Genomic DNA, 55,537 nt, shown 5'->3' on the forward strand with positions numbered 1-55,537 from the left:
CACTTTCTTGAATGGAATTAGTGAAATAAATCAACTTTTTTATGATATTCTAATTATGTGACCAGCACCTGTGTGTGTGTGTGTGTGTGTGTGTGTAAAACACATTATTAGAATACTAACAAAATTCACTGTTATATTGACAACATGACTAAGCATTTTGACTTTCTTGTTTGTAATCAATGACACAAGGATTTTTCATTCTGATGGCAATGATATATTCATTGACATAAATACTTGCTTTTAAGAGATGAACTAAAGATCTTGAGTAAGTTACAGGCATTTGCAGATAATCTATTGTGTGGTACTGCTTGTACAAATTTTTTGAGAAATGCACATACTTCTTTGCAAATATTAAGGATGATTCGAGAAATGCACCAAAGCGACCGAGAAAAACTAACCATTTCAAAACAGTTTCTTTCAATCAGTATCCCACATACAGTAATGTGTAAATTTGTACTTTTGAAATGGATGTATGGCATAAAGAGGAGCAGCCTTCTGCATTTCATAAGAGTAACTCATCCAAACTGTTGCCATAGTTTACATCAAAGAGTGCACTGTATTGACAAGATGACAAAGCATTTTGACTATCTTGTTTGTGAACAAAGACAAAAGGACTTTTTCTTTATAAATGCTATGAATTTTAATTTATCCTTCATTCTAATTTATTTTGCCTCATGTATACTCATGGTAAAAACAAGTTTCCATTATTAAAAACTATATATTAATAACATTAGCCTATATGTAAGATATTTTTATGTAAATTATATTCAGAAACTGTAACTGAAAATATAAGGATCAATATAAAAACATAAGAAATTTTATTTATTTATTATTTCATCTGACCTAAGCAACACGGACCAAATCACACAGAGGTGCACTGTAGATAGCGCACTAAAAAAGAAAAAAAGTATGTTTATTCACATAGGCCTATTGTTCTATCTATGTATGTGAGTGTAAATGTCAGCAGCATAATATATGCCTAAAGGATTGCAGGTTGTCGGGTAAAAAAAAAAAGAGTATATTGATACAGTTCACTCAGCCTGCTATTTTATTCCAACCGTTACTCCTGACCAGATGGTTACGTAAATATTTTGTTAATTTCGTAAAGTTATACTTCAATGAAGTGTAATGGTACCACAAAAAATATTTATTAGTGCATAAGTTATAACTTATGGCATTTTCTCACTGCATGGTATGGCACGGTACAATGTTCTGTCGATTTGTCCTACCCTGTCAGATTTTGCTACCTCCAATTAAAACAGTGGGTAGTACAATTCGACAACGAAAAATGCTACCTGTAAAGTTATGGTTTATTAACGTCTACACCTACCACGACCCTAAACCTACCCTTACAGTAATGCAAATTCAGCAATTATGTGTTATATTCGTGGTTGTAGCTAGAAGGGATACAGCTACAGAAAACCAACAATAAATAAACAAATGTTTCTACCTATAAGATTGTGTTTTAAAGTCTACACCTACACCTACCTCAGTCCTAAACTACCCTTACAGTAATGCAGATACATTCAATATTGTTGAGCATGAGAAAAATAATGCAATATTGATGTGTGCATGCGCAGTAAACCTTGGTAGTAAAATCTGACAGGTAGGATAAAATGTCAGCACAACGGTTCACTTTTGCGTGTTTTCTACTGGGTACAGTACTTTTTCTAAGTGAAAGGTATCGTACCAAAATGTGACATGTAAACTCTGCTGATCACTGACTGGCCAGAGAGAATCTTCACTACCTGGGTGACTGAACTTGTGACAGAAACAACAGAATCGCTAGAGCAGCACAGCCAGTGAAGGAGCGAACGCAGCTGTTTTGAACGAGCATAACTTTTTTAACAACCCAAAAGTGGCTGTTTCTCTGTCTGTTGAGAAAGTACAGACGTTTTCTATGCTTCCTATCCTTCCTATCCTTCTCTCATTGATAGCAGAGGAGCGGATCCAATGAGAGCTTGATGGGGCAACGCGGAATTAAAAGTTTTTTGAGTAGCGGCAGTAGAGGCGGTGCAACAATAATGACATGAGAATAATCCCACCCACTCTAAAGTATCAACTCATGTTTTTAAGCAGCAAACACACAGAGTTGTAAATGAGACAGAAGTTAATATGCCTTTTAAAAATAAAATAAAAATAAAGAAAGAGGCAATAAAATATACTTTTATTAAAAAGTTGTTTGTTAATCAGGGAAAATATTCACTATTTCACAAACATGTCATTGATTCTCATTATGTGTACGAACAGCCAGAATAGCAATTATATAAATACCTAAACAGGGCAAAGTGTAAACATTGCACTCTACTGTATTAAAGCAATTTCAGTATTTTAGCGCATCATATCTGCATGTTCACTTTCCTATCTCTAATTTTTCTCTTCAATGCATCTTTGATGTCTTTGGTTCTGAAGCAGTAAATCATTGGATTGACAACAGGTGGGAGAAGACTGTACCACATGATTAACATAACACGAATGCCAGGTGATATCGCTATTGTCACATCATGCACATAAACAACACATCTGGGCACATAGTACAGACAAATGATGAGAAGTTGAGGAGTGCAAGTTGAGAACGTTTTATAACGGGCCTGAACATCTGTGATTTTGAAAACAGACTTGATTATAGCAATAAATGAAAATATAATAAAAATCAAAGGGCCCAAAAGAACAAACATGGCACCTGAAAATGAAACAAACTTTTTGTGCCTTACATCTCCACAAGACAGTTTAATTATCGAATTTTGGTCACAGTAATTTTGGCTTATTACATTAGAATCACAATAGGGCTCAACGAAGGCATGATAAACAATGACTGTCAGCCATGAAATACAGATGATCCAAATCAATCCACATGCCAATAAAATAGTCTTATTTGTAATAAGGACACAGTATCTCAGTGGGTTACACACTGCAACAAATCGATCAATGGCCATTAATAGCATTAAGAAAGAGTTAATAGACCCTAAGCAGTGAACAAAAAACATCTGCACAAAGCAGCTATAAAATGGTATCTCACTGCTATTGAAAAAGTATTTTGCAATGGCTTTAGGCAGCGTGGCAGTTCCAAAAGCCAGATCAGACACTGCAAGATTACAGAAGATTAAATAGGTGGGTTTCTGAAGGCTTCTCTCATAAACAATAAATGAAATGATAAAGAGATTTCCTCCTGCTAGTGTCAAGTAGACAAAGAACAAAAGGGTTCCCACGGCTCCATAATACTGTGGATGCAGTCCTGGAAATCCCAGCAGGTAGAATTCAGTAAAGACAGTGACATTTGTGGGAGTCATGACTCTAGAATGACTTTGTTCCCTGATGCAAATTCACTGAAATATTAAAATAATTTTTAAAAGCAATGACAATAACAAAAGCATTTAACTGTCAGTGCAAAATAAAACAACATATAAAACTTTACATTTCAATTGCTGTTGTTGCAAAATTCTTCACAGATTATATTGATAATCTATCATTTACATATATTACCTCCATGGAAACTATTCTAATGTAATAAGCATAATCTATGAAAATTGATTTGTTTTGAGTTTGATGGAGAAGATTCACAATCACAAACAAAAAAGCCTTTCTCTCTGTGCGTCCATCTAAAAGTGCTATACACAGTCACCGTTTATCAAGACTAATAAAGACTAAAGGCACCTCCCACGAATTGAAGTGTTGTTTGAATTTTTGCTGTCTCATTAATTCATAATTACCTTATGAACAGTTTGGTTTCTTTGACAGTAACATGCTTGAGTCATTGCCGTTTGTGTTGTCTCGAAACTTGAATTTGTAACTCCAGCATTTGGACAAATCATACACACAACTATTTGTTATATATATTGTTTATATTTATATTTATTTAACCAAAGGGCCAACTATGAGGGTCTATGGTCCCTTCCCCCTGAAATGCAACTAACACCTCAAAAGGGCAGAAAAGGCCTCTGGTTCCATGGCAACCAAAGACAAACCTTCTGATAACACTAGTGTCACAATCATCAGCTGGAGTGCCCATGAACTCCAGTAGAGGACACTCCACTCAGGACTCTTGTATTTGGTGTCCATTTCCAGTCCCAACACCATTTCCCATAATCCCGTGTTTAGGGCTAATCACCACCAGGTAGTATTTGTTCGTTTCGTGTCTGACTTTGGATTGTGTATACTGCCTTTGATTCGCTGCCACCTGCCCAGACCTCTGCCTGGTTCATCACTCTTTAACAGTGCCGTTTCTAGACATAGACAAGCTAGGCGGTCGCCTAGGTCGCCACCAGCTGTAGGGGCACCAATGAGCACGCATACTGGCACTACATTGCTACATTTTAGCAGGGTTGTGATAAAGATTGGCATGGTCACCCTGAAATATGACCCCAACATCATTGGGCTAGAGTACTGTCAAACTGACGATGCCTGTATGCCATTGGATCAGAGCGCTGTCAGTTGATGCCTGATTGTTGCATGCAAAGTTTGCATTTGGAGCGTTCATCAATGCCGTTAGATAAATGGGCTCTGTCAGTGCTTTGGCAAGACAAGGTTATTGTTGTTTTTTTGCCATTCAATAAAGCTAAGTTCACATCAGTGAGACAGGAAGCAACTTACAGTATACATTAATAGAGAGACTGGATTTAGAATCTTGAAATGACAGGCTTTCTCTCTATTAATCCAGACACACAAAATGCCTCCATATGGGCCCAGACAATAGAGAAAATGCTTATTTATATGGTAATAATAATAATAACATGAGCTGGAACCACCTTGTGGCATGTGTCATCCCACTGCTCAAAATCTAAATTCCACAAAATCTCCCAATCCCAAACCCATTGTGTGATTACAGTGTCTTTCACCTGTTTTGAAATGAATTATTTACGACAGTCACGTAAATACACAGTAAAAATTTTATATACACTAATACAACAAATACTTTTTGACGAAAGGGCCGGGGTCGAGATCCGTGGGAATGGAGCGAGGCTGGTAGAGTTAATGATAATGCACGACACCTGTGCCATGGAAGAAGTGACGACAGTGAAAGACGAGAGAGGACCAGGCCTGGACTTTATTTTTTGTTTTGCGTCCTGTTTGTGTGTGGCAGTCATCAAGGCTGTCGCACATTTTTTGTGTTTATTTTATAATTACGATTTTTGAATGTTCACCGGTTCCCACCTCCTTCTTGCTGTGACTATGAACGCTTGTTACATTGGTACCCGGAAACCCGGAAGGAAGGAGGGACACACTGTCGGAGAGCCCTCAATCCTGGGAGGAGGTTGTGGTGCTGTGGAGATTGGGCAGCAGGAAGAAGCAGAGAGACGGTGGTGCTGGAATGATGGAAGATGAGGTGGGACGGAGGGCTCGGTTCCGTGCTCCTAGGTTGAGGAGGGTTGGCTGCTGTCCAAGAGGGAGCAGAGGAGTCGACGCCATCCGCTATGACTGGGGAGGAGCAGGGAATGGGAGATTTGCTGCAGGTTGCCCTCGACAGCGGGGGAGCTATCACTGTCAGCCAGGAGGTGGAGAAGCATTGGGCTGTCCACCAAAGTTGTCCAGTACCATCGCATGGCACTGCGAGAGCCTCTCAGCTGGTTGAGGACCAAACGGCAGTGTGTCTGGGAACCGGAACAATAGAGCACAGTCTCGTGGGAACCCCGCGACCTGCGAGGGGTGTATGTGATGAGAGGGATGGAGCAGAGAGCTATGGGAACAGAGCAAGTTAATGTTAATGTGTGACACCTGCACAACTAACCACTCCCAAAGAGGAACTCAGGAATATATTTTCAGAGAATATAACGAACATGGTAATGGCTGCAGTTGTGACTCTCATGGTAGTTAAATCACCACGTTAGTTTGCTTAAAAGGGTCATATGATGTTGCTAAAAAACACTTTATTTTGTGTATTTGGTGTAATGAAATGTGTTTATGTGGTTTAAGGTAAAAAAACTAAAAACATTATTTTCCACACACTGTACATTACTGTTTCTTCTCTATGCCCCGCATTTCTGAAATGTTTTTACATGTTGCGTTGCATCCTGCCACATTATATAAAACCATGTCTGCATAGTCTTCTCTCCAAGTATCAGAAAACAGTCCGCCATAAAATGTGCAGAACACATCTGAATATTTGAGTTGTATAAATAACTTAACCACTGATTTCGAGTTGTTTCCTCTTTTGAGAGGCCAAAGTATTTTTGCTTTCATGATGAAACAGCATCTTCACACCATGGCGCCGGCCAGTGAGAATCAAAATTATGTCTTCTTTGCTTGTGTAAACATTTGGGCGGCATTATGAAAATCTTCCCACATCGTAACTTAGACATGTGGGGGCATGTTAGAACGAGCTGTTTTATGAGGGTGTGGACAAGTCTAAACTTTTATTAAGAATATCTCTTTGGGTTTGAGGCTTTAGTCTTTGCAACTTTAGGGATCTTATCTATTCAAAAACAGCTTATAACACTTCAAAGAGAAAGGAAAACTTGAAATCACATCATATGACCCCTTTAAAGTGACATGATCAAAGTAGCATTGAGGAATGACATTTGTGTCACGATTCATTAATGCACTGTTTCCTGCTTGTCTCTTGTTACGTCATGTTGATTGTTTCATGTGGGTGTTACCACTGATCATCTGATCAGCGGCAGCTGCAGCTCATTTCCACCAGCCTACTTGTGGAAATGCCCTGTCTTTCGTCTCTTGTTTGTCAGATTGTTGTTTGAGGTCCTCAGTGATTCTTGTCTGTGTCCCATCTGCTCAGCTACTCCTTGTGTCTTGTTCCTGTTCGGTCGTTGTTGGATTACCAGTCATCTCACGGATCCCTCATCATCACCCACCTGCGCACTCAATCACCATCTCACCAGTCTGTGCTGCCATCGAGGTCCCTGCTTCACCCACCACCAACCCAGCCTGGCCATACTTCTCTAATAAAGGATCATTTACTTGTAACTTGCTTCCTGTCCTTTATGCAATCGTGACAATTTGACCCACAGTATTCCACACTGGGCCAAGTGAGTGACTCCCGCTAACTACAGCATGTTTGCTATCCAAAGACATGCACACATAACAGCAATAGTAGAATTTTTAGTCAGGGTGATATGATATCTGATATCATGATATCTAAAAGGATAGCTATGAATCGACTGAGAGCCATCAGTGCCATGAAAAATTAATTTGTAGCTCCTAGAAAATGGACAAAATACATCTGCGTTATGCAGGCATTGAACAGTATGATTTTGTCAGCCATCCTGAACATTGCAATGACTCTTGGGTAGGTCGTCGTTCCAAGTGTGAGATCTGCCATTGCGAGGTTTCAGAAGATTCTGTAAGATTCAGATCTGTCTAACATGCCTGGGGAGTACCTTGACCTGAAGGGAGTGTTCAGTAAGTCCCTGGCTGCTTCTCTTCCTCTGCACCATCCTTATGACTGTGCTATAGACTTATTGCCAGGTACATCTCCGCCTAAGGGCAGATTATACTCCCTTTCCACTCTGGAGAAATATATTTCTGATTCTCTGGCAGCCAAACTCATCAGTCCTTTCTTCCTCTTTGTGAGCAAGAAGGACGGTTCCCTGCATCCTTGTATTTATTACAGAGGGCTGAACAGCATCACTGATGTCTTCAGCCTTCGAGAGGCTGCAGGGCACATCTTTGTTCACCAAGTTGAATCTACGTAACGCCTATCATTTGGTCCGCATTAGGAAGGGGGTTGAGTGGAAAACTGTTTAATACCCCCATCATTCACATAATAATAATAATCATATTCATATTAATAATATTATTATCATCAGGCAACCTAAACCCGTTTCTTGACTTGAAACAATCTCACTCATTAGAAAATGAAGAAACTAGGAAATACATTTTTCTATTTAGTTATTTTTATTAAGGAAAATTAATGGTCTGGTTTCTAAGTAAGGGGTGTAACATTTTCGTCACACACTTGAGGTATTCGGCCAATCACAACACATTGGATAGCTGGCCAATCAGAGCACACCTCACTTTTTAGAACGATGAGCTTTTCAGAAAGGTGGGAGAAACAATAATGTACATTATGTGGAAAATAATGTGCTTTTTGAACCTCAAACTGCATAAACACATTGCTTTACACCAAAAACACAAAATAATGTTCTTTTTAGCAACGTTATATAACCCCTTTAAAAACATTTTCATTAGACGACTATGTGTGAGAGTTGCATCGAGTAACATAAGGCATCCAATTTTATCCATCAGTTTAATAGTGACAGTGCTTTATCATGTAAAGAATTAAAGTATAGCGTATTTAAAGTGACATTCACTGAAAAAGAAAAGAAATAACTAAAAATACTCTTATGTGCAAATGAAAAACTTTTCCAGTGCACAAGAAAATGCTGGAATTCTCACTCATTTACAAAAAGTTTTCTGATGTGCTGCCATAAACTTTGTTGTGTACAAATAGAATTTCCTAAACTATGACAAAGAATATAATCAACAATTACAACATGTTCAACAACAGAAGCCAGTTTTCTCTGCAACATTAACAGAAACTAAGATAAAATAATGTTTGTTTTGTATTCCATTTTTGCAAAGATTGGGTGTTCAGGCAAAATTAAAACTGCTCAGAGAAGTCATCCTGAATCATAATGATATGGCATATCATTCAATTTTTTTCTTTATATTTGTATAACAGTACATAGTGAATTTACATGCATTTATATGATGTATACGATTGTGAGTGGAAAAAGTCCTTTTAGGCCTACCTATTGCATAAATTATCATAATAAAACTTCCATATTATATGTCTATAATATATTATTAGCACTGTAAGTAATGTTACAGCAGAAGGTGAAAAAAAAAAAAGAATAATAATTTCATGAAGATAAAATAAATTTTCAGGTGCCCTTCAAAAAAGACTTCTATTAGTGTTCTTGGCATTCAGTCCATTAACTCTTACTGGATTATGGTACATGCAAAGTGATATCTAGTGTTGAGGATCTTATTACAATGGCGACAGTTTGGCCACCTCATTAAATGAAGCACATCAGATCGACCGTAAAGGAATACCAATTTGTTTCTTTTGAAATAGTCTACTTAGTAACTTTTTGACCTCTTCTGTTCTCAAACAGTAAATGAGGGGGTTGATCATGGGTGGCAACAAGCTATACATCATAATAATAACTAATCGCAAATCAGTGCTGAACTTTATACCAATGTTGCCAGACAAATAGTTAAATAACCTGGGTAGGAAAAATAGAGCAATTATGATGAGCTGAGGACTGCAGGTGGAGAAAGTCTTCATCTTTCCTTGAGTACCTGAAATCTGCATAACTGCTAGAAAGATATAGCAGTAAGAGAATATAATAACAGCAAAGGGCACCAAAAGTATTGCAAAGGCATAGATGAGCGCTGGAATACTATATAGTGATCTGTCTGTGCATGCCAGTGTTGTGATGGAAACATGATCACAGTAACAGTGTATAATTGTGTTTTCTGCACAGTAAGGGAGAGGATAAGCTCGAATGACCATTGCCACAGGGCCTAGCAAACCCAAAATCCAAGAGCCAAAGAACAGAATGAGTACATTTTGGTTTGTCATGATGTTATGATATTGAAGCGGGTAACAAATTGCTGCATAGCGGTCTATAGCAATTACTGCCAGAATAACTGAACAGACACTGCCAAAATAATGCACAAAGAACATCTGAACAAAACAGCCCAAGAATGAAATGGTTCCATCTTGAAACCAGTACCTACTGATTATTTTCGGTAATGTTGCGGTGCTGAATAGTACATCACACACGACTAGATTTATAATGAAATAGTAAACAGGTTTCTGAAGGCTCTTACTCGTTACAAACAACATAAAAAATAAAGCATTTCCTACCAATGTAAACACATAAACAAAAAATAGAAGTGCTGATACAAGTCCATAGTAATGAGGCTGAAGTCCAGGAAAGCCAGCTATCACAAAATCCTTTATAAAGCTGACGTTTCCCACTGACATGATGAATATCAGTCCCTGTATGTAGAAAATTTTTCATTCAATATTATAGTAATATACTATAGCTGTAACAATAGCAATAACTGGATAGTTTAAAAAAAATTAGGAATAAAGAGAAGCAAACCTGCCACACTTCTTTCATAGGCTACTGTCAAAGCACAAAGCTGGTGATGTGTTTGTTTATATCTGACAAATTATGAAGACAATGGCCTGAAATGCAAATGACATAGTTCCTCCAGGGACAGTGACAAAATTACCATGTAGTTCTCTAACCTCTAAATCATTACATTAGGACAAAAAAAAAGAAAGAAAGAAAAAAGAAAGAAAGAAAGAAAGAAAGAAAGAAAAGTAAACCAGATGCAAACGATTATAGTTTTCAAAAACAAGTTTAATAGATTTCACTAAAATAGAATAAAATAAAATAAAACACTGGCCTTCTAATCTAATTGGTTGAGAGGTATTTCCAGCCATGCAATAGAGTGGGGGAACTATGACATCACTTTGTGTGTGGATCGGTTGTTAGCATCACACTGGTTCCCTAAACAAAAAGCCAATAGGATTTTTCCATAGGCTTTTGGATTATCACAAAAAAAATGTCTGTGTTCAATCATAGTTCGTGAAACTTACATGTTTTGTCCATTAAGATAATCTTAACAAAATAATATACCTTTTATGAATTTTGCAGCCAAAATAAAAATGACAGAACTTCAAAGGAAAAAACTATACCTCCACGGTCATTTGCCTTTCTTTTACATCACCAGCATGCTTCCCACAACTTTCAAACTTATTTTGACCTTCAGTGAAAATGATTTACTCTGTATATGAATTTTGATCCAGGCTACATGAACCCTCTTATATAAACTTCAATAAATACAAAACTAGAGCCAAACTAAAACTGAAATGAGATATTATTAATAAATATAGTGAATGAATTAAATAATCAAAGACAAGTGAAAGCTCATATTTCTGGACATTTCGAAGTAAGGTGCATTAAATGTGAGTAAATCTGATTAATATGAATATTTTAATTAAAAACCATACCTTATGGTCCGAACCCAGAGTCTCATCTTCCATCTGAAGACTTGTGTTTCATTTAGGGGCAAAGCAACAAAAAAAAAAAAAAAAAACTTGTATTGTCGAACAACAATATAAAATTCTACAATTAATTATACTATAAATTATACTACGATTGGAATATACTGTAAATTGATAAACTGTTCGGCGTGATGACGTTTAATGCGTTTAATGACGTTTAATGCCACTTAGCTAACTAAATAACTTGAAACGTCGCAGTTTTAAAAAGTCACGAGTGGGGTGTAACTGGTGTGTTTTATGTTGTAGAATAAAATGTGAAAGTATCTTGAGCTTATGTGAAGCACTGACCTTATTTTAGGGGATTTAACCAAACTTCCATTCAAAAAACTCATTGACTCTGGGACAATGGAACCTGAAGTGCTAAAATGCTAACTCGCTTTTGGGTTTTTGCCTACAACTTGACATCATAGTTCTACAAATCTATATTCTACCAGTAACACTACTTTTGCTGGTGATAATTATTAATTATTATTAAATTATATATATTACATTATTATAATTAACTATAATTATCCACTTTTACACTACGGTTTCACTGTTTGTATTAGTCTGCATGCAGGATTTGTGATGGTGAGCGTCATGGCAGAGGACCGAACCCAATAAAAAAAAAAATCTTTTTTTTTTAACCGAGAATGTAGTTGTTTAAATATGCGGTGGTGAAATATGCTTATTGGAGATGCGAACCGTTTCAAACGATTCAGTTAGATTTGGTGAACTGGTTCAAGAAGATCCAGTTATATCGAGTGATTCGTTTGCGAACTGGATATCACTAAACTGTTGTGTTTTGAACTCGCTCACAACAGACATGGAAGAGAAGACAAAGCTGAATAAAGTCGTAGTTTTTGCTATTTTTGGACCAAAATGTATTTTCGATACTTCAAAAAATTCTAACTGACCCTCTGATGTCACATGGACTACTTTGATGATGTTTTTATTACCTTTCTGGACATGGACAGTAATCCATTCACACAGCTTCAATGGAGGGACTGAGAGCTCTCGGACTAAATCTAAAATATCTTAAACTGTGTTACGAAGATGAACAGAGGTCTTACAGGTTTGGAACGACATGAGGGTGAGTCATTAATGACATAATCTTCATTTTTGGATGAACTATCCCTTTAACTTTTAACCACAACCAGTTGAGCTGCCAAAGGAACACGCTAGGCCCTCTACAAGGAGCGTACCAGCAGTATTTTCGGCGCTCCTTCCGAAGATTGTATGTTGATTGCTGCTTCATTCAGTGAGCTAGATCTTTCTCAAGAGGAAGATTTTGCTGCTCTGCTGCACTCTGGGGTGATAGCATTGCCTGAATCAGAACCAGAAATGATGGAAATGCTTTCCTAGGATGCTGAAATGGTAGGGCTGGAGTGGAGTGCCTCCACAGTGTCCTGAGCCCTCAAGCTTGGATGATTGGTTTCTCGGGGTGGCCCGCGCTGGTTCTCAGCACCCTGCTTCGGTGCACCCTGCATTCTTCCTGGAGGTGCATGAGGAGCATACCTGGTCATGGATGGCACCTTTCCCTGCCAGAACCCAACCTGCTAGCTCTTCCTCCCTCACCACTCTTGATGGTGCAGCCTGTGCTGAAGCTGCCACTAGGCTAAGGCACTGAAGGACCTGCACGAGAGTGGTCACAAACCAGAAGTTATGAAAGAGCTCCTAACTGCAACTGACCTCGTTCTCTGAGGGTCACCATGAGTTCTCTGGGTCATGCAAAGTCAACACTTGTTATCCAGGAGTGCCACCTCTGGCTGTGTCTGGCCAACATGAAGGACGCAGACAAAGAACATTTCCTCAATGCCCCCATGACCCAGAACGGCCTCTTTGCCTCTTTTGGATCTTTGCCCAGCAGACTGAGGCGATCCTACACATCCTGACCCCCAATTTCCACCAGATGCGTAACGGCTGCGTTACGGATCCGGCACGGCAGCAGAGTCAATAGGTTTCCATTAAAGTCAATGAGTGTATTTCCACTGAATGCGTTACAGCTGCGTTCCGACTCCGGCGATCCGCAGCCCTCCGGAGCAGATACGCAGAGCTTCTATTTTTGCCGGATGCCGGAGCGCTCTGCAGCACTACAGGGCAGAGTACGCAGGACAGGAAGTCGAGTGACAAAACAGAACAGCCAGAAACAAAATAAAAGATCCGTTTAATTTTCAAAATAAAATACACCGTGCTCATATTTCCCTACACTACACATTGAAAACGTCATAATGGGCGGAGACAGGCTTGTTGAAGTTTTAACCCCGTTGACACGATGGATGAAGAAATGAAAAGAGAAAAGAAAAGAGTTCTATCCTATACTCCTTCGGATGGAAAACTGTTCCTGGTTTGGTAGTTCTGTTTATAGAAACTACATATCGCGCGATCACACCAGAATTCGCGAGATTACATGGGGCATCGTGACGTCAGCTGTCAGTCATGACCGCAGCCGTTCCGCAACAAATACGGACCTGGTGGGCATTGACGGACGACGGAACACGGAGCTGTCACGCAGCGGAGCCGTAACGCAGCCGTTACGCATCTGGTGGAAATTGGGGGTGAGTCTGTCACTTATACTTAGATTTTTTTCTGGCTTTGCTGCATGTGTTTGTACATTATGTAGTTTTATATTTAAGACATACTTAGAGTGAGAAGATAAAACTTGAAAACTTGATGAAGGAAAAAAATATGTATGCAATTTATATAGAATATGTGATAAAGTAAATACAATCTGTGTTATTAGAAGGATTATATAATTCCATATATACTTCACAGACAGAAGGCCACATGACAGTGATACACAGTGTTAAGAGTTATCTAAATAATCTCTCCACTGGGATTATTTGGAAGTCTCTAGGCCAATTATACCACACATTGATTTATCTGTTAATAATTTAGCATCTCTTTAGGGCATATTAATTAATAACCTATTATAATTAACTTCTGCTTAGGTGACAGTAAGCAGAGAAGGATTTTCTTGCATGGTTACCTGTCAAAGCAGGCCATTAATGACATCTTGCTTTAACATCATTACAGGTGTCAGGTTTTTTTTTTTGCTCTTCTCTTTGTTGATTATTATCGAGATGTATGTGATGTCTCTCTAGACCTTTACTGTTTAATTGCTAGGTGACATTCAATGAAATTAATTGTTAACATCATAAAAGCAATTATTTTGTTGTTGATGAACAGTAAACAACATAGAAACAGTTGCCATAAAAAGTGTATTTTCCCCAGAGTCCTAATTTGCTACTTATTGTTCTTGGTCCCTGAAGAGGAAGGCCTCTTTCATGATCGCTGAGTGACATTTTGTTTATCAAACATTATTTTGTTTCTACATGTCTCTGTGTCTCTAAGTGGCTCATTATCAGGTGAGGTGTGAAGTTACCCTGGAGCAAAAACGCTTTCAGTCAAAGATGATGCAACTTTCAGAAGTTTAAAAATGTTTACCAAAAATTTTCTACATTTATCAAAACTAAATTATTAGTCATAAATAGAAAAGTAACTGACATGTGTGACATGTTTGATTTTCATTCACCCATGCTAAACAGATAAATCGGTATTGTTGTCGCAATATTTGCACCAGAAATTTAATTCTCAGCCTTTCAGACTTAAAATAATGCATTTTAAATTACATTTCTCAAGTGCTACTAAAACCATGCAACATGCTGTTAAATTATAACATAGGTAGCTAGAGCAATCAGACTGTTACACAGCAGTCTGGAATAACTGATTCTGATGGCATTTAGTGGCATTTAGTGGTCATATCCTGTCAAAAATAGACATGAGTGAAAGATCAGTGCCCTTCGATATGTTCAGGAAAACTTAAGTGTAATTGTAATTAGATATTATACTTAATGTGGTGGTAAAATGAGAAGTATTGCATTTTATTGGTGCAGAAATAAGTATGTGTATTGCTTAAATTGCTTATCACTTATTTAAATTAATTAAATTGGGTCATCTCTTACATAAGTAGTGAACCGACAATAAAAAGTTTATTTTAAAAGTACAGAAAATCAAGATTTTGTACATAAAGCACTGTAAAACATTTTACAACACGTGGTAGGCCTCAGTGTAGCCAAATGTTCTACACATTCTCTATCTTCATGCCTACTTGTGTCTTGTAAGAAGTGGTCAAGTGCAAAAAACACACGTATATCAGGCCCATATGGATGCTTTGTTCTATTATATTCCTGCAGTAGAACAGGAACATGACAAATCAGTTAAACACACAGATACACACAAACAGGCCATATAAACAACAATAATTAGAAATGCCCTTTCACTGTTGGCGCTTGATCCTGGTTCCTGCAAGGCAAATTAACCGTGCATGCCTTTTCAAAATGTCAATAAGCTGAACGACAGTTTATGAGATTTCATAATACTGTTACTGTTTCAAAATGTTACACCAGGTATTTGTAATAACTTCTTTTTGCAACCTAATGGGCATTTTAGCCATATAAATTGTATTGTATTATATTGTATTGTATTGTATTGTATTATGTGTCCCTTGTAAACTTGTTTAGAATTTTTCATGTAAACATCCTTTATTCTTTTCTTTATCCTTTAGTCACTGTAAGCTACTCATATTCATTAGCTTTATGTTTTATTTGTGTATGTTTATTTATGGTAAACAGAAAGACATTATAACAGTAAGATATTTTAACAACAGTGAATTACACTTACACTTACTTAAATTTAGGGTGCTCCAAAGTAATCAAAACACATCAAAGTCACTATAGTCTTTGACCATATACAGTTAACATGTTGTTTTGTATTAATATGACATAACTATGCTGCCTCATTGTTACTTCAATTCAATTACTTCTCAGAAATGGGAAAAGTAATCATTGATCATTCTAACAAGACGCTGAATCAAAGAATTCAGTTTGTAAAATAGTTTGTAAAGAAAAAATAATTGTGAACAAAGCACACATAAACAAAGGCCTCTGCCAGAACAGGCCTAACAGGCTACGTCTACATAGGTCCACTGTGTTTGACCAAAAAACAATTAAAATGACTATAGAGATGTATATTTACTGTAATCAAACTAAATTAGAAAAATGACATTTGACCTTGAAGGGAGGAATGATGAGTGGGGTAGGTATACAGTAGCCTATGCATTGATGTTAACTTTCTCCAGTTTTATTATGCAACTATTATAAGCTACCTATTATGCCAAAAGATAAAACAAGTGAAAAAATGTGTAATTCTTCTTATTTTGTAAGGTCACAAAATCACTGCACTTTTTAATTATGTTTTGATCTACAGTACTCAAGGTGATGGGAGACTGGATTCTCCCAGGTGTCAGAGTTGTTTGTACATGGTCTCCTGTGATTTAACACATCAACACATAGTCATCTATTATGAGTGCTTAACAGCTTAAATTTGACAGAGTCATTCTGACACATAAACTCTTAATCTTTCGATCAAAGATTTTGCAACTCTTGCTAAAAGTTTTAAATTATATCAGTCATAAATGATTTATTTATCTCCAATAATAAAAGTTAGAATCAGAATACACATACATTAATCTTCTTATTCCTTATTTAGTTTAGCTGCAGTAGATATGTACTACATAAATGTGTTTTTGTCTCCAGATGTTGAATAGCCTACCTTTCATGGGTGAATGAATTAAAACAATTAATTATCTTAGATATCTCAAGATATTATCATTACAATCCATATGGAATAGTTAAGAATTAAGACTCTCATTGTGTGTTGTGTTGTGGTGTAGCAATATATAAGGTATTATGTGTATTAATAATATTTTGGAGGAATCAACTGTAGAGAGAGTCTGGATCTGAGAACAAATCTGCGTCATCGTTGTATTAAACACTGCTGTACTGTCACTGTCAGTCATCATGAGCCATATATTGAATGACTGGTGTCATTTCTGCACTTCTATTGAGGCTAGAAGAGTTCACAATTTTTTTAGGTAATATTTAAATTTTTAATTTCTCAGAATAGACAGAATAGAATAAAAAAAAAGGCCCACCACAAACTTGGGTGTCAAAAGGCCTCTAAGTAACACAGATAACCTGCTAATCTGTTGTAAAGCCAAAACATATCTTAAAGACGATGACAGAGACAAATTAATACACACAATTCCTTTAAATCTCCATCCGTTATTTACCACTAAGGTCTACAAATACATAGTTAAACTGTTTATATCAGTCAAACGTTTGGATACACTTACTTTATTATTATTATTATTTTCCAATATTTCCAATATTTTTTTTATGCTGGCTGTCAAAATCAAATCAAATAATAAGGAAGGGATAATCAGAACAAATACATTAAAGTTTAAGCACCAGAATTTAAATGAATATCCATCAATACATAAAAGGGTTGTGATTCTGTCATTGCTTTATTTGTGTCAATCAAAAATCACTTAGCTAAGTGTTTGTGGCTGTTTTGTTGGAATATTCTATTACTATAAATATTACATACAATATAATGCACTGATTCCCAATATGAAGAATTTTCTGTTTGACTCTTGGTACATCTCCTACAGTGCTTGTTTGGAAAACATGTTTTTTGTTTCAGTTCTATTCAAAAGTTTCACTCTTGTTGAACTTGCATAAGATCACTTCATTGCAATTTGATTGCCATTAAGGAATCATTCTATTGTCAACAATACGAGTATGGTTATAATTTTCTCTGTATTATGGATATTTACATCTGTTGACTTGGTTGAACAGTTTACATCTAGCACACAAAGGTTTCTACTGATCTTGATGTCCTTGATTAGCTGTTTCAGGTGTGTTTATGTTGGCCTAGAATTATACTCTGTGGAAAGCCCTTACTGTAAGTGGAGAAATTCTTCATCTTTCCTTGAGTACCTGAAATCTGTATGAAGATGGAGCCGTAAGAATTAAGGCTGGAATACTATATAGTGATCTGTCAGCGCATGCCAGTGTTGTGATGGAGACATGAGCACAGTAACAGTCTCAGTTTGTTTATATCTGACTTGTAAATTGTAAAGACAATGGCATAAATTACAGTGACAAAAATTACCATGTAGTTCTTAACATCACATTTTGCACAATGCACATCAGTTTAGTACAGCTATTGACTTGTCTTATAAATGTTGTTTCCGCTGGGAACAGATTTTTCATATACAGATTGTTTTAATCATATTTAATAGGTTTTTTTTTTTACTTTGTTTTTTGAAATATTGTTTAGGTAAAATATAGCAAGTTTGTAATTGTTTAAAAATTACAAAAATAAACTTTTGTGGATAAAACTGATTAAATCATATGTCTTCTCACAGTTACTATACTAATTTATTATGTTTACATCTAATACTATTTTGTTTTTGTTGTTTCTTCTAATGTATGACTGCTATATTAATTTACATACATACAGTGGATACATTCACCTTTGTTGGAATAAATAGGGGATTCATTGAAACTTTTATCTTTTTGAGTAAGGTTTCCTTCACGTCTTTTGTCCTCAAACAGTAAATGAGAGGGTTGATCATGGGTGGAAACAGACTATACATCATAATAATGACTAATCGCAAATCAGTGCTGAAGTTGATACCAATGTTGCTAGACAAATAAATAAAACACCTGGGTAGAAAATATAGAGCAATTATGATGAGCTGAGGACTGCAGGTGGAGAAAGACTTCAGCCTTCCTTGAGTGCTTGATATATGCAAAACTGCCACAATGATGGCACAGTAAGAGAAAACTATGAAGGCCAGGGGACCGAGCAACACAACCATAGCAATTACAAAGGCTGGAACTCCGTACAGTGCCCTGTTAGTGCATGCAAGTGATGTGATAGAAATGTGGTCACAGTAACAGTGTATAATTGTGTTTCCTGAACAGTAAGGCAGAGGGTAAGCCCTTAATGCCATCATTAAAGGGCACGTGTTTGTTAGCACCCATGCAGCCAGACAAAGACAGAAAATGTTCAACTTTGTGACTATATTAGGATATCTTAGGGGATTACATATGGCTACGTACCTGTCAAAGGCCATTATTGCCAGGATAACAGAACTGACTGAACCAAAATAGTGCACAAAATACATCTGAATAAAGCAACCAGTGAATGATATATTACCATCTTGGAACCAGTATCTAGAAATAATCTTTGGTAAGGTAGTGGTGCTGAATAATAAGTCACTTACAACCAGGTTTAAGATTATATAATACATAGGTTTATGAAGGCGTTTTTCTAGAGTAAAAAGTGCTATAAATATTCCGTTCCCCACTAAGATACACACATAGGCAAAAAGCAGCAGAGCAGCCACTGCACCATAGTATTCTGGCGGAAGCCCAGGAAAACCAACAATAAAAAAGTCCTTAACAAAGCTGATGTTTCCTGATGACATGATGATCTGATGGCTAAATGAAAAAGATGAAAAATTAGAACAGTGTACAACATTTTACAATATTACATTAATATTACAACATTTGGATCACAGAATCATAACAGGATTTTTGAGTGAACTGGAAAAGCATCTGATTTGATCTCTATACCAGTAAAATGATTTACTTACAATACACTGTATGTCTTTTTACGCTCTCCAAAAATATGTAAAAGTCGAAGATATTTAAGGCACATTTTTTCCCTCTTAATAAGGCGGGGAATTTTGTGGTTGGTCGGTGACACAATATACTTCTTGCATTTCTTATAGGCTACTAACTAGTGACCAAAGGGATGAACTAACGAACCCATTTTCTACTGCTTTTAATACACTGAAATGTTATTTCAATGACAAAGGTGGCTTTTACAAATATTTGCAGATGTTTTATTCAAAATATAATCAATTAAATGAAATTAACAAAATATGCTTGATTAAGTAAAGTCAAGTCAAGTCACCTTTATTTATATAGCGCTTTAAACAAAATACATTGCGTCAAAGCAACTGAACAACATTCATTAGGAAAACAGTGTGTCAATAATGCAAAATGATAGTTAAAGGCAGTTCATCATTGAATTCAGTTATGTCATCTCTGTTCAGTTAAATAGTGTCTGTGCATTTATTTGCAATCAAGTCAACGATATCGCTGTAGATGAAGTGACCCCAACTAAGCAAGCCAGAGGCGACAGCGGCAAGGAACCGAAACTCCATCGGTGACAGAATGGAGAAAAAAAACCTTGGGAGAAACCAGGCTCAGTTGGGGGCCAGTTCTCCTCTGACTAGACGAACCAGTAGTTCAATTCCAGGCTGCAGCAAAGTCAGATGGGTGACTGCAGTGACCCTCTGATCTGGATACAGACTGGCTCTGGTGGCTACGGTGACCTCGGAATAAGAGAGAAACAGACAAATATTAGCGTAGATGCCATTCTTCTAAAGTTGTAGCAAGTACATAGGGTGTTATGGGAAGTGTTTCCGGTTCCGGTTAACCTAATTAATGCAGCCTAAAAATCCTTTAACGGATTTGGATATTAAAAGCATATTAGTATGTTACGTGTAAACCAGGTTAAAGAGATGGGTCTTTAATCTAGATTAAAACAAATGCTTGATTAAAAATGTATACAAATTGAAATAATGTTTTGGTAAAACTATAAAATATAAACGACAATAGGTAGACACCTGGTATTCTGTGTATTAAAAATGGTTAGCTTTTTTTTTTTTTATCTTGAGTTGCATGTGTTTGTGTAATCTGTAAATCACGCTTAGAGGTAAGAAGTTATCATTTGAAAACAGGATAATGAAAGAAACTAATTAACCTTGTGTATACTTTATGTAGAATATGTGGTCAAGTAAACCTGTACATTTACTTCAAGACAAGCTGTACTTTTCGAGTGATTGGTGTAAAGAAAACGGATACATTATTCCATCTTACTACACTGACAGTAGGACTCAGTTCTAACACTTATTTGAATTATCTCCCTGAAAATTATTTGTTCAAATCTCCCCTGGAATTATTTGGAAGTCTCTAGGCCACTGGTCTCAAACTCAATTCCTGGAGGGCCACAGCTCTGCACAGTTTAGCTCCAACCCTAATCAAACACACCTGATCCAGCTAATCAAACTCTTCAGGATTACTAGAAACTTCCAAGCAGGTGTGACTTGGAGCTGGTTGGAGCTAAACTGAGCTAAACTGAGAGCTGTGGCCCTCCAGGAATTGAGTTTGAGACCACTGCTCTAGGCCAATTATACCACAAATTGTTTAATCATTTAATAATTAAGCACAGTTGGGGGAAGTCACATTGCCCAGTGTTTGGAGAGGTGCACTTCAGGCTATGCTGTAGCCATGGCATAGGTCCGACGCAGAAGTATAAATCAGCCATAAGAAGTGGAGCAAATGATGGTAATTACAAGTCACACCTGAACCAAATGACATAATCAGATACAGATGGGAAACTAGGACAGAGAACATGTAGGAACAAAAATACAACTGCAAGTCCATGCCTGTAACATTGCCCCCCTCCTGGATGCCACAACCTTGCAAAACAGGAAACAAAGGAGGGGGTCTTAGGAGGAGAACAAAGGAGAGGGGTGACAAGGGATGGCAATGGGATGGTAGAAAGGCAGACTGACAATACAGGTGGAAGCAGAGGATGTATCCCTAAGAGGAGGATGAAGAATGGAGTTCAGAGTGGAGACCATGGAGGGAGGAGCCAAGATGGAGACATGAGGGACTTGGAGCAAGAGGAGCCAGATGTTGACCCAGGCTACAGCCATGAAGGCGACCCATGGTGGAGCCGACGGAGGTAGGAGCAATGGTGGAGGAAGGACTAACAACTCCAGGGGGGACAACCGGCGGCAGCAGAGCAGGTAGTGGTGGAGCCCAAGGTGGATACAGAGAGCCGTTGAGCCAAGGAGGAGCAGATGGCTCTGGTGACCAAGGTGGAGACGGGGATCCCAGAGAGATGAGGGAGCCCAGTGGAGCTGGTGGACTGACGGGCCATGGTGGAGATAAGGGAGCTAGAAGTCATGGTGGTGCCGCTGGGTCGCGGACCTCCATTGTCATAACAGGACAGACTGGTAATTCAAGACAGGCTGACAGTTCAGGAGAGACAGGGAGTTCAATAATTGTTTTTTATGGCCGTAACAGGACAGGCAGATGATGGGTGACAGAAAAAAATTCTACCAAGTCCTTTTCCAAGTCCAGCCTCAGCTCACCCTCATCGTTACTACAGTGCTTCCCTCCACGCATTTGGGCTCCACTGTGATATTTTCAGCAGCAGACTTCATTGCCGGCTCATGCACCTGATCATATGTCATGTGAGGCTGTAGTTCCGGGGCAATCCACAGCTCTGTCACTCCTTTCAGCGATGGCTCGTCAGTCACAGCAGTTGCTGGCTCTCCGTCTGTGGTGGGTTCTGGCTGTAGCTCCACACAGGGGCGGCAGTGGCTCAGGGGTTCATGTAGGTTGTCTACAAACCGGAAGGTTGGTAGTTCAATCTCTGGCTCCACCTGACCAAGTGTCGAGGTGTCCTTAAGCAAGACATCTAACCCCAGCTGCTCCCGATGAGCTGGATGGCGCCTTGCATGGCTGACATCGACGTCGGTGTGTGAGTGAGTGAGTGGATGGGTGAATGTGAGGCAATTTGTAAAGCGCTTCGGATGACCATGGGGTCTGTTGAAAACGCTATATAAATGCAGTCCATTTACCATTTACCACACATTAGGGTGGAGTTTGGCTGGGTTGTGGTTTAGATGTTGGGCTGGTGTTGTCATCCGTGATGTCCACTGTCAGCGGCAATTCACAGCACACCAGTACCCACTCAGTAAAGGACAGGAAACTAGATCATAGAACACGTGGGAACAAAAACACATCTACAAGTCCATGACTTTGACAACAGGCAATTGTTAGGCAATTAATTTCCAGTTTACGATGTAATATGCAATGAGAAAGGTAAGAAGAGCAAATTCAGCCAAAAGTGGACTCAAACCCTCGTTGATCACATCATTCGAGCATTACTCTCTGACCTAAGCCACTGCTGATTGTAACTACCATTTTCCAACGAGATAAATTGAGCATGACACAAGTGTGTTTATTCTCAGCATTTTGGTTTGAGTTTTTTTTTTATTCTGGAAACATTATGACTTTATTCTCAGCAATTTATTTATAATGTTTTTGCAAAATTTAATATTTTTTTTCTAGAAACAGAAACAAAAATAGTTTTTAATGAGTTTATTTTCAGTATAGTATATTAGTATATTTAGAGTATATTTTATTTTAATTCAGTATTTTTTAATAAAATTTAGCAAGTTCAATCTTGCATTGTAATGACTTTAATCTCAAAGTTTTATTTTTTATTATTGCTCAACCCTAACCCTCTTCCTTAATATTTAAATTCAGTAAACATTTTATGAAAGCCATATCAGGTACTTGCCTTAAAGGACAGGTTTATGATGTGTGTAGTAATAGATCACACTTATATTAGGTTACTTTTAGCATTACCCTGGAGTTAGTTCATTTTCCATCCATGCAGCTATACTGTATGTGCACGCAAGTTTTGCTATGCCTGAATAGAGTAACGCTACAGTGTCCTTTGACTTTTCCAGCTTCTAAGCTGGCTTTCTGCTATAGTGATGCCACGTGCATTTATTGATTGGATGATTTATTGTTAGATTTCTAATCAGTAGGGGTTGAGACCAGAGACCAGGGCAAAAGTGCATAGGGCCCAGAGGCTTAAAGGGGGCCTGATACTTTGCAGTGCTAATTTTAGAGAGGTAGCCCCTAAATAAATGAGATAATAGCAAAAATTAAGAAATTAAGATTTTATATGTGTATACGTATTTATGTATTCTTTATCAATAAATGGTATTACCTTAAGCTTGCATCAATAAATTGATATCGTATGTTACTTCTTATCATGTTTAGCTTTTATTCTTTATTGTACAGTAAATACAGAAATAGCAAAAAGTTGAGACATAGCAACAGAGAGACAATAAAAAGAACCTTATCAGCAGATCTCAGACATACTCATGTGAAAATGGATCCTTGGTTTGCATTATATGAATGATATAAACATGATATGAACAAAAATGACATTTAACAGCATTTGGGTGGATGAAACCTTAGGGTTACATTAAATATTTCAGTGTAATACAAACCGCTCAGAAAAAAAAATCAAATAGCTTGTACAATTTTCAGTCTATTTTGTTGTTTTGTCTTGGGGTCCGTAATTAAGAACACAGTACAAAATGCATATTGCTGCTGTTCCCCAACACACATCACGTCTCAAACGCCCACATGTTCGGAATGTAGCAGAGTGAATTTAACTATTTCTACACATTTAATTTCCACATAATGATTCTAGAAACATTTATGAAAAAATATATTTCATTTTTCAAATAGGTAATTTAATTCCGAATGATGGAAGAACACAAACAATCATTACCGTTGTTTTGAAAAGTTCTTTCTAATTGGCAAAATTCTTTTTTTAAGCAGTTTTTGAATTAAGACTCTGATTTCAGCTGTGTTTAAAACATAAATAATGGGATTTAACATTGGTGGAAGAGACAATGAAAGAGATCCACTGATGACTCTGGCATTGGTGGTGAGAGAAGTAACTAATGAAGCAATAAAAATGCATATGACAGGAAGAAAGAAAGAGACGACCAGCAAAAGGTGAGATACGCACGTCTTTAGTGCTTTTAAACGTGCTTCCCAAGTTGTAATTTTACTTAAGGCAAAAACAATGCCCATATATGACAGGACTATAATGAACAATGGTGCTACAAGGAACAAAAATACGATGAGGTTTGTTAAGAACATATTAATGCTGTTGTCATTGCATGCCATCCCCAACACTGCTCCATAATCACAATAATAACTCTCTACCACATTAGATTTACAGAATGAAAGTTGTGTCATCAAAGATGCTGCCAGGGCCACCAGAGAAGTATTAAATGCCCATATTATTACAAACACTAAAGACATGAAAGTATTATTCACTATGGCATGATACCTTAATGGCAAACAAATTGCAATGTAGCGATCAAATGCCAGAACAACAAGAGTGGCACTTTGCAGAGTAACAAAGAGGTTCACAAAAAACATGTTAGCCAAGCAAGCATTGTAGGTCATGTACTGTGAGTCAGAAAAAAAAATCTTCATCGTGTTAGGAATCCATGCATTAGTTTCACCAAGGTCAGCCAAGGCCAAGTTAAACACACCGATGTATTTTGGACTGTGCAAACTTCGTTCCAGAGCAATAATGAGGAGGACTGCAGAGTTCCCAATTACAGCAATAAAATATGTGACACACAAGAACATATAGTAATAACTCCTGTATGGTATACCTGAAAGTCCAGTGATGAAAAAGTATTCTGGACGAACAATAGACATATTCTGGACAAAACTTGCATTTAAAAAACTCATGGCAGCTCTGTGCTTGATGATTTGAAAATAGAAATTACCATCAAGACAAACAAAATTTAGCAAATTCACAAAATTGTCATCTTACTTTTCTATCAACTATTTTCAAATGCTGCAAGTATACCTTTTTATAAAGTTTCTGCATAATATTTCAATCACAAACCTGTATACATTAAGTTTTAGAGCGAGAGCACACAATGACTGTGAAGGTCTAAACACCTGTGAGCTGCTTTGAATATTACTCAGCTGTAAATGCTCGTCCTTGTTTTCTTGTTACAAAGATCATTGGACATTTGCGTCATTGAATCCAAATATATCTTCTGATTCATCTCTTGAGAGATTTCAGACAACACTGATGTAATACTATGCTGAAGTTAATGATCTGGCCACTGCTTTAGTTTTGATAGAATTTTTTATTTCACTAGTCTGCAAACAGGCCTCAGAGTTGCCCTTTGTGTTCTTAGTAACACACAGATATAGTTAATGTTAAGTCTATAATGTGACACTAGCAGCTGCAGTACAGCTTACTAGCTTGTCCATGCATTGGGCTTTACAGCAAGAGGTGGAAATGGCTGTGATCCACTGATGGGACAATTCAAATATGCATACCCCTATGTAATAACCAGTGTTGGGCTCATTAGTCAAAAATATAATTCAATATGCACTACTCTTTTAAAAAATTATTATTACTTCAAATTTTATTTTACTACTATCAGGGAGTGATCAGTGCACTATTACTTTTCCATTACACCCCACAAAACTGGTAGGCCTAATTGTGTCTTTCTCCCCAAAATTTCGACTCTACAGTACATCTACGCCTCATTGTGAATGTCAAGGTATGTTTACATGATTACATCATATTTAGAAGTCAGAATCATTATTGGTATTTATTTTCCACTAAATTATGTCATCTGACGGCCATTAGTGGTTTTCAGAGCTCCCTCTGTGAAATCTCCCTGTGATTTCACATCCCAGATTTGTTGTGTTATGATTTGTACATGTTATGAAGATGATTGGCTGCATATACTTCACTCACATCACATGATCATTATTCCCTCCCTATCTAGATGATGAATATCATCTGACATTCTGCGTTATGTCTCAGTAACACAATACTTGTGTCCCAATTCAGTATTTGCATCCTTTGATCCTTCCAAGGCCAAGTACAACCACTTCTCCACTTTCACCGTGGAGTTCAGTCCGGCGCCATCCATGTGGTTCCTGCAAGCCCGCCGGCTGCTCCTCCGTCGAATATGCCGGTGTTCTAACATATAATGCTACCTATCAAAACTGTATTTATCCTACTGTAAGGGTAAATTTAGGGCTGGGGAAGGTGTACATGTTAATAAAGCCTCACACCTTATTAAAATCATGCTGGAAGAAAAATCTGATAAGTAGCACTTTTCACATTTTAATTATGCTACCATCTGTTTTAAGGGGAGGTAGCAAAATCTGACGGTAGCACAAATTATCAGAACACCTTCCATTTGTCACTCAAGCCTGCTGGGTGTGATGGTGTGTGTTTCATTGTGAAAGTGAAACTACTTTGTTTGGCCTTCCAAAAGAGGACACAACCAGAAATCAGTGGTTAAGTTGTTTTTACAACACTGTTCCAGAACAGTTCAACCCAAATATTCAGATGGGTGCAACGTATTTTATGGAGGACTGTTTTCTGAACCTGCAGAGTATCCTACAATGTGTCTTTACACAAAGGCTGTTTTTATAAAGTAGGGCAGTTCCAACTTTGCAAGAACAGGCGCTTCTGACTCACAGCCTGTATGTGACAGTGGGGTGAAGGAAGGAGTGGAAACAATAGCGATTTAGATTATTTAATGAAAATAAATAAACAAACAGGAAAAAGACAATGATGCTGGGAAGACGACAATCCAAGATGGTGGTGAGGTGGTGAGGAATCCGGATGGTGACGGTGAGAAGGCAGCAGGAGAGGATGGCACAGGAACTGCGGGGAATAGAGCCGAAGGTAAGTATTTGTGGCTGAGTGGAAGTGCGTAGAGTGGATGAGGTTCCGGGAAAACACGAACATCCAAAACGCAGACAACACTGAAGCTAAACAAACCGGGTAAGCGACATTAAACAACGTTCTCACAAACACAAGACGTGAGACAAGCCAATATATAGGGAATGAGTAATGAGTGACAGCTGCTGCTGATGACAATTAACAGAGACGCCCACAAACTAATCAGTGCAGACGCGAAACACACAGACTTCACCACAAAGTGCAAATACCCAGAGATCACGGTTACCAACCGTGACAGCAACCCCCCTCTAAGAGCTCCTATAGGAGTTCCAAGAAGGGCCTATCTGCTGATTGTATTCATCAATAAGGGAGTGATCCAATATGTCCCTAGCAGGTACCCAACTCCTCTCCTCCGGACCGTAACCTTCCCAGTCCACCAGGTACTTGAATCCTCTTCCCCTCCATCTCGAGTCCAGAATACGATTAACTGAATAAGTCGGTTCCCCATCTACGAGACGCGGCGGCAGGGGAACCGGAGTAGGCGGATTAATACGTGCATAAAACACGGGTTTCATTTTGGACACATGAAAAGCGGGATGTATCCTCCTATACGCTGGAGGTAGTTTGAGGCGGACTGTCAACGGACTAATGATTTTGGTGATAGTAAACAGGCCAATAAATTTGGGAGCTAATTTATTAGAAACGGAACGCAGAGGAATGTTACTGGTAGAAAGCCACACCTTTTGACCCACGATGTAAACGGGAGGCTTTGACCGGTGGTGATCAGCCTTGGCCTTAGTGCGCTCCCTCACCCGGAGCAGAGTCTCGCGGGCTCTGGTCCAGGTGCGGTGGCACCTCTGGACAAATGCGTGAGCGAAGGGGACCGCGACTTCAGATTCCAAACTGGGAAAAACTGGTGGCTGGTAACCTAAACTGCACTGAAATGGAGAAAGCCGTAGCTGACACTGGCAACGAATTGTGGGTGTACTCCACCATAGAGAGTTGTTGACTCCAGGAAGAAGGATTCTTGGAGACCAAACATTGCAACGTCCTCTCTAAATCTTGGTTGGCTCGCTCAGATCGTCCGTTTCTTTTGGAATGATAACTCGAAGACAAGCTAACTGACGCTCCTAGCAATTTACAAAACTCTTTCCAAAATTTGGATATGAATTGAGATCCCCTGTCAGAAACCACGTCTACCGGGAGGCCATGAAGCCGAAAGACGTGATCTAGGACAGTGACCGCTGTCTCCTTGGCTGTAGGTAATTTGGGCAAGGGAATGAAATGTGTCGCCTTCGAGAATTGGTCCACTACGGTCAAAACGACCATCATGCCATTAGAGGGTGGGAGGGCGGTAACAAAATCTAGTGCGATGTGGGACCAGGGTCTCGAAGGGACAGACAGCGGCTGAAGAAGCCCATCAGGAGGCCGGTTAGATGACTTACCACTGGCACAAACTGAGCAAGCCAAAACAAAATCGCAGACGTCACGAGCCATGCGTGGCCACCAGAATCATTGTTTAACCAACCCATTAGTTCTACTTATCCCTGGGTGACAAGCTACATTAGAACAATGACCCCACTGGACAACCTCGGACCTTAACTCCTCCTGCACAAATAAACGGTTCGGTGGACAACCGGACGAAGGCATTACCCCTTGTAAGGCCGTCTTGACCTTCGACTGGACCTCCCATACGAGTGCAGAGACCATTAACTTCTCAGGTAAAATACACTCGGGAGTCACCGGGCGGGCGGAGGGATCAAAAAGACGTGATAAATAGACGGGTTTGACATTTTTGGAACCCGGGCGGTACGATCAAGTAAACTCAAAGCGACCGAAAAAAGTGCCCACCAAGCCTGCCTGGAATTGAGTCTTTTGGCAGTTCTAATGTACTCTAAATTCTTATGATCGGTCCAAATAATAAAAGGTACCCCTGAACCCTCCAGCCAGTGACGCCACTCCTCTAACGCTAATTTGACGGCCAACAACTCTCTATTGCCAATGTCATAATTACGTTCAGCAGGAGAAAATCGATGAGAGAAAAACGCGCAAGGATGTACCTTATCGTCCGAAGCAGCATGTTGGGAAAACACTGCTCCTACCACCACCTCTGACGCGTCGACCTCCACCATGAACTGCTGTGAGGGATCAGGGGCCACAAGGATGGGAGCTGAAACGAAGTGGCTTTTGAGGTTAGTGAACGCAGCCTCAGCTGCATCCGACCACCTGAACGGAGTACTGGGAGAGGTCAAGGCTGTCAGAGGTGAGGCTAGTTGGCTGAAATTGCGAATGAAACGCAGATAGAAATTGGCGAACCCCAGAAACCGCTGTAGGGCCTTACGGGAATCTGGAGATGGCCAATCTGTCACAGCCTTAACCTTGTCAGGGTCCATACATAATCCCTCGGATGAGAAGATATATCTTAGGAAAGGGACAGACTATGCATGGAATACTCATTTCTCTGCCTTGACAAAAAGCCCATTCTCAAGTAACCTCTGGAGCACTCGTCTGACGTGTTGAACGTGTTCCTGGAGAGATGAAGAAAAAATCTGTATGTCATCCAGGTAAACATATATAAACTATTTGTTTTCCATTCATCCCCCTTCCTGATGCGAACCAAATGATAAGCATTACGTTAATCCAATTTTGTGAATACGGATGCTCCCTGCAACCTCTCGAAAGCTGAAGACATAAATGGTAAAGGATAGGTGTTCTTTATCGTGATGTTGTTCAGCTCTCGGTAATCAATGCAAGGTCGCAGAGAACCATCCTTCTTACCCACAAAAAAGAATCCCGCCCCTGCTGGAGAAGAGGAAGGACGGATGAACCCAGATGCTAAGGAATCAGAAATGTTTTTTTCCATGGCCTCCCTCTCAGGAATCGAAAGAGAGTATAACTTGCCCTTAGGCAGAGACTTACCTGACACTAAATCTATGGCACAGTCGTAGGGACGATGCAGAGGAAGAGAAGCAGCACGGGACTTTCTGAACACTTCCTTCAGGTCCAGATACTCTACGGGCACGTTTGGCAAAACCATGTTCTCCTTCTGAAAAACAGAAACAGGGAAAACAGGACAAGCAGAAACCAGACAAGACTCATGACAATTTTCACTCCACAATGTGACTGTGTTGGAACCCCATTCCACTCGTGGATTATGTTTAGTTAACCAGGGTTGACCTAACACAGTTGGAGCAACAGGGGAGTCCATAAGAAAAAAAGGATATGGTTTCGCTATGATTTCCAGAAGTGAGTAGTGTGATGGGTTCTGTGTGGTGTGTGACATGAGGCAGTATCTTGGCTGTTGAGTGCGGTGACATGGATGGGGAGAGACACAGGTAGGACAGGAATGTTCAGGTGATGTGCAAGGGAAGAATCAATTAAGTTACCTTCGGCTCCGGAGTCCAGAAGGGCGTGACATTCATGAGAGTGATTCTTCCACCGCAGTTTCACCGGAAGGAGGGTCGATGATGTTGTTGAGGACTTCCCAGTGGAGATCCCACCCGATAGTAGCCTCAAGTTTACTACCGGGCTGGCTCTTTTACCGGGCATGAGTAGATGTTGTGTTCAGAGCCTCCACAGTATAAACATAGTCCTTGGGATCTCCGCCGTTCCCTCTCCCTCCGGGACAGCCGTGCTCTACCCACCTGCATGGGCTCGTGGTCGTCGACGGGACCGACCGCGTTCTCTCGACTCGAGCTTCCCCTAGCTGGAGAGATGGTATGACGCGTTGGACTAGGCTGGCGACCCAGACGGTTAATCTGTGCATCAACTCGTAAGGCCAAATCGATTAATCCGTTAAGTGTGGGGGGCAGCTCGAGGAGGTAGATCTCCTTTTGAACACGGTCGGATAACCCATGCAGGAATCTGCTGGGTGAACTCGGACACCTGTGACACCAGCGCTTGGACAGCGCGTCCGGTGTTCGAGATGCTCTCCTGCTGCTGATCCATTCGTTTCACACTGTGATGCATAAAGTCCGTGAGGGTGTTGGTGCTCGCTGCTTCCATGTGGGTGAGATCGTTCTGTGACGGTGGGGTGAAGGAAGGACTGGAAACAATAGCGATCTAGATGATTTAATGAAAATAAATAAACAAACAGGATAAAGACAATGATGCTGGGAAGATGACAATCCAAGATGGTGGTGAGGTTGTGAGGAATCCGGATGGTGACGGTGAGAAGGCAGCAGGAGAGGATGGCACAGGAACTGCGGGGAATAGAGCTGAAGGTAAGTATTTGTGGCTGAGTGGAAGTGCGTAGAGTGGATGAGGTTCCAGGAAAACATGAACATCCAAAACGCAGACAACACTGAAGCCAAATAAACCAGGTAAGCGACATTTTTTTCTCTCTAAAAAGCTTTCTTCCAATTCTTGAAACCAGATGAAGCAAATGATTGTTATGTATTTTTCATAAGGGAAGATACTTGTGTTTTAAGAGCTTTACTACAATAAAAACACTTTATGATAAATTTGGGATCGAGGTGGTTTGGTTTTGTTGCCGAGAAATGTTGATCAGGGTCTGCAAATTCTTCCCTGTTTATCAAATCAGTTCTCTCTTCTCTTCAGTTCTCACATGCTTCCTCACTTTTTCCCTCATCTCCCTCACTCTCTTCCTCTTTTTCCCTCCCTTCCTCACATATGACTGACACTTCCTCACAAACATCCTAAAAACAACAGATATAAATAGCATTAGGGGTCAGGGATCACTCATTTATTGACTCATTTACCATTTCCATAGTAAAACAACTTCAGAAATTTTTCATTAGATGTACATTTAGAAACCCATAAATAGCCTACAATACAGTGATTAATACTATTGGAACACACAGACTTTCTACATAAAACTAATTTTATTTAACAGTTTGAACATAAAATAGAAAATGTTATCTTTTTCTAGCGATTATTACACAGATCCTATTTAAACTGAGCTGACCTAGACAATAAAGTCTCTGCATTCAATAATAAAATGCCTTTACCTGGAAATTGAGTGTTTAAGCTTGTCATTATAAATTGCTCTTGCACTCTTGTTCAGTGCTTTGACACAATCTGTATAATTAAAAGCACTATATAAATAAAGGTGATTGATAGTTGATCTTTTGTTTAATGGAATTAAATTGATGTGTAATTCCTTAAAATATTGGCAAGCAGTTCCAAATAAGAAAACACAGCCTTAAAATAGTCAATCTGCTTTTAGGGTTTTTTTTTTTTTGTTTTTTTTTTTTTTTTTTTACAAATCTCACCTGTACAAATTCTGGAGAGGTTCAGCAACTGTCCCCTCTCTCTGTCAGTGACTTCACAGCCTGCCTTTCCTACAGACCAGTTAGGACATAAAGTAGCAGTAATTAATTAAAAGAATAACATTTGACGAAGTATTTTAAGATAATTGGTGCAAAACAAATCTGATTTATTGTGAAAGGATAATTCTACTCCGCGAGCAGCACGTAGGCAACAAAAGACAGCAGAAACCAATAATTTGTTACGTCTCATTTAGCAGACGCTTTTATCCAAAGCGACAAGTAGGAGAGCATTTTACCCACTGAATCCGGCGTAACGTGACGAGGTCCACATGGGTTCTGTTGTCTTTTGACGTTACAGTAGGTTAAAGTCCACATGAAATCAAAATTGACTATATTTACTTTGTTCGCCTAAATTGATCGTTTTGTGCTGAACAATTCATCCATGCAAGTCAATCCACACAAAAAAAATTTTTGGCTTCATAATCTTTAATCAAAATCTGAAAATGCCCCTCCCGTAGGCTTGAGGAATTTGGTGTCTGCTTAATCCGTAACCACGCCCCTCCAAATGACAGTAGACAGGCTGCCTGTGTGTTTGCGAGCATTGACAGTGCGTGAAAGGAGAGATGGCGAGGAGGTGCATTTTTGGTTGTGGAACTCACGGAACACTTTTCCCTTTCCCTAAAATTCCCTCGTTACGGTCCAGATGGCTCGATTTTTTACATTTCGAGGAAGGAGGGATAACAGAGTGGTCACGGATGTGCTCGAAGCACTTCACGCGCAAATGCTTCAAAAATTCCTCCATTTTTTGAATTAAACACCTACTTATCTAGATCCAATCAGGTGCTAGTTGGAAAATAAGCCACGCCCACTGTTTTCCTCATTTATTATTCTGTTTCTCTCGGAAATACGTCACAACACTGGAGAAAAGTCGTTTGCAACTTCCCTTTCACGGGGACTTTAAATCATAACATGAAAACTTTATCGTGTGATTCGAGACGTCGCGACATACTGTAACATACTTACAGTGTGTGTTTGAAAAAAGGATGTAATCATCCACTGCTTTTTTTCTGGGGTGCATTTTATTCCAGGTGGCCTTATAGCAAAGTGAACGAAAATTTACAAGATCGACAAGAGATTTGAAGCTCATAGCAGACGCGCCTAAGATTTAATTTGTGGTGGCAAGTGGTGTCCCTCTACTTTAAAACAGTTTAAATAAACTTTAAATACCATTAAAGAAATTGTTGTTGCATTTTTGTATTCTGTAGGATAAAAACAATTTTTGCACTATTAATAATAACATTTTTGTATTAAAATACATATTTTATTGAGTTTGAGAGATTACTTTTGTATCAAAATATGCATGTTCCAGCCATATCTCAGAGAGATTTCATAGAATGTAATGGCAACAATATAACATTTTTAACACAAATAAAGTGGTTATATTGTGAATATAGATTTAATTCAACATGTACAATTCTATTAAATTGTTTTTAAAAATACATATTTTGTAATATTTAAGAAAAAAGTAGTGTCCCCCAAATTCATGTCTGTGGTGTTACATCAATGGACGTCGTCCCTTTAAGAAAAGGGGGAAATCTATTTGGACTACTTCCTGTGTGTAAAGGCCATTGCAGGTGCTGGTTGATCTGAGGGGTGCATGGTGAGTTCATTCTTTCTTATTAATTTTCTTAAAGTTAGCTAAATTCCTGACAATTTCATGTGTCTCACTTAATCACATAATTGTATCTCTCTTGTCAGGTATGGCAAGATTAACTGCTGCTGAAAAGCAGCGTCTTTATAGACAGCGCAGAGATGCAAACCCAGTTCGAAGAGCAGAGTTCCTTTAAAAGAAACAACAGACCTATTTAAAAAACATTCAGTGCAAAAAAAGACTGAGAATAGGAGATCTCCCAGAGAGGGGAAAAAGAGCAGCAAGGAAGCACTGGAGAATGTATAAAGCAGAGTACAGAGCAAGAAAGCACAGAGAGTCACAACAGGGCACCTTGACTCCACCAGACACACCATTAAGTTCAGATAGTCCAAGGAGGATACCCAGCACATCCAGGTTAGGTTTTAGGACAAATAAAAGGGATTGTTACTGTAAATCATATTTTGTATGTAAATAATTCAAATTATACTTAACCATTTGTAAGTGATGGCTTGTAACTTGTATTTTGATGTATTTCAGGCAAACAATCCATGAAAAAAAGAAAATGCACAGAGAGAGAAGGCAATGTTACCGACAACTGAAAAAACTGCAACATAAACTTGAAATGGAGAAAAAAAGCTGCAAAGTACAAAACAAAATGTGCCCGTCTAAAGAAGAAAATGCTGAAAAAGAATCCTCATAGCCCTCACTGTGAGAAACATTGTTTATGTAGTGTTTTAATAATTTTTTTATTCAGTTTTTCTCTAAATGTTCTTTTATCAGAGAAGATAGTTCTTGTAATCTTACTCATGATGAATTTCAGTATTTTGCTCAATAAACTTTAAATTGTTAAACCTTTTATGCAATATTATGTCTGTGGTGTTATATTATTTCTGTGGTGTTACTTCAAAAAGTATCTGAAATTTCTTTCCTTCAGAGCCATTTGATCATATAATTTAATGTTTTTAGACTGTAAAGTGGTTTTAATATTTTAGAATAAAGACTATAAAAGTAGCACAGACCATTTTTCCTGCCTTTTTTTATGTATATACACATTTTAAAAAAACGAAACAATTCTTCTTTGGCAAAATTAGGGGCCAAGATGAACAGTTAAACATTTCTTTTGAAAAATTAAATTTAAATGATCAATGCAACTGAGTCCTTACAGTAATTTATGTATTTATTAATTATTACATAAGTGGTTGTTTCACCAGTGTTTGATTCAAATTATTTAAAAATCTAAATTTTATTAAGCTTCAATTTTAATGGATATATAATATTAAACTAATTTTAAATGCATAGCAATACATTTTATTAAAAGAAAACAAACAAGCATTTTTTTAATTTCTGCCCCTCATTTGCCACCCCAATTGAAAAATGACCCGAATGTTAGTTCACTCAAATCTAAGTAACAAATCAGAAAACACTGCCAGAAATATTCACGCTGGATCCAATGAATAAATAAATTAAAAAAATAGATAAATTAAATAGCAGGGGCCGGAATCACCTGTTTCTAAAAGTGCGGGTTGCTACGCCCCTGGTACTATCTACAACTTATATGCAATAAATAAAATAAAATAGAAATAGGGCAATAAAATATATTTACTGAAGAAAAAAAATTGTACACCAGGGAAAATCTTCACTATTTCACAAACATGTCTTCTCATTATGATTAAGAAAAGCCAGAATTACAATTTATATAAATAGATACACAGGGCAAAGTGTAAACAATGGACTCTATTGTATTAAAGCAATTAAAAAAAAAATTAGTGCATCATATCTGCATGTTCACTTTCCTATCCCTAATTTTTTTCTTCAATGCATCTTTGATGTCTTTGGTTCTGAAGCAGTAAATCATTGGATTGACAACAGGTGGGAGAAGACTGTACCACATGATTAACATAACACGAATGCCAGGTGATATCGCTATTGTCACATCATGCACATAAACAACACATCTGGGCACATAGTACAGACAAATGATGAGAAGTTGAGGAGTGCAAGTTGAGAACGTTTTATAACGGGCCTGAACATCTGTGATTTTGAAAACAGACGTGATAATAGCGATAAATGAAAATATAATAAAAATCAAAGGGCCCAAAAGAACAAACATGGCACCTGAAAATGAAACAAACATTTTGTGCCTTACATCACCACAGGACAGTTTAATTATCAAATTGTGGTCACAGTAATTTTGGGTTATTACATTAGAATCACAGTAGGGCTCATTGAAGGCATGATATACAATGAATGTCAGCCATGATATACAGATGATCCAAATCACTGCACATGCCAATAAAATAGTCTTATTTGTAATAAGGACACAGTATCTCAGTGGGTTACACACTGCAACAAACCGATCAATGGCCATTAACAGCATTAGGAAAGAGTTAATAGACCCTAAGCAGTGAACAAAAAACATCTGCACAAAGCAGCTATAAAATGGTATCTCACTGCTATTGAAAAAGTATTTTGCAATGGCTTTAGGCAGCGTGGCAGTTCCAAAAGCAAGATCAGACACTGCAAGATTACAGAAGATTAAATAGGTGGGTTTCTGAAGGCTTCTTTCATGAGCAATAAATGAAATGATAAAGAGATTTCCTCCTGCTAGTGTCAAGTAGACAAAGAACAAAAGGGTTCCCACGGCTCCATAATACTGTGGATGCAGTCCTGGAAATCCCAGCAGGTAGAATTCAGTAAAGACAGTGACATTTGTGGGAGTCATGACTCTAGAATGACTTTGGAGTTCTCTAAAGCAAATTCATTGAAATATAAAAATAATTTTTAAAAGCAATGACAAGTACACAAGCATTTCACTGTCAGCACAAAATAAAACATGTAAAAGTTTACATTTCAACATCTGAAACAATTGCTGTTGTTATAAAATTCTTCACAGATTATGTTGATAATCTAACATTCACATATATTGCCTCCATGGAAACTATTCTGATATAATGAGCATGATCTATGAAAATTGCATTATTTCGAGTTTGATGGAGAAGATTCACAATAACTAATCATATTAATCCACAAACAAGAAATGCCTTTCTCTCTGTTTGTCCATCTAAAAGTGCTATACACAGTAACTGTTTATCAAGACTAATATAGACTAAAGGCACCTCCCACAAATTGAAGTGTTGTTTGAAGTTTCTGCTGTCTCATTAATTCATAATTACCTTATGAACAGTACAGTTTCTTTGACAGTAACAGTCCAGCCATCAGTGTTGTCTCGAAACTTGAATTTGTTACTCCAGCAATTGGACCAATCATACACACAACTATTTGTTATATACTGTATTGTTTATATACCAAAGGGCCAACTATGAGGGTCTATGGTCCCTTCCCCCAGAAATGCAACTAACACCTCAAAAGGGCAGAACAGGCCTCTGGTTTCATGGCAACCACAGACAAACCATCTGATAACACTAGTGTCACGATCATCAGCTGGAGTCCACTCAGGATTCTTGAATTTGGTGTACATTTCCATTCCCAACTTCATTTCCCATAATCCCGTCTTTGGGGCTAATCACCACCAGGTGTTCCACATTACCACTCCCCTATATATACTGTGTTTGGACTGTCTTGTTTAGCCCCATCTAGCATTTCTGAGCATTTTTCCTAGTATTTGTTCCTTCCGTGTCTGACTTTGGATTGTGAAAAACCGCCTTTGGTTCTCTGCCTCCTGTTCTGACCTCTGCCTGGTACTGTCACTGATTTTGGATATCCCTTTACAGATTTGAAGCTGTTGTTGGATAACTGCCTGTTTGACCACTCTATGTAAACTACTGCATATGGATCCAAACGTCTCTGACTCCATGTTACAACTAGTATATTGCACAAAGAAATGTGGGCATAGCAAACTCTTACTCAAGTCTCTCTAAAACATACTCATAATTCATAGGAAACTCTTTATTTTGAATGAACACACATATACTGTACTTCAGGTCACTGTGCATTTTGTTACTTTTCTTGTATATTGTTTTTTGTATTGTATACTATTTTATGCATGCTTACCTTCATGAAAAATAAGTTTATTCAAGTGTACTATTAGTATACTTCTTTAAAACTAAAAATAGGAAAGTATGCTTTTAGTTGACTTTTTATGTACTTCTCAGAAATGTGCTTTATGTACTCCTCATAAATATAATTAAAATGACATTTAAGTATACTTGACTTATACTTACAAAAATTCTAAATATATTTGAACTATACCTTTAGAATCCGTGTTTTCATTATTACACAGTAGAGGGCGCTAGTACACATCTTCTGTACAGACTTTCCATAAAAACACAAGTGAAAAAGAAAAAAAAAAACACCAGATACTTACACATGTAACACAATCATCTGACATGAAACAGCATCAAAACTGTAAAGTTATGGAATAAAATGACAGATGAAGAGGTAATAATTACAGTCAAGCTTTGGGGTGTTACTCGACTCCATCTACATTTTAATCATCATTCTTAATCCAATTCATAGTCTTTTTTCAGCTTTTTGTTCAAAATGTTATTTTTTATTTTTTATGAAACACATTAAAAGTGTTTAAAAAATAATATATGAAGCTAGAATAAAATGTTTTTGTTTACAAGCAGATACCCTGTTCCAGTGCTTAACTTGTAAATTGCGAGGTCCCGGAACAAAACGGGGTAACGGATCCGGCATGTGATTACAGAAGGGAGAGGTAACGGAGCATTCAAGCAATCACATTGGTGGACCAGTTTAGGTGATTAAGAACGTCCTAGGCTGTTTCGCGCTGATGGATTACACCCCAGCAGAATCGGAGCGGAGCTGCTCTCTGACAACATCTCCAGGACACTTCGCTCCATGTGACTAGTAAGACAATTCTCTAATAACTATTATGATGACTTTTGTTCCACCCTCTTAAATGATAAAAGTACTTGTGCTGTAAAAACTATTAAGACTGTGTCTGTTCCCCGAATAGTGAGGTCAAAATATAATGTAGGATCTAGAAAAAATCTTATCGTAATTAAACCAGAAAAATGTAAAGTAAATGAACAAAAACAATTTTTAAAGTTTGGGCTCATAAATATTAGATCACTCACACCCAAAGCAGTTATTGTAAATGAAATGATCACAGAAAATAGTTTTGATGTACTCTGCTTGACTGAAACCTGGCTAAAACCAAATGATTATTTTGGTCTAAATGAGTCTACTCCACCAAACTACTGTTATAAGCATGAGCCCCGTCAGACTGGTCGTGGAGGAGGTGTTGCAACAATATATAGTGATATTCTCAATGTTACCCAGAAAACAGGATACAGGTTTAACTCTTTTGAAATACTTCTGCTAAATGTTACACTGTCAGACATGCAAAAGAAATCTAATGTATCTCTTGCTCTGCTACTGTGTATAGACCACCAGGGCCGTATACAGAATTCCTAAAAGAATTTGCAGATTTCCTCTCAGACCTTCTAGTTACAGTTGATAAGGCGCTAATCATGGGAGATTTTAATATTCACGTTGATAATGCAAATGATACATTAGGACTTGCGTTTACTGACCTAATAAACTCCTTTGGAGTCAAGCAAAATGTCACCGGGCCCACTCATCGTTTTAATCATACACTAGATCTAATTATATCGCATGGAATTGATCTTACTGCTATAGATATTGTACCCCAAAGTGATGATATTACAGACCATTTCCTTGTATCATGCATGCTGCGTATAACTGATATTAACTATATGTCTCAGCGTTACCGTCTGGGCAGAACTATTGTTCCAGCCACCAAAGACAGATTTGCAAATAACCTGCCTGATCTATCTCAACTGCTATTTGTACCCAAAAATACACATGAATTAGACGAAATTACTGACAACATGGGCACTATTTTCTCTAATACATTAGAAGCTGTTGCCCCCATCAAATTGAAAAAGGTTAGAGAAAAACGTACTGTGCCATGGTATAACAGTAATACTCACTCTCTCAAGAAAGTAACTCGTAGTCTTGAACGCAAATGGAGAAAAACTAACTTGGAAGTTTTTTAAATTGCATGGAAAAACAGTATGTCCAGGTATAGACAGGCTCTAAAAACTGCTAGGGCAGAGCATATCCACAAACTCATTGAAAATAACCAAAACAATCCAAGGTTTTTATTTAGCACAGTGGCTAAATTAACAAATTACCAGACGCCACCTGATTCAAATATTCCACCAACGTTAAATAGTAATGACTTTATGAATTTCTTCACTGATAAAATAGATAACATTAGAAATACAATAGCGAATGTAGATTCTACAGCGTCTAACACTTCAGTTTCATCCATCGCACCCAAAGATAAACTGCAGTGCTTTACAAATATAGGACAGGAAGAGCTAAATAAACTTATCACTGTATCTAAACCAACAACATGTTTATTAGATCCTGTACCCACTAAATTACTAAAAGAGCTGTTACCTGTAGCCGAAGTACCGCTTCTCAATATCATTAACTCGTTGTTATCTTTAGGTCACGTCCCAAAACCATTCAAGCTGGCGGTTGTCAAGCCTCTTATTAAGAAACCAGAACTAGATCCTAGTGTACTGGCAAATTATAGGCCTATTTCAAATCTTCCATTTATGTCTAAAATTTTAGAAAAAGTTGTGTCTGCTCAATTGAGCACCTTCCTGCATAAAAATGATCTGTATGAAGAATTTCAGTCAGGTTTTAGGCCCCACCATAGCACAGAAACTGCACTTGTTAAAATTACAAATGACCTGCTTCTTGCGTCAGATCAAGGCTGCATCTCATTTCTAGTCTTACTTGATCTTAGTGCTGCGTTCGACACCATAGATCATGACATATTCATAGATCAATTACAAAACTATACAGGTATTCAAGGGCAGGCTCTAAGATGGTTTAGATCCTACCTGTCCGATCGCTACCATTTTGTTTACTTAAATGGGGTGTCATCTCATTTATCATCAGTAAAATATGGAGTGCCACAAGGATCCGTCCTAGGTCCCCTTCTATTTTCAATATACATGTTGCCCCTTGGTAATATTATTAGAAAATACGGAATTAGCTTCCACTGTTATGCTGATGATACTCAGCTATATATCTCAACGAGACCAGATGAAACTTCCCAATTATCTAAGCTAACAGAGTGTGTTAAAAATGTAAAAGATTGGATGACAAATAATTTTCTCCAATTAAATTCGGATAAGACAGAGATATTAATTATTGGACCAAAAAACACCACACAGAATCTTGTAGATTACAATCTGCAACTAGACGGATGTACTGTTACTTCCTCTACAGTCAGAAATCTGGGTGTTATATTGGACAGCAATTTGTCTTTTGAAAATCATATTTCCAATGTTACAAAAACCGCATTCTTCCATCTTAGAAACATTGCCAAGCTACGAAACATGTTATCTGTTTCTGATGCAGAAAAGCTAGTTCATGCTTTCATGACCTCTAGACTGGACTATTGTAATGGACTTCTAGGTGGTTGTCCTGCTTCGTCAATAAACAAGCTACAGGTAGTCCAAAATGCAGCAGCTAGAGTCCTTACCAGGTCAAGAAAATATGATCATATTACCCCAATTTTACAGTCTCTGCACTGGCTACCTATTAAGTTCCGTATCAGTTACAAATTATCATTACTTACCTATAAGGCCCTAAATGGTTTAGCTCCTGCGTACCTAACTAGCCTTCTACCACGCTACAACCCATCACGCACCCTAAGGTCACAAAACGCTGGACTTTTGGTAGTTCCTAGGACAGCAAAGTCCACTAAAGGAGGTAGAGCTTTTTCACATTTGGCTCCCAAACTCTGGAATAGCCTTCCTGATAATGTTCGGGGTTCAGACACACTCTCTCTGTTTAAATCTAGATTAAAAATGCATCTCTTTCGCCAAGCATTCGAATAATGTATCTCTTAAATTGTGAGTGTAGTTGCATCTGCATTTTTATTCTTTAGCTTGGGTTAAACTAATTTTACTTTGTTGGATCAGCAGCTATGCTAATGATGTCTCTATTTTGTTTCTATGTTTTGCCACGGGATGTAACTAGGATTTACACAAGCTCCAGTCTGGATCCAGAACACCTGAGAAGAGATGATGCTGACCCTCAGAGGACCCCAGATGATGCTAACCTTGAATCAACAAACAGAACTAACAATTATTGCTACATGTGTGACTGCATCCTATAATTACTATTAATTAATAATATTGATAGTTCATCATCTAGCTGACTACGTCTTGTATTATTATTATTTTTTTTTTTTTCTAAAATCCTGTCAAACGTGCACAAACTACTAGCTACTACTAAATATTGTAGAAACATAATTTTCTGTAAAGTTGCTTTGTAACGATTTGTATTGTAAAAAGCGCTATACAAATAAACTTGAATTAAATTGAATTGAATTGAATGTGAAACAGATGCTTTTAGGGTCTGTAACGCCAAGAATAACATGGAAATGCCATGCAATTTTAAAACATCAAATTCCAGGCCTAAAAAAATTTTTTGAAGAAGTAGTCTCTTACAAATCTCTGTATAATATGTCATATTTAGTAAGGTCCTAAATTTAGCGGGGGAGTGTGTGTAGCTATATCGAATGGTTTCAATGATTATCAAAGCTTTCAAGCTCATAATGAGGGAAATCATGTATTTTTTCAACATATCATATAGGTTTGAATAATAAAATAAATCCACACAAACTATAGGTTTAAATCAGTCATTCGAAATCAGCTTCTCATCAGCGCATCTTGTCTTCACTACAGCAACCTGCTGCACGCTGCGATACAGGACTTTCACTCACATTTCGGGACAGTCGACAGAACTTGACTAATCGGGTCATTGTTACATTTTCACAAAAAAAATATAATTTGCACTACTTTAAGTATTTTAAGGAATACTTGCGCGCTCCAAAGGCTGTATTATGTGCCCTCACAGTCATATCTTATTTGTGCATATAAAGCCGCCTCGCAAGTATTATGTAAGAGTTATTTTTCATAGTTTGTTGAGTTTAAGCAAGCATATACACTCACAATATGACACACAAACAGTTATTTGTCTCTCTGAGAGTTCTGTCTCCTGCATGTTTGGATTGGAGGCGGGTGAAGTGACGAGGTTTCGCTGAGAGCTTGAAGATCCAGTGTTACGTAGATCTTACTGACAATCTCTTTTTAATACTTATCATTTGTTAAATATTTGCAAAACCCCCCGATATAAAAGAAGTCTGGATAGTTTTTTTCACGGCACATCTGACAGGGTAAGGGTATGGCAACTGTTATTCTCTGCTATAGAGCCCTGCACGGGTCTTAAATTTAGGCCCTTTAGCCCGGACCGTGTCCGACATCAGAATTACCGGCCCAATCACGTCTTTTTTCCTCCTCTCTAAACAGCTTTTACTAGCATTAAAATAGTCCAGTTTTATGTAATATCAAGGGATTGTTATTTTGTTTAATTTTTATTAAGGTTAAGGTTCATTTGTGGCTGTGATCTGCCTTTATTTGTATGCAGTCACAAATCAACAAATGTTGCGCTTTTGTAGAATGGGGAAAAACAACATGATGTGCTTTCTGCCCTGTCATCTTTAACAGGAGAACAAAAATAAACTGACTCTCAGCGAAAACATGCCTCACAGACATGATAAATAAATCTATAGAAAGCTTTAAATGACTACTTAACGAAATAAAACAAATCGAAAACAAAAACTCTTTCATTATAATCATAATCCATAAAAATGCACTTCTCTCCAAAGGCGAGTCTAATGGAGAAGGGCGAGTCAGGATTGGCAATCCATCCTTGTGACACAGAATCAGAAAACACTAGTAAATAATTCAAATATCTCCGTGCTATTTCCCCCTGTCACATTTATGGTAGTATGGTAGTTCTTTTGCATGGATTTGAAAGCAGAACTGTTCAACTGTTGACGGCACGCACTGCTGCTGTGTGAAATGAAACACAGTCGAGTCGCTCTTCACAGGCGTGGTAGCACGGTCTTGTGTTATTTCCACCAGCGCGGCAATTATTATTATTTTTCCATCACTAACTGATGTATGTATAAAATATAAAAACAAGGAGAAACCTAAGACCCGACCGGTTTCTGAACTATGTGAAAATGTGACCGAAGCCGACCCGAGTGGCGTAAAAAGGAGGAGGGGGGTCCGCCAAATGTAAAATGCCATTTGTAAACTATCAGTGTACCTATAAGTTTACTTTTAGTATGATTGCTGTAAAAACTACAAACATATAGGTAAACTAGTAGTGTACTCAATGTTTGCTACTGTTATACTTAAAGGATACTTAAAAGTATACTTTTATGTACTAGAAAGTGGGACACTTTAGTGCCAATGAGTATTGAAACAATACACTTAAAAGTATACTACTAGAACACTGATATTTGTATAAAGCTACATAAAGTATTGCTTAAAAATATACTTGAACTTAACTTAAGGATACTTAGTAAAATAGACTTGAATTATACTACTTTTTTGTAAGGGTATGATAAAGCCACTCCTTCATGTAATCTTACGTATATGTAATCTTACCATTTTTAGTAACTATGAATTTTTCTTCTGATTATCTAAACGAGAGTGTACATTATATGTTGGTACATAGGCAATATATTAGTGTTCTAAGAATCTTTAGTAATTTTGCATCAACACCCAATCGAGTCCATATGCAAATTATTACCATGCTCTCAGACAAAGGGCCGTAAAACTCTCCAGTACCTCCAACTTGGAATTTCAGCCTTTCTCATTGGACAAGCCCATACCGAGAGGTGTGAATCTTCTCAGACTTTAAAGGCCTCACATCAGTCACTTGCCTTTAGTTGGTGGTTCTGTTATGGTGTACTCACACTAGGCACGGTTGCCATGAACCGGGCCCGAGTACGATTGTCCCCCCTCCCCACTCCCCCTCTGGCCTGCACTCACATAGGAGGGTTTCAGCATTCATGCCGGAGCACGCTTACGTCATTATGGTGCGCGACGGTTTCGGGATAAACAGGAAGAGCGGCGCTCTCTGAACACAATGGAGTCCATCGCTCTGTTTTCTTTGTGGATAAGTTTGTGTCGTTTGGTCCACAGCCCTCTCACAGCCTGTTGTTAAACAGATGTGTCGCCTTAGTGGCACGAAAATTTTCACGTAATCGTGCTGCTCGTATGAGGAGGATTGCAAGGTACCAGCTGAAGTGCAGCAAGGACTTTGCAGCTGCACTTTTGGAGCGTTGCAAAACCGTGACGCCACGCGTCCTGTTCAGTGCTCCAGCACGGTTAGCGCTCACACTGCATGCGAACCGCGCCCGAGTCCAACTAAACCGTGCTTTGGCCCACCTCTTCCAAGCGGGCCAGGGCCGGCTAATCGAGCCGCGCCCGGGCACGGTACGGAGCACTCACACTAGTCAAACGAACCGCGCTTTGGTGGTCAAACGCACTCGGGCACGGTTCAAACCGGCTAGTGTGAGTACACCCTTAGATTCTGAGAAAATGGGGATGCTGATCTAGTCTTTTAAGGCAACCGTAAGTTCCTGCCAGGCCTCTGCCTTGGCTTTCCATTCACCAAAGATCCTAGGATTTCACCTGATGTCTCTCTCAGCTCTTTTCACTTTCCACTGGAAATAAATACCCGACCACCACCAGAGATGTATAAAGTACTAGAGACCCAGACTTGAGTAAAAGTACAAGTGCTCTATCAAAAAAATGACTTGAGTAGAAGTTGAAGTGCTCTTTAAGCACCAGACTTAAGTAGAAGTACTAAAGTATTAAAAAAATTTTGTACTTAAGTATTGCAAGTAGTCTATTTGAAAATTTACTACTCAAGTACTGAAAGTAAAAGTACAAGTATTGTGTTATGTAGTTATTAAAGAAAGTAGTCAAAAGTTTGAACATATTGTTTTTACTATTTCAAATTATTAACCTAAAGGACAATCACAATTCCTTTGACTGTAACTTTTTGTAAACAAAAAACAGATTAAAGGGTTAGTTCGCCAAATTTGCAAAATTATGTCATTAATAACTTACCCTCATGTTGTTTCAAACCCGTAAGGCCTTATTTTTGGAACACAGTTTAAGATATTTTAGATTTAGTCAGAGAGCTCTCAGTCCCTCCATTGAAGCTGTGTGTACGGTCTACTGTTCATGTCCAGAAAGGTGAGAAAAACATCATCAAAGTAGTCCATGTGACATCAGAGGGTCAGCAGACTCTATTGATTTTTTGAAGCATCGAAAATACATTTTGGTCCAAAAATAGCAAAATCTACGACTTTATTCAGCATTGTATTCTCTTCTGTGTCTGTTGTAAGACAGTTCAAAACAAAGCAGTTTATGATATCCGGTTCACGAACGAATCATTCGATGTAACCGGATCTTTTTGAAACAGTTCACCAAATCGAACTGAATCATTTTAAACGGTTCGCGTCTCCAATACGCATTAATCCACAAATGACTTAAGCTATTAACTTGTTTAATGTGGCTGACACTCCCTGTGAGTTAAAACAAACCAATATCCCGGAGTAATTCATTTACTCAAACAGTACACTGACTGAACTGATGTGAAGAGAGAACTTATTCATTCATTCATTCATTCAAGTTTATTTGTATAGCGCTTTTTACAATACAAATCGTTACAAAGCAACTTTACAGAAAATGATGTTTCTACAATATTTAGTAGTAGCTAGTAGTTTGTGCACGTTTGACAGGATTTTAGAAAAATAAAAATAATAATAATAATACAAGACGTAGTCAGCTAGATGAAAGACTATCAATATTATTAATTAATAGTAATTATAGGATGCAGTCACACATGTAGCAATAATTGTTAGTTCTGTTTGTTGATTCAAGGTTAGCATCATCTGGGGTCCTCTGAGGGTCAGCATCATCTCTTCTCAGGTGTTCTGGATCCAGACTGGAGCTTGTGTAAATCCTAGTTACCACGGGATGTAAATCCCGTGGCAAAACATAGAAACAAAATAGAGACATCATTAGCATAGCTGCTGATCCAACAAAGTAAAATTAGTTTAACCCAAGCTAAAGAATAAAAATGCAGATGCAACTACACTCACAATTTAAGAGATACATTATTCGAATGCTTGGCGAAAGAGATGCGTTTTTAATCTAGATTTAAACAGAGAGAGTGTGTCTGAACCCCAAACATTATCAGGAAGGCTATTCCAGAGTTTGGGAGCCAAATGTGAAAAAGCTCTACCTCCTTTAGTGGACTTTGCTATCCTAGGAACTACCAAAAGTCCAGCGTTTTGTGACCTTAGGGTGCGTGATGGGTTGTAACGTGGTAGAAGGCTAGTTAGGTACGCAGGAGCTAGACCATTTAGGGCCTTATAGGTAAGTAATGATAATTTGTAACTGATACGGAACTTAATAGGTAGCCAGTGCAGAGACTGTAAAATTGGGGTAATATGATCATATTTTCTTGACCTGGTAAGGACTCTAGCTGCTGCATTTTGGACTACCTGTAGCTTGTTTATTGACGAAGCAGGACAACCACCTAGAAGTCCATTACAATAGTCCAGTCTAGAGGTCATGAAAGCATGAACTAGCTTTTCTGCATCAGAAACAGATAACATGTTTCGTAGCTTGGCAATGTTTCTAAGATGGAAGAATGCGGTTTTTGTAACATTGGAAATATGATTTTCAAAAGACAAATTGCTGTCCAATATAACACCCAGATTTCTGACTGTAGAGGAAGTAACAGTACATCCGTCTAGTTGCAGATTGTAATCTACAAGATTCTGTGTGGTGTTTTTTGGTCCAATAATTAATATCTCTGTCTTATCCGAATTTAATTGGAGAAAATTATTTGTCATCCAATCTTTTACATTTTTAACACACTCTGTTAGCTTAGATAATTGGGAAGTTTCATCTGGTCTCGTTGAGATATATAGCTGAGTATCATCAGCATAACAGTGGAAGCTAATTCCGTATTTTCTAATAATATTACCAAGGGGCAACATGTATATTGAAAATAGAAGGGGACCTAGGACGGATCCTTGTGGCACTCCATATTTTACTGATTATAAATGAGATGACACCCCATTTAAGTAAACAAAATGGTAGCGATCGGACAGGTAGGATCTAAACCATCTTAGAGCCTGCCCTTGAATACCTGTATAGTTTTGTAATCGATCTATGAGTATGTCATGATCTATGGTGTCGAACTGAAGATGAACACCGATCCGAGCCAGATAACGAACAACAGACTGACTCGTTCACGAGTCAAGAACACTGATCTATATATATGTAACCCTGATGTTATATTTGTCCTTTTCTATATTTACTGAGGGTGCAATTATGACAGAATGCTTTATTTTATTTATTTATTTGAAATGTTTATGTATTATTTTTTCCTTTCCTTTATTAGAGTTTGGTTGGGGAGTACAGGTGAAAAATGTGGTAAACATAATTTTGGGTTGTGAGTTGATGTGCATTGGACAACTAAGAGACTGACAAGTTTGTGAGCCAATCAGATTTTCTTATGAGCGGGAGACGGGGGAAAAAAGTTCGAGAGAGAAGAGGAAAAAGTTCGAGAGAGAGGGAGAGTGAGAAGAGACGTGAGTTTAACGAGGTCTTTGAGTGTTTAACACGAGAATCTTGCCTGTAATCAGAAGTACTGCTCGTATTTCTGCACTAAGGAGGTGGCTCGTTATGACTATGGATTGTTTCATGTAAGTTTGAGTGACTGCATGTTTGGCTCGGCCAGAGTTGAACGCTGTGCATGTTGGCATACTTTTGAGACTGAAACTGATGTTGTCCTCTGCTTAAACCGAGCGGAGTTTCAGGAAAAAGAACGCAGACTTCTGTTTCCCGGGATGAAAATGTCGGCGATCGTCGTCGAGTGACTTTATGAGAATCCGAAGCGCAAACAACCACCGCACCTGTTGTACACTGAGACATTGCGACTCGGGACCATTTCAACGTGATTAAAGCGGACGTGTTTCAACGCATACTAGCAACTCAATTGAGGTAACCATTTAAACCATCTTTTTGTTTGCTCTCTGGAGTGAAGGGGCCAGTTTCATTTTCCCGGCCACTACCCACTCAAGCTCCGTATCAGGCCTGCAACGGGGTGGGATGTGGTTTAAATATTTGAGTGCACTAATGATGTTGTGACTGTTTTTTGCCTTTATGGTTAACTTTAGTGAGTTAATTACATTCAGAAAGGTGACATAAAATTGACAGTACTTGTGTGATACTAAAAAAAACACAGGTGTTTAGTTACTGTTAAAAGGAAGGCAATCACAGACGGTTGTTTTGACATTTTATTTGTTTTTTTGTTTTGTTTTCATTTACATTGTCATTCAAATTCTTGATACCTTTCATTTAATTTAAATACCAAGTTTCAATTTCATTAATATTAAATACAATCTTTATTGGTTTAAACGTTTATTTGTGAGTGTGTGGGTTATTGCAGTTAAAAGTAATTTATGAACAACTCCTACGCTAGAAATAAATCGACTGCTTGTATAAAGTAATTCCTTGGGGGTTCAGTTATATTAGAAGACAGGGTTAAAAGATCATTTGGAAATTAAAAGAACTTGGGTCCTTATCAAAAACTCTAGCCTATGCAAATGGTAGGTGGATAGGGGTTACATAATGAAGGCACCGCTGGGATTTCCTGTGTTCTAAACTAAAGGTAAAAGAAAAAATGTCGCAGAACGATCTTTCACGAGAACTTTGCAGCTGGTCTGCAGATGAGAAAATTGATCCCCAACATGCTATTTTGCTTGTTGGTGTGCCAGCTGATACCGATGTTGCGTTTATCGAAGACACTGTACAAACAGTCAAAGTCTTTGGTCGAGTACGGGCTCGTGCAACCAAAGAAGGCACAGTTCCTGGGACACTTTTGGTACTGTGTGAGTGTAGAGAGAAAATCTGCCCCGCCCAGGTGCAATCTGAAGTGTTGCCATCCTCTGGGGAGACCTGGAAAATTGTTGTGATAAAAGATGAGGATTCTAATATGAATGCCTTTTCAGACAGGTTAACTCAGTTCCTAAATAGGGAGGGCAAAAGCATTACTGACCTTCAAGGCTTGATGAACCCTTTGGTTTCAAATGTTACATCACCTGAGACAATCATTCGTGCCATTGGGTATTTATTGGAGAAAACTAAGCCCACTAGCGATGGTCAAGCCTACCGTCGCTTACGCATATTTTCTGGTCTCGAGCCTACCCCAGTAGGTGAAGAGAATAGTGAGAATTGGCTTGAACAAGCTAGATTGATGATTTCTGAGTCAGACTGCTCCGCCAAGGAGAAGCGCAAACGTATTGTGGAAAGCCTTAAAGGGCCAGCGTTAGAGGTGATAAAGGCAGTAAGAGCCAACAACGCAGATGCTACAGCACTCGAGTATATTGAAGCTTTGGAGAGTGCTTTTAGCACCTCAGAATCGGGTGAGGACTTGTATTTTGCTTTTTGTTTGCTTCGACAAGAGCCTGGGGAGGCCTTATCTGATTTTCTTCGTAGACAAGAAAGATCGCTAACGTTAGTGATCAAACGGGGAGGGTTAATTCCTCAGAGAGCTGATCGTGCTCGTGTGGAACAGTTGTTAAGGGGTGCGATTGAATCAGATTTGATGCTATTGAAATTGCGGCTACATGAACAGAAAGAAAATCCCCCCACGTTTCTTAAACTTCTTAATGAGATTCGAGAAGAAGAAGAAAATGAAGCGGCTAGACGTAAGCTTGGTGTCAGTGTGAAAGATAAGCCAGTAAAAGACAAAGGGAGAGGCTCACTGTCAAATCGAGACAACTTGAAAGTTGATGCTAAAGAGTTAAGACTCCAACTGGGCAGCACAAATCTGTCGCAGCCCTCAGAGAGGGATTATGTTAAAAGCAAAACTGAGGTAAGGCCCTCAGACAACCCGTTAAATGCAGAGGTTCTAGCCCTAAAAGCTCAAGTAGAACAACTACAGAAACAATTGTCTGTGCTTAGTGTAGGGGCGAGTAGTCCGAATACTCAAGAGTTCCGGATAAGCTGTGGTTCAGTTGCTCCAATAAGATTGGCAGGTAAAAGCAGTGATGGCTTTTTCTGTTACAATTGTGGAGGAGATGGCCACATTGCCAGCAAATGTGAACATTCTGCAAATTCTGGTTTAGTCGTTCAGAAACTGCTACAATTACTTCGCAAATCTAAAGAGAAAAAACCTGATTCAGGACAGAGAGATACTGATGTAGGCAAGAGTGATTGTTTCTCTAAGAAAAGCCTAATTGAGGTTCCTGAGCCTAGTCTTGTACCAGCTGGTCTAGTAGGGCCATCATCCACAGTCGAGGTCAAGGTTAATGGACAGCCTTGTTTAGCTTTATTAGATAGTGGGTCACAGGTGACCATTGTCTTTGAGAAGTGGTATTTGCGTCATCTACCTCAAGTACCCTTAAATCCCTTTGAGGGGTTAGCTATATGGGGTTTGAGTTCATCCAGCTATCCTTACCGAGGGTATATTGTGGTAGACATGGAATTCCCACAGACTCTGATGGGTTCATCCGAGGTAATTTCAGTACTTGAATTGGTGTGTCCGGATCCAGTCGGGCCCGAGCAAACGCCAGTGATTGTGGGGACCAATGCCAGTTTTTTCCAAAGATTAGTTGACATTTGTACTGGGAGCTTAGGGCCCAAGACTTCTAATGTTATGAGGATACAGTCTCAGTGGATAACAGATGGGTCAGTCCCTTCCAGTAAAATTGCTGGTTCTGAAGAAAAGCCTGTGGGTGAGGTGAAGTGGGCGGGTGATAGTCCTCTTACACTCCCTCCTCAGACTGAGACCTGTGTGGTGGGTCACATTGACTGTCAGTCTCCTCTGGAGAAAGATATTTACCTTGTAGAGGGTCCTGAAGATGATGTTCTTTCTGCAGGAGTGTTAGTTCCTCCGGTGGTGGTTCCCTTTTCAGCCATGGGGGAAAACCAACTCAGAGTCTTGGTACGCAATGACACTTTTAAGGAAAAGTTTATACCAAATGGCACTGTATTAGCCAGAGTTTATGCTACAGACACAGTGAGAGATGCATGGGAGGTAACAAAGAACCATCAAATACTCGATCCAGAATTGTTTGATTTTGGTAACTCACCTGTGCCTCAAACCTGGAAGGATCGACTCAGACAGAAATTATCAGAAAGAGTGAATGTGTTTTCCCTATCTGATATTGATGTGGGGTTAGCACAAGGAGTCAAACACCATATTCGGCTGAGATGGGTTTTTTCCAATTTGAGCGCATGCCCCAAGGAATAACTGGAGCCCCAGCCACATTCCAACGGCTGATGGAGCGGGCCGTTGGGGACATGGACCTCCTCGAAGCCATCATCTATCTAGATGATATAATTGTCTTTGGGCGAAATTTAGAGCAACATGAGGAGCGTCTTTTCAAAGTTCTGGATCGGTTGGAAGAATGCGGTTTAAAAATTCTATTGACAAATGTCAATTTTGCCAGCCTGAGGTTAAATATGTTGGTCATATGGTGTCGGCAGAGGGTATTGCGGCCGACCCTGCAAAAATTGAGGCAGTAGTAAAAAAAATGGAAGTAACCACATGATTTGAAATCGCTGCGGTCCTTTCTGGGCTTTTGCGGTTATTACCGCCGGTTCATAAAGGGTTACTCCTCCGTAGTACGACCACTCACTGATTTGACGAAAGGGTTTCCACCTGCCGGAAAGGGAAAAACAAAGCCTAAGACTGCTAGTACTCAGGGGTACTTCAAGGAGTCAGAACCCTTTGGAGATCGCTGGAATCCCGAATGTACTGAGGCGTTTAGGGAAATTATTTGCCGATTGACGAATGCACCTGTTTTGGCCTTTGCGGATCCGTCCAGACCATACATCTTGTATGTAGATGCCAGTATGAATGGTCTTGGGGCAGTTCTTAATCAAGAAAACCCAGACGGGTTGCGCCCAGTAGCCTACGCCAGCCGTAAGTTGAGTGAAACGGAACAGCGCTACACCATCCATCAGCTTGAATTCCTTGCCCTTAAATGGGCTGTGGTCGATAAATTTCATGATTATTTGTATGGGGCAAGGTTTACCGTCCGTACCGACAATAATCCTCTCACTTACGTGCTGAGCAGTGCTAAACTGAATGCCACTGGACACCGATGGTTGGCTGCTCTTGCCACCTATGAGTTTACCATTCAGTATAAGCCAGGTCGCATTAATACTGATGGTGATCTATTGTCCCGCAATCCGCACGATGACCTAGCTCCCATTAAATGGGCTGAGGTCCCGCCTTCTAGGGTCAAAGCTGTATGCAAACTCGCTCAAATTGATGTCCCTTCCAGTACTCCTCACAGGTTTGTTGATCAGTTAGGAGTCCATCCTGATGGTCTCCCTGTGGCATTCATTTGTCCGGTACAGTTATGTGGTGAGTCCTTGGAACTGTTATCTTTAGATGACATAAAGGAGGCTCAGGATACCGATTCTGTAATTGGAGTTGTGAAGAAGGAACTAGACACTGGTAATGTAATGTCTACTGGGAAAGGAGACCATTGTAATGGTTTAAATCTTACACAGATAATAAATACTCCTACTAGACCTAATGTTAGAAATCCTAATAAAGCTACTCTTATTGACGTGTTTTTGACAAACACACCTCATAAATATTCAAATGTTGGTGTGTTTGCTAATGATTTGAGTGATCACTGTGTTATTGCAGCAGTACGAAATACAAAACTCTCTAAGACTAAACCTAGAATAATTTTTAAAAGAAATTTGAAGCACTTCTGTGAGCAAGCGTTTTTGCATGATTTGTCTTGCTTTGAATGGGATAGAATTGCACTGATTGATAATGTGGAGCTTGCTTGGAAATATTTTTATGATGGTTTTAGTAGAATTGTGGATAAGCATGCTCCTTTCCGGAGGTTAAGAGTAAAGGGACGGCATAACCCATGGTTTACTCCGGAGTTGGCTAATCTTCTTCGGCAGAGAAACCAAGCCTGGGCTAAAGCAAGGCAATCTGGGACAGATTCAGACTGGAATAGTTTTAGACAGCTGCGCAACCGCTGCACATTTTGTATCAAAAAAGCAAAATCAGATTTTTATTTAGCAGCTACAACAGAGAACCTAAACAATCCCCGTAAATTCTGGAAAGCATTGAAATCGGTATGCTCCATGAATGCTTACAATGAGTTACCTCCGTATATTATCAAGGATAAAGCCGTTATATCAGATATGCCTGCAATGTTGGATTGTTTTAATAAGCACTTTGTGGAAGCTGGTTCCTAGTTTGAGCGTCAGCTCCTTGTAGGAAATTCAAATGTGACAAACTGTTTTAATTCATCAGTACCACCAACGAAATCTGTGGCAAGTAAAGAGGTATTTTGTCTAAAGCCTTTCACTGTCGCAGATGTGCAATCAGCTCTTGTTGCTTTGGAGCCTAGTAAATCCCCGGGCCCTGACAGGCTAGAGCCTTATTTTTTGCGAATAGCTGCTAATTTTATTGCTAAACCAATTTCAATTATTTTTAATCTCACTTTAGTCTGCAATGAGATTCCATTAATCTGGAAATCGGCCTATGTACTCCCTCTTTTGAAGGGTGGTGATTCTGCCCATTTGGATAATTATAGACCGATCTCTAAGTTACCAATTTTAGCTAAAGTTTTAGAAACTCTGGTTGGTGATCAGTTAAAGGATTATTTGGTTTCCAACCACATTTTGTCTGACTTACAGTCTGGGTTTCGAAGGCAGCATAGTACTACTACAGCAACAATGAAGGTCATTAATGACTTTATTGAAGCAGTGGACTGTAAGAACAACTGTGTAGCTCTTTTTATAGATTTATCTAAAGCATTTGATACAGTGGATCATTGCATTTTATTGGAAAAGCTACATAATATTGGTTTTTCTGACCATACTATAGATTGGTTTACCAATTATTTGACAGATAGAACTCAGTGTGTTTACTCGGACAATCTCAAATCAGCAACACTGACTGTATTTAGTGGTGTACCGCCAGGATCAGTTTTGGGTCCAATTTTATTTACTATTTATATTAATAACTTGGGTCAAGACATCCCACAAGCTCATTTTCATTTTTATGCAGATGATACCGTTATTTATTGTAAGGCTGCAACTTTACACCAAGCTTTTTCACATTTACAAACCGCTTTCAATCTTGTTCAGGCACAACTGTATCATCTTTTTGAAAAAAAATTGGTACAGAAGCTCAAATTAAAAATAGGATTTTATTTTAGAAACAAAGCCTGTTTTTCTTGGAAAACCAGGAAGAGATTGGTTGCTGCTACATTTCTCACTGCACTTGATTATGGTGATCTGCTCTATAGAAATGTGCCTGATAAATGTTTATCTTTATTGGATACTGTCTTTCATAGTGCACTAAGATTTGTGACTGGATGTAAAGCATCAACACATCATTGTACTTAGTATAAAATGACAAATTGGCCTTCATTATCAATGAGGAGGCACA

General features: G+C 38.6%; 5 protein-coding genes across 5 annotated transcripts; all 5 read right to left on the minus strand.

The window, feature by feature from the left end:
• Positions 1 to 2,339: 2,339 nt before the first annotated feature.
• LOC132108384 (olfactory receptor 1E16-like) lies at positions 2,340 to 3,302 on the minus strand. The gene has a single exon (XM_059515091.1). The coding sequence runs from the start codon at positions 3,288 to 3,290 to the stop codon at positions 2,340 to 2,342; it is 951 nt and encodes a 316-aa protein (XP_059371074.1). The 5' UTR covers positions 3,291 to 3,302.
• Positions 3,303 to 8,986: 5,684 nt separating this feature from the next.
• On the minus strand, positions 8,987 to 9,949 carry LOC132108385 (olfactory receptor 10A6-like). The gene has a single exon (XM_059515092.1). It carries the CDS (start codon positions 9,947 to 9,949, stop codon positions 8,987 to 8,989), a length of 963 nt encoding a protein of 320 aa, XP_059371075.1.
• Positions 9,950 to 18,374: 8,425 nt separating this feature from the next.
• or30bt1 (odorant receptor family 30, subfamily BT, member 1) lies at positions 18,375 to 19,361 on the minus strand. The gene has a single exon (XM_059515093.1). The coding sequence runs from the start codon at positions 19,359 to 19,361 to the stop codon at positions 18,375 to 18,377; it is 987 nt and encodes a 328-aa protein (XP_059371076.1).
• Positions 19,362 to 24,330: 4,969 nt separating this feature from the next.
• On the minus strand, positions 24,331 to 25,344 carry LOC132107595 (olfactory receptor 52E4-like). Its single transcript, XM_059513700.1, has one exon. It carries the CDS (start codon positions 25,315 to 25,317, stop codon positions 24,331 to 24,333), a length of 987 nt encoding a protein of 328 aa, XP_059369683.1. The 5' UTR covers positions 25,318 to 25,344.
• A 10,463-nt stretch (positions 25,345 to 35,807) lies between these two features.
• Positions 35,808 to 37,457, minus strand: LOC132108387 (olfactory receptor 52K1-like). Its single transcript, XM_059515094.1, has one exon. It carries the CDS (start codon positions 36,894 to 36,896, stop codon positions 35,946 to 35,948), a length of 951 nt encoding a protein of 316 aa, XP_059371077.1. The 5' UTR covers positions 36,897 to 37,457; the 3' UTR covers positions 35,808 to 35,945.
• Between the last annotated feature and the right edge of the window lie 18,080 nt (positions 37,458 to 55,537).

Source organism: Carassius carassius, chromosome 28 (genome assembly GCF_963082965.1).
Source record: "Carassius carassius chromosome 28, fCarCar2.1, whole genome shotgun sequence".
Lineage (NCBI taxonomy): Eukaryota > Metazoa > Chordata > Actinopteri > Cypriniformes > Cyprinidae > Carassius > Carassius carassius.

Excerpts from the sequence above, each read along its gene's own strand:
- LOC132108387 (XM_059515094.1), bottom strand. The coding sequence starts at position 36,896 with ATGACTCCCACAAATGTCACTGTCTTTACTGAATTCTACCTGCTGGGA.
- LOC132107595 (XM_059513700.1), bottom strand. The coding sequence starts at position 25,317 with ATGAGTTTTTTAAATGCAAGTTTTGTCCAGAATATGTCTATTGTTCGT.
- or30bt1 (XM_059515093.1), bottom strand. The coding sequence starts at position 19,361 with ATGTCATCAGGAAACATCAGCTTTGTTAAGGACTTTTTTATTGTTGGT.
- LOC132108384 (XM_059515091.1), bottom strand. The coding sequence starts at position 3,290 with ATGACTCCCACAAATGTCACTGTCTTTACTGAATTCTACCTGCTGGGA.
- LOC132108385 (XM_059515092.1), bottom strand. The coding sequence starts at position 9,949 with ATGTCAGTGGGAAACGTCAGCTTTATAAAGGATTTTGTGATAGCTGGC.